The sequence below is a fragment of the Saccostrea echinata genome, unplaced genomic scaffold, assembly GCF_033153115.1.
Source record: "Saccostrea echinata isolate AGI-Se365-2 ecotype Australia unplaced genomic scaffold, CSIRO_AGI_Sech_v1 ptg000045l, whole genome shotgun sequence".
Taxonomy (NCBI): Eukaryota; Metazoa; Mollusca; class Bivalvia; order Ostreida; family Ostreidae; genus Saccostrea; species Saccostrea echinata.
The window spans coordinates 1,412,969-1,484,214 of NW_026889794.1; the positions used below are offsets into that span (position 1 = coordinate 1,412,969).

A 71,246-nucleotide genomic window follows, 5' to 3' on the forward strand; every position below is an offset into this window, starting at 1 on the left:
GTGTGAAATACTAGATTCAAAGAACAGATACTTACATAGGAAAATGCTTTCTTCTATAGACAAGGAATACTGTGCATTTTTCAGCAGTATTGCGGGATAGTACAGAATATACTGTCAAAAGTACAGTCTGAAAATTGAAGAACCAATCTCGGTGCAAAAATTTTATAACGTTGACCAATCTAAGTGCAGAAGTAGGATTTTCAAAATTATTTAGGGATTCTTAAGTAAGTTAGGTACCTGCACAAGAATCATAGAGATTGCGACAACGGTAAGATAAAATGACAATCCAAGTTGAAAATGGCCAAATTTGGTTACCACTATCAAGATGGATGCAAACCCAAGAAGACCTACAAATATATATTCACTTTGTACACAGACTACAAATTGAATACTTACATAAAACCTTTCGAGATTTTATGAAAAGCACCCCCAAATTAATCATATAGCCACTGAAGTTTGTAGTATAGTATGGTTCTGCAAGAGTATAAGTGAAACTTATGTACATGCATGAGCAATAAATTCATCAATGTTGAAGTATCAATCTAGCATTTTTAAATGAAGAATAATCTATAATAAGAATCTAACAATTTTGATTTTTATTTGTTCTGAATAAGACTGAAGTAAGATAACCTAAAATAAAAACGAACAACTTAAATGCAAATGAATGTTGTCAAGAAAAAACAATTCCTTTATTATATACATGTGACCACCACAGTAAATATTTATTGTGTGTACAATTTTGTCTGTGAATCATAAGCAGTATATTTATTGTGTGTACAAGTTTCACTCTATTCTTCGCAAATGTGAGGTATATACATTGTAAATTTAAACTCGTGTACATACCTGCAAGAGAATATGGCAACGAGTAAAAAGCACAACAATTATCTACACATGTTGGGCTATCATCATTTTCATCGCTTCGGCAACAAATGGAGCAGATACAGATCCAGAAAAAAAGGATAGATGGTCAAACATACAGAAGTCGCTATATTTAGCCCAATCACTAAAGTATCGAAAACTGTAAATATCAAATTATTGAAAATATTTTTTAGTTACAATTATTGTTTTGATCTATAAGTACAAACATTTAAATAAATAATAAATTACTATAAAATAAGGGAACTGTGAAATATTTCTGCTATTAAAACTGAAAATTTTATATATTCAAAATACCAATACATTGTGAGAAGGTAAAAAATGAAGAGCGTTGTTCCTGCGACTAAATCTTGTTCATCAAGAAGTCTGACTAATATTTGGTTTATTTACACTGCAAGGTTTTCATAATTTAAAGGACAAACTGTCATTATCGAAGATAATTCGACCCTATTCAGCAAACATCACGCACGTATGATTTTGCAATAAAGATTTGTTCTGCTTGGGTTAACTCATGCATTAACTCAATATGAATATACTGTGTATATCTAAAAGGAATAAATAAACTTGCTAAAATTTTGATAAATCAGAATGTTTTTTGTTGTTGTTCTTGTTTGTTTGTTTTTGTTTTTGTTTTTTTTTTTTTGTTTGTTTGTTGTTTTTTTTTTTGAACGATGAGGTCAATATGGATATTTATTAACATGAAAAAAAAAACAATATTCACCGAAAGTTTTATAATGAAGAAATAAGATATGACAAAATATTTGCTTGATAGAGAGTTCTTAAATGTATATTTATGAAAGATTATTGTAGTAAACAAAAATGCATTTTTCGGATAGAGGAGTAATAAAAAAGCGAAAAAGGGAGGATTTATATCTGTAATAATAATAATGCACTATATAGTCCTAACAGTTTCATTTGTAGGGCAATCCACACTGTAAAATAGACCATAAGTACAACTTGTAGAATTTGCAGAAGAGTCTTCTACAGTTACCCAGTGAGGTGTTACAACTCCAACATCAAAGAGGACTATGACAATAAATGCCACTGTGGCGAAAAACCCAAAGACTACGTCGGCCATTTTGATAAATTGGTATACCAATGGACTTTTGAGAGAAGAACTGGCTTTTACATATTATATTACGACAATACGGAAGGTCTTTAGTGATATAAATATTTAGACTAACGGTTGAATAAGAGACATGAGGCTGAAGGGCCTTAAAGGCTACCTGAGTATATTACAACACGTAAAGGATCCATAGAAGTATAAAACAAAGCTAACTGATAGATAAAGCTATGTTGTCCAAGAATTTCAAAAATCTGGTAAAAATACCCTTGCTTATTGTAACGTGCAAGACCAAAGTTATCTCCTTGGGTCCTTACTTGGTTTTCACAAGTCACAGGGATGATAATGAATGCAAAATATACAAATACATGTACAATGAATACTTGCCTAGTGTGTAAGGTATTCATATATACAGATATGTTTTTGTCACTTGCCTAGTGCTACAATTAAGTACACAAAGAGAAATGTCTATGAAAAATGTATATTTACTCGAGGTGATGCCTCTAGGCTACACAAACAACTTAGCTGCTTACCACTTGGTAACACTTGGTACCAGTACTTGGGGTATGAAATTCATTTTGAAAGAGGCATACTTTCTCATTATAACTATATACTTAGTTCAACGGCTTAATACCCAGGAGCAGAAGAGAGTACTTTCAAAGAATTAATGCAGTTTTACTATATAATCATTAGAGCCCCGCCCTAACACCAGAACCCCTGACTCTTGGGCCATGAATATCACAAATTTGGTAGAGGGCTCAATTTTTATTACAATCATGCCAACAGTTTGACTACTTGATGTCCAGGAGAATATTGGAAGATTTTAAAAGATAGCATTAATTTTGATGGCTTTAGCCCCATCCCTTAGGCCCCAGGGAGGCAGGGGCCATGAATTTGAATGTAACAATTTTTACTCCCCTTTACCCTTAGATACCATATAACAAAATGTGTTGAAATTAGTTCAGTGGTTCCAGAGAAGAAGCTGAAAATGGTTAAATGTTAATACACATCGCACGATGAACGTTGCACGACGACGGACGGAAACAGATAGCAATAGGTCACCCGAGTAAACTCAGGTGACCTAATAAAAATGGGTCAAAGCAAAGCAATATAACTTTGTCTAGGAAGGGAACGGCAACTACCCTATCTTAAACCCCTCCCCTTCCCATCTTCACCAACTCCTGCCAGTTTTCCTTCAGGAATGTTTCCCCTCCCTATCTGATTCCTTTATAAAATTACATTGAAAAAGATACTACACCTCAAGAATAAGGTTTTTTAAGCTACTTTATCCTGTCTCCCCTCTTTTTTTTGGGAGGGGGGGGATGGGGGGTGGCGGGTGATTGTATACCGATTAATCATGTCAGTGCTCCTAATCCCATACCTATACTAACAAAAAATACCATTAATAAACTATAGTTGAGATTGATTAAGGTCAAGATTGTAGAGGTGCACGTCTACGTGGCGGATCCTATGTTAATTATATGGAGACAAAGCATTGAATATTTACAGAGTTAATTTAGCCAGTGTCATATTTGTAATATTGTTACCTTCGATCTTATACGTCTATGTTTCGACGTATTCACGAAAAGGCCTTGTACTACATATATTTAGAAAAAAAGAGGGGGTGCCTGTCTTTTTTTCTTTTACTCATTACAATATTTACAGCAAATTTAGCCCTTGAGTGTCTTATTGTGCTGCAAATATTTATTTTACAATTTTCCTACAAAACATTCAAAATAATACATGTATTAAATGATCAAGGGCTTATCTTGGCTTTCAATGCTGAAATCGTATTTCAAAAGGGATGTTTACATATTGTAATTAAGTAAAATGCTGGTGTAGTATTCCTCATTTAAATTTTGGATTAAAACTACATGGTTTGAAATACACAATGATAGTTAATAAGGATTCACATTTTAATTGAATTTTTCCCCATTTAAAACAGCAGCTAACTTTCATTTCAGCTTTCGGGTAAAATAATTTTGCTTCGGTTTATATACATATATATATATATGATAAAGCAGAAGAATTTCTTCTCTGGAAAAGAAGGGGAAATTTGGCTCTGGTGTGTTTGTTTGTTTTGTGTGTTGTTTAACGTCCCTCTCGAGAGTTGAGAGGCATATGAAGACGCCACAACTTGCCGCTGGAGAGTTGCAAATTTTGACCTATACTCGGCACTAAGGGCCATTGAGCAGTGATGGATCTTTTTTGTGCGAGCACCTACTGCAGCACGGGACCTCGGTTTATACGGTCTCATCCGAAGGACAGGTCTCCACGTCCCACAGTAGGATTCGAAACCGCAACGTAAGGATCAACTCCTTACTCCGCGACTCTAGAGCAGACGCTCTAACCATTGCGCCACGCGGGCCACGGCTCTGGTGTGTGATTTCCTCTAGAGGAGAAATCCTTCTCTAGAGTACAGTATCCGGGGAGAAAGTGGCAGTAGGGAAACTCCTGCTTTATAAAACCAGAATATCAACATTAAAGAATTTTTTATTTGAAATTGCCCAGTTTTCTTCATATATATGGATTATATTATCTTTAGCCTTTTGATTAGGATTTCATAATTCAATTAAGAAGGAAAGTAGGAGATTTGGGATCGGAGCAGTATTTCTTTTCTTTAAACACCTTCTTGAAAAGTGTGTGTGTATGGGGGATATAGTGAAGGGTTGTTGGGTCATGTCCATCCAAAACCCTTTCTCTCCGAGGTTATTTTTCTCCAGTGAGTACCATTTCACGGTAGGTCATTCAAATCATGACCCTGTAGGGGTATGGGGTGGCGCTACAATGGGTGATCAACTATTATACAGTCAAACCTCGTTATCTTGAACTTAATGGGACCGAGAAAAAACTTCGAGATATCCAAGTTGTCGAGATAACAATGGTTACATTAACCACTTAAGGAATAACCACTTAAAGAATAAGTGGTTAGGACTTCCAGTTCACTATCCATGGTATTTGAGATATGTTTTCGAGATACCGAAGTTCAATTATATACGAATATGTTAAAAAATCTTTTAAAAATATTCTTCTCAAGAACTGAAGCGCCATGGATGGTCATATTTATATTGAAGCATCCTCGGGTAGAGCAGATTCAAATTTCTTAAAATCATGGCCAATTGGGATAGGATTAGACCATAATAAGGGATCAAAGTTTTAAATGAAATATGTAAGAAAAATCAAATAAATAATATTATATAAGAAAGATAATCACAACTCCAATATGTTTTCATGAAACAGGAATGAAAGCATCAGCTATGCATTTTCTAACTGCAAATTCATCAACAAATATGTTTTGGAATAAAACATTATAGGTATCCAGGCATTTGGAAAAAAATTATGTGTTTTTTACTCTTATACTGTATTTTAGTACTTTTATATTCTTCAATTGTTATGACCGTTCACGGTAGCTCAGTCGGTAGAGCGCTCGCTCCGTGATCGGGAGGTCGTGAGTTCGAATCTCGGCCGCGACTGACCTAAGTCGATAAAAAATGGGTAGCAACTGTTCCTTCGCCATGTGCTCGGCACTTTGAAGTGAAAGTTGCGGTTTCTTCGGATGAGACCTTAAAAACCGAGGCCCCGTGTCACGGCAGGCGTTGGCACGATAAAGATCCCTCACTGCTCAATGGCCCTGAGTGCCGAGTAAAGGTCAATATTTGAAGCCTTTCACCGGTATATGGTGAAGTCTATATATGAGTGAAAAATTCTCGAATGGGACTTAAAACAACATACAATCAATCAATCAATCAATCAATTGTTATGTAAAACATAATGTAAAAAGGTTGTGCTATCATTGGAAGGCATCACAGATCACTTCTAATTTTATATCATGCTAATAAGCATGAGTATTTAAGGTCAGATTAAAGGAAATTTAATTTCTCTAAAAAAAATGTATGCATATTTGTACTTTGATAAGATGCAAATTTAAACTTTTTTACAATACAGTTTCTAAGACTTCAAGGAACCTTGGATCATCTTGAGATGCATAAAGTAAAAATTTTTAGTTAACTTTAGTAAATCAAAGTTTCAAAGTGATCACTATAGTTAATCAAAGTTTTCAAAGTGATTACTATAGTGTCACAGGTATCAGTATAGTAAATCAAGGTTTTTAAAGTGAAATATAAGGAGATAACGAACAGTATTCAAGTTCAGATGTGCATTCAAACGATACAAGTTAGAAGCAGAGCAAACACGGACCTCTAAAACATCAGAGGTGGGATCAGGTGCCAGGTGAAGGAGTGAGCATCCCCTGCCGACCGGTCACACCCGCCGTGTGCTCCTTGTCATGATCGAGAAATAACGAAAAATTCGTCGACCATTTAGTGTGTAAATAATTGCTTATCAATTGCTATGAAAAACGTCAGTCAGCATTTGTCTTAGTGATAGATAGTATTTGCTGATAAGGTCATTGAATCGACCAAAGAATTTATGAAATGATGACTTAAACGAGACTGTTGATATTCTTGTTTCATCAACTGGTTTGGTGAACAACTTACCTCGTTTTGAAAATTGTTCATACGTAGAGCATGCTCTTGCGTATCAAATCAACTGAGAGATATAAACCCCGTATGCAGGTGATGAGGGTATATTGCTGCATAAGTAAGGAAAGTTGACGATTGAAAAGTTAAAGTCATCACGTTTATCATTAAGCTTGGTTGTTAGATTACTAATAACGTCCTTTTCTAGTAAAATATCAAAATATGAAACGGATGGGTCAGATTCTGTGGTATCTTTTATTTCAAGATCACTGGGATATATCGTGTCGACATATTAATGGAAATAACTATTGTAATTTATAATACGTCGTCAATATATCTAAATGTGGAGTTGAAAGCTACAGCAAGAGTTTCCTTTTCTCATCTATAAGATTTTGAATAAATTCTGCTTCATGTGAATACAAAAAAGGTCTGCTAATAACGGGGCACAATTGGTACCCATGGGAATTCCAACAGATTGTTGGAAGACCTGGTCTCCAAAAGCCACATAGATTTTGTCCATAAGAAACTCAAGCATTTTTTTTCTATCGTCAGCTTGTTTGACTGTTTAAACTATTTCTTTTTACAGTTCAAACTTAGGTTTTGATTTACTTAGAATGAAGATTTAGCTTCCCGAAAAATATAACATTTTTTAATCTGCTAACAGAATGCTTTGTTTTAAAATAATGCAACAGGTTATCTTCATACTATAAAATACTTACATGTCAATACAAACGGAAAGGTCTTCAGACAATAAATATGAAGTAAAACTGGGAAAAAGTATCACAAACAGTAGGAATTTGTATTCAAGTTCTCATTTGTAAATATTCAAATGTTTTGTTTTTTTTTTCTTTTTTTTTTTTCAACTGAGAGATATAAACCCCATTTGCAGGTGATGAGGGTATATTTCTGCATAAGTAGGTAAAGTTGCTTAAAGATATTTCGAAATATCATTGATAAAAATAATGAAAATATATCTGTTATTCTCGGTTGTCTTTAATTTCAATTGATTTCTTTCCATTTTAACTCATATTTCATGCATTTTATCGAATTTGAATTGTACCTTTGATAAATGAAATCAAAATTATAAAATATCTAAAGTTCTTTATCATTTTTCGTTGAAAGAATTTTTTTTTTATATGAAGATATAAAGATCTATTCATCCAAGAAATTTCATATTCTTCGAGGGCATTTCATGCAATGAAATGTGCACTGCATGGAGGTCATCACAAGGGCCTAATTCAAATTACAGTTGATAAATATTTATGCATATCTTGTAGCTTCTGGATATTGCTGCTGCCTGAAATAGATTGAGCATTTTAAATTTGTGATCACAGACAGTAATACATGTATAGGCAGGGTTTCTAAAAGAATTTAAAACAAACAATAAACTACGTCCCTGCAGACTTACTATTGTTCTGCCATAGTGTTTCTTTTGTAGACTTTGATTTAAATCTTTAGTTATTGCTAACGAGTTTTCTCAGTTACAACGTTAAGAAAGCAGTGAACCAATTCAATTACGAAATAAAACCTTCGGAATTTCCAATCTAAATGACTCTTTAGTTGTGATCAATAACTAAGCTGTTCCTCCAGATTAAAAACTTGTCTATTCTCAGTCTCTCTCTCTCTCTTGGAGAATCATGTGGTGTGAGGTTTGTCTGTTTGCCGGTTTTGCTTGGAGTGTGGTCATTTTATCCAACATTGCGTTTGTTTCACAAAACTGGATTATAATACAAAATTCAACAAGAAGCTGTCATTATGGTTTGTTGTTTAGTCCAGATTGCTTTGACACTGGTATGGCTTCTTATATATAGTTATAGTTAAAATATCATTAAGCTTTACTAAAAGCGAATATGTCAAGATATTGATAAAATGTTTTGATATGCTTTCATGGGTTAATAAACAATCTATATTGCAGGTATTTTTGAAATATAATGTGGGTCTGAGTTATCACTGAGTTGTAAAAAAAAAAATTATAACAATGTATCATGTATGATATTCATTTATATGGAAAATGGTGATATTTCGAACTGTAACCATACAGTAAAATAATATTAATTCAACATTTATCACAAACTACCACTAAAAAACAAGTGACACCATTTCTTAATTATTTATTTATTAAGTTTGGCATCATATGGCCACGGCTGGTTGCAGATCAATTATTTAAGGTACATGTGTTCAGTGGGTGCCGACCCAATTGGTTTTTGGCACACCTCCAATCAAAGCAAACAATCAATCAATCAATATTAACTGTACACATGTCATTTTTTACACTATAAGACTGGCGTTTGCTTTCCAAATTTTGCGGTGCGCCAGCCTTATAAAACAATATTCAATCAATCAATCAATATTCAATTGAATCAATCAATATCAAGTTCAATCAATCAATCAATAAATTTATCAATTCAATTAATGAATATCCAATCAATTAATGAATATTCAGTTGAATCAATCAAAAAGTTTCAGTCCAATGAATCAATCCATTTTCAATAATATCAATCAATATTAAATCAATCAATCAATATTCAATCAATCAATGTTCAATCAATCAATGTTTCAATATTCAATCAATCAATGTTCAATCAATCAATGTTCAATCAATTCAATGAATTGTAGTAAGTTTATGTTTAAGCCAAACAATATTTCAATTAATCAATCAATGTTCTGTGTTAATTATCAAGTCAATTAATTGTTTTCCATCGATAAGTTATTCACATAATCAAGTTGCAGCTGCGCCCTGTTAACAGCGACGCGTGTCAAGATGATTTGTGCTAAGCGCTATACGATGTACATGTATCTCTCCAACTGGCTCTTCGCTCTGTCAATTACAGAGACAATACTGTCCGCATAATAAGATGACCAGCCGTGACGATGGGTGTTGTCTAGTCCTTGATCGATAGTTATCGTGTTGCAGCTTCACCCTGTTTAGAGTCAATAAGCCAATACGATTGGGTGAGCGAAATCCTTCCTTCTGGTACTTGGAAGTGTCCATCACGATAGCATTCATCACTGTATGGCGAGGGATGGCAGCTTTGGCCGGTCGTGACTAAGGCAAGGTCTTAGAATGATTGACAGCTTGGCTCCTTAGGCCTCTTTCTCTGAAATGAAAAGAACTCGGCGCAGAAAACAACTCAAAGTAATATGGGGTGTGGAAGGGCGGGTAAATTTTCTTAAAAATTCACAGCAAACCCTAAACGTGCAACATTTGGAAATGGTGTGAGAATGGAATGTACAAATGCTTGCGCATATATTGCGCGCGCATCCTTCCACGTGGGGCGCTGTGATAAATGGATTTATAACGCATTCACTACATAAATCCGATTATCACAGACTACCACTAAAAAACAAGTGACACCATTTCTTAATTATTTATTTATTAAGTTTGGCATCATATGGCCACGGCTGGTTGCAGATCAATTATTTAAGGTACATGTGTTCAGTGGGTGCCGACCCAATTGGTTTTTGGCACACCTCCAATCAAAGCAAACAATCAATCAATCAATATTAACTGTACACATGTCATTTTTTACACTATAAGACTGGCGTTTGCTTTCCAAATTTTGCGGTGCGCCAGCCTTATAAAACAATATTCAATCAATCAATCAATATTCAATTGAATCAATCAATATCAAGTTCAATCAATCAATCAATAAATTTATCAATTCAATTAATGAATATCCAATCAATTAATGAATATTCAGTTGAATCAATCAAAAAGTTTCAGTCCAATGAATCAATCCATTTTCAATAATATCAATCAATATTAAATCAATCAATCAATATTCAATCAATCAATGTTCAATCAATCAATGTTTCAATATTCAATCAATCAATGTTCAATCAATCAATGTTCAATCAATCAATGTTCAATCAATCAATACTCACTCAATTCAATGAATTGTAGTAAGTTTATGTTTAAGCCAAACAATATTTCAATTAATCAATGTTCTGTCAATTGTTTTCCATTGACCAGTTGTCAAAATAATTATGTTGCAGCCGCGCCCTGTTCACAGCGGCGCTAGTCGAGATGGAATTGTGTTAAGCTAAATCCGCCAAACGTGCATAGTTACTCATGTAATATGCACGCCGCCACAAACGTGGGGGTAGCTTAACACTCTACTCACAAAACCAGCCGTGACCCCCAGAATATATATCAATGATACTACTACTACTATAAATGATATTAAATCAAGTTGGCAGTTCACTATTTTTAAGCCCGCTTTTAAAAATTTTAGCTTACTGCCAGACGAATTGTATATATAAAATATCCTCTGTTGTAACTAGATTAATTATGCTTGGTAACTGAGTTAATTATTTTTGCGATCTTTTTCCTGATCGAACTTCCCATCACATCTGGAAACGACCCTATAGTTAACTTTACTGAACTATTTAAGGATTCGGCAGTGCATATCTTTACACAGCCAAGGTCATTTGCCCCGCAATAGAATATCGGATTAGGAACCCCATTCTAGCACATTCCTCTCTTGCTTTGTTACAACATACTAAAATTTACTGCTATAGAAGCCTGTGATTAAAATGAACAGATGAACCAAGTATCTAGAGAAAAAGTTCAAATGTCTTTCTTATTCTATTGAACTGCAGGGTTTATAATCTATGAATTATAACATTTAAATTGTTCTCTTCCAAATAATTGAATTGATTCGCATGAAAGTAATTAGCTTTTCAAGTTCTAAAAGAATATAATTTACATGTGTAGTGGATATATTTATATTGAGACGCAACACATCCAGTTTAAGGTTAATATAAATAATAAGTTACCAGGAATGTTTGCTCTGATTCGTAAACAATGGTGCATGACTAATAACTAACAATACAGAGAGTAACTGTGTCTCTTTACCCTACTGCCCCCCCCCCCGCAGTTTAACGTCTACGTGATGAAAGTACTCGTTTATAACGAGGTTCTACTTATAAGGGACAGCAAAATAAAAAGGTACTGTGTTTCACCGTACCTTTTCCGGGTTTTATTCTAGAATTTAAGAATCTCATATTTATTTCATCATAAACCTTATCAAAAATAAACAACAAAGCAATGTTTTCTTCCTCAAAGTTTTTATTTACAAGTTCTTGCTTAAAATCAAATAGGAGACAACGAAATTATGTAGAAATACTTCTCTAGAAAACTTTCTACAATTCTTGAAAAAAGAAATACGCAGCACTAGTTTTCTAGAAAGCTAGGAACATTTATTTTAGTGAGCTACGGAGTAATATTCCCCTGGAAGGCTATTTACTATGCCTAAAATAATACGGGGAAATATTCCTCTAGAAAGCTATTTAAATTTCCTTTGAGAAACCTAGAAAGCTATCCTCATTTCTCATTAAAGAACTTCGGAGTAATTTTCCTTTAGAATGTTATTTACAATTCTTATAAATGCAATACAGGGTTATATTTTTCAACCATGCTACATACAACTACGGAGCAATCTTTTATGAAGCTATATACTTTTCGCATGATAAAAATTCGTAGGAATATTCCTCTAGAAAGATAGAAATACTTCTTATAAAACAATACTGAGTAATATTTCTTTAGAAAGCTATCTAATTCTCTTGTAAACAAACTATGGAGTAATATTCCCCTAGAAAGCCTTCTAAAATTTTCTTGAAAAACAAAGGAGTAATATTCCTCTAGAAAGCTATCTACAATTTTCTTGAAAGACAAACTAAGGAGTAATATTCCTCTAGAAAGTTATCTACAATTTCTGTTGTAAAATAAGCTAAGGAGTAATATTCCTCTAGAAAGCTTTTTACAATTTCTCTTGAAAAATAAACCTCTAGAAATCTATCTACAATTTCTCTTGAAAAACAAAAAAGGCGTAATATTCCTCTAGAAAGCTTTTGACAATTTTTCTTAAAAAATAAACTAATGAGTTATATTCCTCTAGAAAGCTATCTACAATTTCCTTGAAAACAAACTAAGGAGTAATATTCTTCTAGAAAGTTATCTACAATTTCTCTTGTAAAAACAAAGGAGTAATATTCCCTAGAAAGCTATCTTGAAAAACAAAGGAGTAATATTCCTCTAGAAAGCTATCTACAATTTTCTTGAAAAACAAACTAAGGAGTAATATTCCTCTAGAAAGTTATCTACAATTTTTGTTGTAAAATAAGCAAAGGAGTAATATTCCTCTAGAAAGCTCTTTACAATTTCTCTTGAAAAATAAACCTCTAGAAATCTATCTACAATTTCTCTTGAAAAACAAAAAAGGCGTAATATTCCTCTAGAAAGCTTTTGACAATTTTCAATTTTTCTTGAAAAATAAACTAAGGAGTTATATTCCTCTAGAAAGCTATCTACAATTTCCTTGAAAAACAAACTAAGGAGTAATATTCCTCTAGAAAGTTATCTACAATTTCTCTTGTAAAATAAACTAAGGAGTAATATTCCTCTAGAAAGCTTTTTACAATTTCTCTTGAAAAATAAAAGAAGTAATATTCCTCTAGAAAGATTTTTTTTACAATTTTTCTTGAAAAATAAACTAGAGTAATATTCCTCTAGAAATCTATCTACAATTTCTCTTGAAAAACAAACTAAGGAGTAATATACCTCTAGAAAGCTATCTTCAATTTCCTTGAAAAACAAACTAACGAATAATTTTCTTCTAGAAAGCTATCTACAATTTCCTTGAAAAATAAACTAAGGAGTAATATTCCTCTAGAAAGCTTTCTACAATTTCTCTTGAAAAACAATCTAAGTAGTAATATACCTCTAGAAAGCTAAGGACATTAAAAAAATACTGAGTAAAGTTCCCCTAGAGAGCGTTGCTTGTTTCTTTGAAAAGAACATTAGGGTATTATTCTTTTAGAAGGCTATTTCTATTTTTAAAAAAAATCGAATTTAAAAATAGAATGATATTCATCGAGAGAACTAGGTATATATCTTGTTAAAGAACTCCACAGTGATATTTTGATTTCCTAAGAAAAAATCACCGGAGTAATATTCCTCTAGAACGGAAAGAACATTTCTTGTTTAAATCAAAGTACTGATACAGTACTGAAAGACGGGGTCAAATAAGAAACTTCATTATTTTATAAATTTCATTACTGCATGTTGAAATTTTTATTGTAGGGCTTTCATACCAACTTTGTAAAGGTTTTTATCATTATTATTATTTAATATCAACATAAATTAAAAAAAAACGAAATAGATTAATCAGTAATCACTAGTCAAGAAACTTTTTTAAATTGTCCGAATTTCACCAGGTTCGAATTAATATGACATTTCCGGATGTAAACAATCGTGACGCATATGCAGTCTTGTAATACGCAGCCGAGTAGTTTGTGTACAAGAGTGGTTCAGTATTATGTTTTTTTTTTACGTTTAAAATTTTCAGAACACATCTTTAATTTTAGTAAGAACATCTTTATATCACTCTCTTTAGTTTGATTCAGAGTGTTTGTATTTTAATCAAAACAATTTCTGCACTCTTTCATTTAGCGTAGATTTAATTCATGTGTTCTCCGCACGGCTTCCGTTTTGAGGCCTCAACTTAATAGACGGAGTCACGTGACCCCGTCTAAAAATAATAAACTAATTAGCAATATTTCCCCCAGAAAGCTACAGTGTATCTCAAAACATGTACTACGGAGTAATATTTCTCTAGAAATCTAGGTTTATCTTTTATGAAAGAACTACGGAGTAATATTCCTCTAGAAAGCTGTCTAGAATACTCTTAAAAACTGACCAATAATATTACTCTGTAAAGCTACATGTACGTTTTGTTTAAGAAGAACTATGGAATTACTGTAATGTTTCTCTAAAAAGCTGTCCAGAGTTCTCATGAAAAAAAAATACACAGCAATATTTCTCTATAAAACTCGGTTTGACTTTTAATAAAAAAAAAAAAAAGAAACAAAACAATGGATTAATATTCCTCTAGGTGGCTTTTTAAAATTCTCATCAAAACAAATAATTGCAGAGTATTATTCTCGGTAAAAAATAAAGAAGAAATATTCATCGAGAACGAAATCTACAATTGTTAAACAAGTAATATTCGTCTACATTTTTTTTTAACAATTCTTATGTTAAAATCACGAGGTAATATTCCTCTGGAGAGCTGATAACGTTCCTCTTAGAAAAACTCCGGAGTAATATTCTTGTAGAAAGCTAGGCACAACTCCTACAAAAATCTATAGCTAGCTATCTTTAAAATTCAAAAATGAAACTCTGGTGTACCATTCCTCTTGAAAGCTTAGAGCATTTCTTGTAAAAAAAAAAATCAAAGAGTTTAATTTCTCTAGGACTCTGGGTACATAATTTAAAAAAAACCTATCGAGTCATATTTCAATTGAAAGCTATCTTCTATGCTTGGAAATGAATACAACGGAGTAATATTCCTCTAGAAATCTATGTTTGTTTATATAAACAAAAAAATTAGAATATGAACTAACATTCCATGAAAATTTGTGAAAAGATATTGTGAAGAATGCTTAATACAATTTGAGTTAAAAATAATAATAAAAGTATAGAGAAACATACTGATAAAAAGCAACATGTACATGTATATACAATTATTGTAAGGCGAGACATTTTTACACTGTACTGCAGATTTAACAATTATGGTAAACAAGTTTAATTCTATAGTGCCAGTCCGATTGAAAAAAAAATTATTACAAATATAAAACCAACAAAAAGCTTCGGCAAAATACACATACAATTCAGATATTTGTTTTTAATATTCTAGAGTCTTTAAATGGTGAATTTAATATTTTTTACTATAAAAGCTTCAACGTTTCTATGAAAAATGAATTAAAAAAAATCGAATTTTCAAAACCTGGCACAACATACTTTGTTACAATTTTAGAAAAGATTTCATAACTTTTTCAATTTCGTTCTCTGTAATACTTTTCACAATTTTTCCCTTGTTATCAATCGACCCTTTAAAAGATGTTATAACATCTTCTGTCAAGACCTGTTGACAATCTCTAGAATTTAATTCCACAGACTTTTCTGTGATGTGAATGTCTTTGAATGTTTTCTCCTCATAGTTGAATTGCGTAATTGGCGCTTTACAGAAGACAAACTTCTCAGCCGATTCAAAATGTCCCAGGTATATATCGTTGATATATCTGACAATTCCACAGTTAACCTATCATTAAAATATCAAACACAGATTTACTGGTGATCATTTTTGATCTACCTGCCGAAACTACAACTGTCAAACAGAAATATTTACTATGTGCATGTAAGTAAAGACGCATTGATCTTTTTTTAACTCTGATTTCATGTATACAGATGTCTCATAAAGTATTGATTTCTTAAAGATTGTTTCTTTAATTTATAAATTGTATTAATTTTCAATCAATAACCAATCGATCCCCCTTTCCCCCTTTTGAATGAATTTAGTCAATGGTTAAACACTCAGAGTACACAGTTTATCTAACAGAAAAAAAGACTTATCACGACGTAGAACTTTCTTCGTGTAGCATGCACCATGAATATCAAAATTTTGTTTGAAAACCAAATATCTATTATATTCATGTTAAAAGTTTGACTTCAATATATTCTTGGAAGCAGAGAAATTTATTTTTTTTTAATAAGTCGGACTAACTTTAACTTCAGCCCATATAGATATATATATATATAGATAGATAGATAGATAGATAGATATATATTTATATATATATATATATACTGCTCTATCAAAATAAAAACAAATCTACCTGAATGTTTTCTTCTTTGTCGTCCTTCTGTTTAAGCTTTTTCATGTCCTCCTGGAAAGAATCAATTCAATTTTATATTGAATCCTTTCTCAAGACTCCTTTCTGAATGCTTACTTACTCTAAGTGTATATAGTGTTAGGTGTTCAAAATGATGCTTGTTTGTTACTCATGTCCATGTAAAAAAAAAGTTGTCAAATTTTCAAACTTGCAACTTACAAATATGTAAATGTTTTATAAGAACCTGAAATGTATTTATTAGTCAAATGAAGGACAATATAAGGCCATCATCTTGTCTTCTTGAAGCCTTTAAATTGATGGTGGCTGCATTATTATTTTTAAAGCTGTTACATTGTGGCCACTTATGTTTCATTTTCAAATGTAAATGCTTATAGAAGTGTTATGAAGATATTTCTGACAAGACAACTGCATTAACAAATAATTTTCAAGAGGCTGATCATTACAGTTATGAAACGTAAACTGTTTTACCGGGTATTATTAATTGGGTAGTTATCAAACTTCCTTCTTGAATATTGAATACATGTAGTTTGATGTTTCAAATTCTAGATTCTTCAAGATGTATCCTATGTCATTTTTATTCCATACAAAACCTTAAAAGTAATGCGAAACTTACAGATTCGGCCGATTCATAGTCCCAGGGCCTCTTAGTGAATATTTTCCTTTTTTGTGATGTAGTCTGCAAAAAGCAAATTTGAATTTGAATTCTAAACGAATTCATAAATCATACATTAACTTAAGGAAACTTGCAATATAATTTAAAGCATACCTCCGGTTTATTTTCCTCTTTAGTGGTTTTGGTCGTCTTCTTGTTTTCCTGCAAGGAAAAAATAATACATTTTCCTTAATTACGAAATACATTTTTTTAGCTAAATTGGTTATAACATGTATATTTATACAGCATTTCAGGTGTAAGTAATCTAAATCAGTTGATTCTGATTTATAAACAACAGGTCCATTGGCCACACCGCCCAGAGGACTTTGGCCAGGAAAAAGCAGAAATCAGTTCAGTTATAAAAAGTTTAAATATAAATTGGGAGCATGATTTAAACAATCTTTATTTTACACTACCCTAGGGTGCTTCAGAATAAAAATGACTAATTGTGGTTTTGTTGTTCTTAAAAAGAAGATTTTCATTATTTTTCCAAAACATTCCTTTGTTTGTTTGTATGTTGTTTAACGTCCCTCTCGAGAATTTTTCACTCATATGGAGACGCCACCACTTGCCGGTGGAGAGCTGTAAATTTTTGTCCTATGCTCGGCACTTCCGGAGCAGTGAAGGATCTTTATCGTGCAAGCACCTACTGCGACACGGGACCTCGGTTTATACGGTCTCATCCGAAGGACCGGTCTCCGCGTTCCACAGTGGGATTCGAACCCGCGACGTAAGGATCAACTCCTTACTTCGCGACTCTAGAGCAGACGCTCTAACCACTGCGCCACGCGGGCGACCATTCCTTTGTAAAACCCCTACTGTGCCCCCTCTCTACCACAGAGGATCACCATTGAACAAACTTGAACCTACATTACCTGAAAATGCTTCCATATAAATTTAATTAATCAGGAATTTGTTGTTCTAGAAAAGATGATATTTTTGCACAGATTTCTATGTAAGATTTTGATCATCCATTGTGGTCCCTCCCTACCCTTTGAGGTCATGACTTGAACAATTTATTTTTTATTTTTCTATTTACACAGCCTGAGGATGCTTTCACATAAATACGAAGAATATCGAAATTTGATCTGCCATTGTGCCCCACCTTACCGCCGAAGATCATGATTTGGACAAACTTGAATGCACTCTACCTTACGATATTTCCACATAAGTTTAACAAAAATGTCTTAATAAAGAACGAGAGCGCTTTTGATTGACATTTGGAAGAATTCTGGGCACACTTAAAACGTGAAAACTTTTAGGAACTTTAGAATAAAATTTTAACAAATTTTAGCACTCCTATGATGTATTATGTTCCTTATTTTTTTTAAGTGTGTTTCCATTTCCTAAAATTCACTTGAAACTTGAAACATGGATAGATGAGTCATTTTGTGTATACTTTTAAATTTTAAATCAAGCCTTTCTAACAATTTGTTATTTCTGGGTCATTTGTCCTAAATTTTGAAACGTAATTTGTGCGCATTTTAATTCAAAGAAACGAACAAACATTTATTTATAAAATGGCGAGAATACCTTGAGACAATAAAATAGTACCCCCACTCCACCTCCCAAAAAAAGCATTGTATAAATGCGTTGCTTCTTTGTCATTATCTGTAAAGTGATAAGAGCCGAGTAGCATGCATTACCAGTCCAGTGCACTTAGTGGTTGAAAAGTTTTAAAATAGATAAATTTTGGTTCAGTACACCATTCCAAATGTGAATGTAACATTTTCCTATGAACAGAAAGTCTGTACCGCTGTGATCAGCTGACTAAATCGTTATCACGAGTCTAAACCATATATGTTTTGTACTGATGGTTCCTTCAGATTGTACGTCAAGTATGCCTATATTATTTTTTTGTAAAATTAAGTGGTTTCACTTTTTTAACTTACTGGTTTTTCTGTTAGCTTTGCCCGAGCTCTTGTTGCAGCATCTTCAGCTAGTGAGCGCCTCTCTTTCTCTCTCTGTATCTCTATTTGATAGTACTCTTCTGATTTCTTAACAGAAAAATAATTACATAAAGTACATAAGCAAAGCTTTATTTTCTACAAAGCTTTATTCATAACAATATATATACATGTATTTTTAAAATAGCGATTGCCAAACGTAAAGAAACAAATACTATTAGAAAGTACCGCCATCAGTCATTCCGAGTATTCCCTGACTTAAATTATAAGATCCTAACTAGAAAAGAATTTTGATTTGTTTAAATTACATTCACTAGCAAATCGTATTCATTTTTACACGTAACAATACTTCCCTAGTGTATTGCTAGAAATTACAGGTCTATCCGATATTTTAATGTTTTAATTTAGAAAAACCCGGTCTATCGGAATTTCTATACATAGTTCTTAATTCAAGATATACAAACGAACCAATAATAATATTCATTACAAGTATAAATGTTAAAATATTCATTACAAAGTATAAATGTTAAAATATTCCTTACAAAGCATAAATGTTAAAATATTCATTACAAAGTATAAATATAAAGTTCTCTAAGTTAATTCTTGAAATAATTAATTGTTAAGATTTCTTCTTTTTCATCATCTTTGGAGTGTTTAAGGCATGTGCATATTAATTTAAAGTAAGAAAAAAAAAATAAATGTAATTTACTAAATTGGTTTTATTTGCATATAATTCAATCAAGACAATATCGTCTCTTCTTCACCGGACAACTATACGTGTATCGAGATGTTTTAATCTCTCCCACCGAAAAATACTGATTTTCATGGGTTTTTTTTTTATTTCTTTCTCAACAGTTTAATAATTTATAATGTACAATGCATTACCTTAAGGTGCAAAATTTCCTTTTCTTGCTCCTTAGTTTTCCCTCTCAGGCTCTCAATTTCCTTTTCCTGCTGTTTCATTAAAAAGGAAAAATATTTCTACATGTCTATGTACAAATATATTTCACTTCGATGATCCTAAGGAGCACAAATACTTTACATGATTTTTGAATATTCAAATTGCATGTGCCTGGATTTCAGTTATTGCACCGTGTATGGATTTAAAAACAAAATCTCTAGCCGTCGTATTTAGGGTTTTTTTTTCTAGCATATCGTGATCCGCATACTTAAAAAGATGTTGAAAGCTTATTAGTTTATTATATTTTGAATTCAGCAAAAATGCGATATAAAAATTTAATAACAATATTTGAGATAAATCCCTAAACTTTCGTGACTGTAAAATGTTATCTTATAAGATATTTTGTCATATAAACTTTTTAAAAATACTCTTTTTTAATCTAGGAATATTTTTATTAATTGTTGTAAAATTTTCTGTGTGTATATGTGCTTTGGGTCTGATTCTTTTTACGAGGTATCAAAGAAATGATCGTTAATAGTTACCTCAGATAATAGCTTGCTATTGAGTGCAAGCTTCTCCTCCATTCTTCTGTTTTTCTCCTTAACGTTCTTGAGTTGTTCTCGGAGGTCATTTGCTTTCATCTTTAATGCCTCTATTTCTTCTAAATTCCTAAAAGTACAGATATTAATAATGCAAGAACGTACTAACACTGTGCATCAGGGAATATTTTGCTAAATATATATGCACTGAAAAGATCTATATAGTTCTTTAAATACCTCTTTTCGTCACTTTCCGAAATACTGTCTTCTTGCTCCCTTATTTCTTCTGTGTGGAAATGTTCCTCAGTCTCTCTAAATCATATTTGAATAAATTACTATAAGCTTTTTTTTTTTTTTTAGAAAGAGGAGTTGAATTTTGCACATGTAACAGGATGCATTATACGAATTCCATTAAAAGAGGATATTAAAGGACCCTAAATGACCATCATTATTATCACTGAGCAAAATATATATATATATATATATATATATATATATATATATATATATATATATATATATATATATATATATATATATATATATATATATATATATATATAAAGAAAAGACTTTTAAAAATAATTTTCAAAATAAAAAAGTTGCATGTGTATTCGGTTATACTCTCCTCAAACTCCTTATCCACCCCATACTTATTATTGCATTTGATTAAAAAATATTTATTTCCCTTATCATTTTTTTAATTAAACCTGTTTATCAATAAGTATAAATCCAATAAGAAATAATAAACAACTTGAAATACAACTCAAAGCATATATATATACCTAAATTCAGATGCTTGAGTCTTTTCGGGTGTTTTTGTTTTCTCTACCGTGGCGATGCTCTTCTTGCCCTTTAGTGCACGTTGTTTTCTAAAAAAAACAAGGCAACATCAAAATTTTTATGGAAAGAACATATATACAAGTAAAAAAGTTAAAAATTATGTTAATTTGAAGAGGAATGTCCTGAACTGAATTTATTACTCTTTTCACAACTTCATAATTGTATACATGGTATACAGAGACACAAATGTAAACAATGGTGACAAATAACAAATTATAGCATATATTTTTTTTTTTCTAAATAAATGTACAGTTTTCTTAAAAAGGACTGTTTTTTCTGAATTCATTATTTCTCCAAATGTAATTGTATGTTTAAACCGTAATTGTTTTTGCGATAAACATTTATTTCTTTCGTGAATTACTGACGTATAGTTAAATATGTAAAGGAATTCATCGCCTATTTTTTTAAGTGACGTTTCTTACGTAATTTAGTTTCTCTTGGTTCATTTAGCCAGCCTCCACTTTGAATCGGTAAATAATGATAACAAGTACGAAATTTGCAGAAATTAATGACATCTTTTCGGGATAGAATATCTAAGTAGTTTTCAAATCTTAGTTCGTCTTTGTATATTCTGTAATTTAGAGTCTTTGATAAATTTTGAACATCCGAATTTCATTTTTATTTAAATTAATCAAGTTAAGTAAGTTTAACTTTTGATCTCAACCACTTTGGATTAGAAGTCTGATTTTGCCAAATATTTGAAAGTCCACAACTGTTTTAAATATTCAAGACATTATTTATCTAAGCAATCTTTGTCGTCTTTTGATTTACGATATCACTTTATTTGAACAGTAGACTTGATATTCTTGTTTCTTTTCCAAGTTTAAGTTTGCACCAATATGAAATAATACGAGTTTGTATTTCAATAAACATGGGATGCACAGGTACTTGTGGACAGGACCCCCCCCCCCCCTCGAAATTCAACCCCGAGGATTGTTGGACATTTTCTTCACAAATTATATTTATTACACTTATTCATCATGTGTACCAAAGGAAAAAATCGTGAAAACCCCAAAATAATCGTTCCACACAAAAATATCCCACAAGTACCTGTGATGGGATGTCGACCGAGTTCACCATATAACCATACAATCCGGAGTAGATTGTTTAAGGTCAAAAAGTAATACACAAAATTTTATATGTACTCTGTCTACCATTGCATTGTTCGAAAATCTCCATACCTCACGTCCGTACAGCAATATAGGCAGAACAATTTTATCAAACAGATCGCACTGACACCGCACTGATAGATTATGTGAGCGGAACTTCTTAAAAATTTCGAATATTACTCTATTTGCTTTGTCAACTTGTTTCTGTTTTGCTTCTTTGAATGAGCCCGATGCGCTAAATAAAATACCTAAATAATTGATTTCATTTACAACTTCAATAAGCTGTTCGTCGTATTTAAATTCAGGTTTTCTTTTTTCTATCATTTACTTATTATCAAAACCTTTGTTTTCTTAATATTTATCTTCAAAATCCATTTTCTGCAATATTTTTGAAAACAATGTCCGTTAGATCCAGAAAGCAATACCGGTAGTACAATTATATCACCGCATAGAGTAAGAGAAGCTTGCATAGAAACCATAATGGACATAATTACCTTGTATTCTCTCTGAACTCTGCTACGTCTATACTTCCTTCTGCTAGTTTAAGGAGAAGCTGTTTCCTCTCCTCAACCTCCTTTACTTTGGAGAAGTGGAGGAAGTCGTATTGGCTTAACTCATCACTTGATTTTAATCCTTTGACACTGCCACATTTGCAGGCTTGAAAAACTTTTTCTATGCATTCCCAAACTTCTTTGTCCTGTGATGCCAGATTTAAATGCACTTTATAAGCATTCTTGACTTCGTTCCTCTGAAATTAAGGAATCACAAACAATTACTTTTTTTTACATTTTAAATGCAAATATATCGCTCATACAACATTTATAATAGTCGATCGGAGATTTTAAAATAGCTTATTATTTTACAATCTTACATGTGATAAGTAAAAGAGATCACTTGTTAGTATCCGACGATGTCAACAGTTTTTTTTCATCATTCAACATTTTGTGTAACTTACTGTTTTATTTGTCACGGTTGCCACACGGCCTCTCCACAATATGGCGCCTTTCCGTGTATTTTCCTCCTCCGCAAGGACCCCAAATCTGAGTTTCCTAAAGAGAAGAACCTTCTCTTTGAATGTCATTTTTCTGGAGGACTCATGTATTTCATTATGCATGAATCCAAGATGGAGAATCTGGGCTGTAGTTAAATTTTCATAAACGTCAACAAGGGCACAATAATCATCATCTAAGATTCCTTCCTGTAGAAGTCGTTGTAAAACTTTCCTTGTGTGATTCCCTCCAATTATTTCAATTTCTGCTACATTTGGATTTCGAAGGACTTCGGGGTTCTCTATCTCTGTTTTAACTACACCAATTAATGTAGTGTAATGTCCATGAGACTTTTTGATCTGTGTGTATATTTTTTCTAAGTGTTCATCATCCAATGATCTGACCAGGCTCTCGTCTGACGGGGAAATAAGATTGGAGAGATGAACTGGAATTCGGGAGCCTACGAAAGATGTAATCAACATTTAGTATATTTATAAATATAAACTATATATATAAAACACAAGGAGAAACCCTAAAGTGCGACATTTATACCATTTGTATTACGTACCAAATAACAATTTTTTCAAGACATCTTTATCAACTGATTTATTTCTGACACCATCATCATCTCCATTTTCAGGCTTGTCATTCGCCGACACCGAGCAGTTACTTTCTGGCTTTTTCTTCTCTGCCGAACTACTCTTATACTTTTCCGTCATTATTAAGCTGCTTCTTGTCTGTTCATTCTCCATTGTTGAGTCGCTTCCTGGTTGTTTAATCTCCACTATTGAGCTGCTTCCTGGTTGTTTAATCTCCATTCTTGAGTTGCTTCCTGGTTGTTCAATCTCCACTGTTGAGCTGCTTCCTGGTTGTTCAATCTCCACTGTTGAGCTGCTTCCTGGTTGTTCAATCTCCACTGTTGAGCTGCTTCCTGGTTGTTCAATCTCCACTGTTGAGCTGTTTCCTGGTTGTTCAATCTCCACTCTTGAGCTACTTCCTGGTTGTTCAATCTCCACTCTTGAGCTGCTTCCTGGTTGTTCAATTTTCTTTGAGGAGCTGCTTCTTAGCTTTTCACTATCCACTGTAGTTTTCATCTATAATGTAATATTATGTAATAGTCAACATGTAAATCAAAAACAATTGTCCTTATTTGATAATTTTTAATTTTTTTTAACATGATTTTTCATTTTTTATTATGGAAAGTGAAATCTCTCTCTTATTTTATATATATATATATATATATATATATATATATATATATATATATATATATATATATATATATATATATATATATATATATATATATATATATATATATTATGGATGTCAAAATATTTATTTTCCTTAGTCGATTATTCGATTGCATTATTCGAACGATAATTGAATATATTCGGAACATTTTCTGAAAATAAAGTTGTATTTCAAACTTCTCTGGTACATGATGTATTTATACCCCAGAAACCCTTTTTACTTAAATCTATTTAGAAAGTACCATCAACATTTATGCAACGTAACGCGTGGATAGCTTAATTATTTGAGTTTCGAAACCTTATTCTCCAAAATGTATGATTTCCCCGTCAATAGAATTTATAAATCGGTCTGTACGTGCAGTCAGTTAATTGCCAGGAGATATTTTTTAAAGCTTATTATGAAATAAATTGGGGGGGGGGGGTAATCTCACATGTACACTATCCGCACGTCAAGTGCCTGTGAAATTGTTAAACAGTTATATACTCCTTATTCGATTATTGTTTGCTCTGGCTATCAAAATGTTCTTATACAGTTTAAAATGTAAGCGAATTGTTTTAATAATTATGGTAGTGTCAAAACATGTCACAGCTATGGTTTCTTCCTTGCGTTTGAGCAATCTTAAAATAACAAAAAATAATTTATACATGGTATAAGGTCAAGTCCACTTAATAATTTTATAAACAAAGCCTAGTAAATTGGTGGGTAATTAATTACAAAAACAACACAGGTAGTTACTGATAAATAATACCCGCAGTACGCGGCAGAAGTGAAGCACTTATAATAACTGTACTTTCTATACCTACATGGAAAATCAACCGTTTTTTTATGAGGAAAATCATCTTACCGACTGTTTTTGGGGAAAGACGGTATCTCAATTCTGTGATGAGAATTCCATCACGTTATCACTCTTTTAATGCATTTATTTAATTATGATAATATTCGAATGTCGATTCATTATTCGATCGTCGGTCTATTCGACTGATAGTCGAATAGTCGACTATTCGTTGACATCCCTAATATATATATATATATATATATATATATATATATATATATATATATATATATATATATATATATATATATATATATATATATATATATATATATATATATAATGCATTCATTAAAAACTGTTTACCTTTGTTTCATTGATCCAGTCCATAAACTTTGAGCGAGATGAACGTATTGAATCGGTTATATTTCCCTCTTCGGAGTAAAGATCCTTTAAATTTAGAGTCATTGTCTCGTTAGTCTCAAGGATAATCTGAAGTAAAATATAATAAATAAATACTATAGTGCTGATTAAATTCTAAAAGTACTGAAACAGTGAAACCTGGATTACTTACACGAGCTGAAATCTACCTGATAGTTTATGAAGTTATAAATTTCCCAATTGCTGTAAAATTTCATAATATGGGTATGATTGAAAAAAAAACCCATGAATCCATTCATCTTTAAAAGGTTTGCATATGAATGGTACAGGAGAAGGTTTTCAAAGCCCATATAAATCTTTGATCTCGGACTTCTCTAGCAACAGAACCTACCCCAGGAACTATGCATGATTTAAAATAATTAAGAATCCTCACTATCTCAGGAAGCTTTTTTTGTGAAAGGCTCGTCCCTTTGGATAAGTGGTCTTCAGAAAAATCTTTTTTAAAGCTTTTCTGTTGTGGTCCCAACCCCTCCCTGGGGGCCATGACTTGAACAAATTAGCTAGAATATACTTGTACATGTAACGGTTTTATCTCTATAGGCCCAGTATTTTTTAGAAGATTTTTAAAGATTTCTTTTTTCTATTTATTTCTATGTAAAACGTTGTATCCTTTTGTGGCCCCACTCAACCCATGATTTAAGCAAATTAGAATTTAGAAAGCTTTTACACAAGCTCTGTCTCTTCTGGCCCAGTGTTTTTTGAAAAAAAAAAAACATAAAAATTTTCCCTATATATATTTAAATTTAAATCTTTGATCCCTCTATTTAGACCCCACCCAAAATTTGAACAATTTAGACTCTACAATAACTATGGGATATTTTTACATAAATTTCACCTCTTCTGGACAAGTGGATTTCTATGAATTTTCCCTGTATATTTCAATTAAAAACTTTGACCCCTCTCAACCCACAGGAGCCATGATTTGAACAATTTAGAATTTACTCTATACATGTACCTCATGAAGTTTTCACACAACTTTCATCTTTTCTGGCGTAGTGGTTCTTGAAAAGAAGATTTTTGATGACCCTACCCTATTTTTTGCCTTTGCTAAATCATCTCCCCTTGAAACATGACTTTACTTGGTACCAATGTTGATTAAAATTGTTCCAATGGTTTTGAGAATAAGAATGTGAAAAGTTTACAGATGGACAGCTAGACGGACGGACGCCGGACAACGGATGATAAGAATAACTCACTTGAGCTTTCAGCTAAGGTGAGCTAATAAATTAATAAAATCATATAAATTATTAATCTGCTAAATTTTAAGATGCTGTAATCATACTAAAGTCTGAAAAGTACATGTATGAAGTATGAATTTGTCTTCGTCACATATCTTTTCCATATAAATAAAATAACAATAACAACTAGAAAATCTGCTATTGCAAGCAATAGCGTATGTCACCCCAAACTGAACCATAAGCTCTAGGATTGTTCCAAAGAAAGAAAGTATTCGTAGAAAAATCCCCCCCCCCCTCCACTTCTCACTCAAGTTATATAAGGTATTGTCTAGAAGAAAATTGATTTTGAGAGATCTGATTGGTTTAAAAAATTATTAATTTTTCTCTGATATCAGGAATAACAAGGAATAACAATGAAGTCTTATACAGAAGACGAAAGACCTTAATTTACAGTATGCCTGGTTCACGTCAAAACATGGCTGACGCAAAATAGTTCCTGAATTTTCCTCTTCAATTCGGGCATTTTTGCATAGGACATGGACTAATTTTTTTATGAGATGATAAAATATGAGTAAACTTTTTTTTAAATTTAGCAGAATCATGAACATTTCCGGTGTGCTGAATGTACGATAGTGATGATGCTTTTACACACCTGCAGGAGCGGGTTCCAAGATTTTCAAATTTATAAAAAAATCGAATTTAAATTGAAATAATTCTAACTATCAATGAATGAAATTATTCATATGCAAGTAATACATTCACAAGAAAACGCGAAATGCTAATGAATACGACTTAAGCTTACAATCACTACTTCGTTCTAAGTGATATATAATGTTGTTAGTGAGTTTTTAAACTAACATAAATCTCAGTTGTAAATCAAAAATAAATACTCACATCAATGCGATTGATAAATTGTCCTGGCTTCACATTTCTTACAGGATATCTTTCTTTACCATTCCCAACATGCTTAATGACGCAATTGTCAGAAATTGTCCATTTTCCATCCATATTTTGTTAAATATCCAGTTTGCACTGTAGCTAAGAGTTAAATGAGCAAATGCGGTTCATAATACAGAGATAAATGACCATTCCAACACAACCCCGCTGTGCGGTCGAAGCTTGAGACGTAAATACTCTGGACAACATAACACTTGAGTGCTAAATTGCATAAAAATCCTAAAGAGAATCATTTTGATTCACAGTTTAAGATTAATAAAGATACACCCTGATTTTAATAATGTAATTTTATAGTGTTTTTTGGCATTAATAAAGTTTTCAACGGCCGAATTACAAATATACACAAAACATATAAATACTTTTATATGACACTTTTTTTTTTATTCATGATATAACTTTCTGAGGGTTTTTTTTTTTTTTGGGGGGGGGGGGGGGCAAACTATTATATTCCAAACTCAATTACTACATACTGTAGAGAAGGGAAGAAAAGAAAATTATTACATATATGCGCGGATCTAAAGAGGGTGGCGTCAAAGCCCCGCCCCTGGGATTTTCAGAGTCGGAAAATATCTTTGTAACGTAACAAAAAATTATACTTCACCCTCTCCCCTTTCCAGGAAACACTATGTAAATGGTAAGGAAGTTGTTTATCTTACAAAAAAGGACTTAAAATAACTGCCATGTCATACCATACTACACCCCTGGTATTTCTTTAGGTATGGGCAATTTATTTACCTGGAAAAAAAATTCCCGGATCCGCAAATGACAAATAACTGGGTTTTTTTTTTATTTATAAATGATGCCTAAAAGAAAGATAAGTTTGAAAATCTGCCCCCCCCCCCAAGAGAGAGAGAGAGGGGGGTTGGGTTGAAACAACTATAAAGCACTAGACCAAATGTTGTTTTTTTTTTAAAGATTCCAATAGAACATTTAATATTTTCTCAAAAAAAAACATTTTAAAGTATGCGTGAAGTTTAATATTTGATTTGATGCTTGGTAGGGACTAGGAAGATACTTGTCTTCATACACACTTTATATATAATTTGTGTATATGCACTGAGAATTTCAGATAGAATGATGTTTAAAGCCCAGTTTGGGTCTCCATCTCCTCCCTTCCTGTTGAACCTACTTGTATTATGCATGCATTTACATGTAACATTCAAACTTTCTATGCAAGTATGAATGAGTTGAATGTATTGCAATCCTGAAGGACTTGAGTTATGGTGTATGCGTACATATTTACTAGCACATGAAATCTTTTATTTTTATCACTTTTATTTTTAAATTAAAATGTTTATCGAAAACATTGTTCAGCCTTAAATGATACATTTTCAAACAAGCCAATGGTTAAAACTTCTTTTCAAAGATTTCACACGTTGTGTTTCTGTTTTCTTAGTAATGTGATGCAATGCTCGTTCCTACTATATTATCGCAGCACGTGGTGTCTGGTATGAAGGCGTTAGCGGGGTAATTAGAACCCTGGCATTAATTGCTGTGTTAGTAGCTCAAGCTAGTTTAGAAACGATAGATCATTTTTGCAGGTGTCTATCTTTTATTCACGTGAAGTTGGAAAATACGAAGTGACCATGTGAACTTTGCCCTGTCTTTCCTAGAGTAAAAAAAGGCGCGAATTTAAAATTAAAAGGATCTTAAATATTTGTCAACTAAATTCAATGAACCATACGGACGTTGTTATGGTTGAAAATGCGCTTAAGATCAATTTCATTCTTTCTATTGTATAACTACAAATAAATATTTCTAAACATGTTAATTAAAATCGAGATTGTTGACAATTTCAAAAATATTACTTAATCATTTTAAGAAATATATTTTAGAGAGATGTATCAGAAAGCTGAGGAAAAAAGAAAAAAATAATAAACGTAAAAGAGAATTTGATTTGTATCACTAACTTGATATTCCTATTAATTGATTTCAAATAATTAATAGTTGGGCTCAAAGTAAATATAATTCGGTATATCGATATTATGTTTTAAATAATTCACCGAGCTTAGTAACCCCCCTTTTTTCCTGGGCTGGGGGTCTTAAAGTTTGTTGACCAAAACATACTTGAATCAAATGTTTCTTACATGTATATTGAAACTTTTTAAAGCAACGTGATGGATCAGTACTTTGCACATTAGCATGGAATGAATATGGTACGATTATTGTACCAATTTTTTAAAAATATTAATTTCAATATATATTTTAGTGATTTCTGCTAAGTGAATATTTTTGGTATATACCCAAATGAAACAATAATAATCGTGACTAACTGGACGGATTGTCTATCTGCTTATAGGTATACTGCTACTTGCATTGTTGTGCACTTTCTGTTAAAATTAAAGAAAAAACACCATTCTAAATGTTTCATTCTGTAGTAACACTGGTTGGCCAATGGGTCTTATATAGACAGACGTTCCATTTGTGTCACAGTTTTGATTGATTTCATATTTGATATCGTCATTTTTAATCATTCATTATTTATATTAAGTTATTTATTCATTTTTAAATTAATTTTAGGATACAATTTAATATAAGGGTGCGATTAGCGGACAGTAAAATGCTCTCTCCTTCTCTCTCTTTTTATTACATGTATCAATTAGTACTTTCTCATAGAAAAATTGACCAGACCCTTTCCATCCCTTCCCCAATGGGCTATATACAAAAAATTGCATCATATATCATTGACCAAGGATTACAGGCAATTAACTCTAGCGGCGTGTCGACAGGCAGAACGGTCAAAGCAACCTTGTCAGTTAAAATAACTTGATGTCAATGTTAGTGCTACAGATGTTTTTCCAATTCAATTCAATTCAATTCTTTATTCACTCAAAACCAGATCACTGGTACAAGAGGTACATATACACATATATACAAACAAAAATTACAGTCAAGGGTAAAAAAATAGACAAGTATATAAAGAAAAAAGAAAAGAAAGTAAACATATAATCAGTTATATATATGGAGGATTCAAGAAGGACAGACAGTTTTGAAGATTTTCTTAATAAATTTTGACAATGATTTTTGTATTTCTACATTATTTGTGTTCATTAGTTCATGAAATTTGAAAGTGTTAGGATTTTTACAATATCTATTTTGGAGAAATATTTTTCTGTCATTCGAAAAGAACTTGCGTTCCATAACATAATGAAATTCATCACCAATAGTTTTACAATCACAAATGGTACATATTCTTAAATTTCTATCAATATTATTCCATCTACCTGTTTCAATTGGCAAATGATGATTACATGTTCGTAGTTTTGTAAGTGTAACTCTTAAATCTTTTGGTAAATTCAGCAGATAATTTTCAAAACCAAAGTTTGTTTTAAAAATTCTATAATTAATACACTTGGGTGAACTATCAACAATGCTTCTCCATTCTTCTTCAAATTGATTTTTTAGGGTATCTTTAATAATTGACTTACGCCAGTTAAAACTATGAAATGTTTGACTTGTCCATATATAAGACAATCCACAAGAATTAAGCACATCTTGTACACATTTTATCGATATAACACCTATAAAAATATGAATAAATCACATTTGTAACCTTACTTTCATGAGCTGTTAAAATTTTTGCCCAATACATAACCATTTTTAATTTTATAAATAATGACAGTGGATATCTACCTGTTTCTCCATACACCATACAATTTGGGGTACTAGATTTAAGATTAAGAATAAAATTCAGAAATTTTAAGTCCACTTTTTCTAATATGTCTAAATTTTCTTATCCCCAGACATCACAAGAATAAAGTAAAATTGGGTTGATGACTTTATCAAACAAGTCTAGCTGACAATTAATTGGTAAATTAAAATAGCGAATTTCACGTAAGACTCCATACATTGCTTTTGAAGCTTGTTCTGCTAAATGTTTTTTTGCATTATTAAACTTTCCACTTCTTGACAGGAATAAATCCAAGTAACAGAATTCTCTCACATTTTCAATAACCACACCATTATATAAAAATTTACGTTTTGCCATCGGACATTTAGAAAATATAAGGACTTTTGTTTTGGCTATGTTAACACGGAGTTTCCATAAATCACAGTATTCAGCAAACACATCAAGAGACTTTTGTAAATCAGAAGCAGATTCGGACATCAAGACCGTATCATCAGCATAAAAAAGTATACATAGTTTCAACATAACAAACATGTCATCTTGCATTTGTTGACTAGGACATGTAAAGCCATTTATTTGATTTCTGGTTAAATAATCCTCTAGGTCATTAATGAACAATGAAAATAAAAAAGGTAATAAATTTTTCCCTTTATCTTACACCGACATTACACATAAAAAAAATCTGATAAGTGTTGACCTATGATGTTCTTTTGATTTAATACCCTTATACATGTTTCTAATAAATCTGAAACATTTTCCATCAATTCCACTTTGTAAAATTTTAGTCCATAGACCATGTCTCCAGACCGTATCAAAAGCTTGCTTGAAATCTACAAAGGCACAGAATAACTTCTTTTTATTATTCAGGGCATATTTGCTCAGAAAATCAATAACAAATATATTGTCAGTAGTAGAGTAACCTTTCCTAAAGCCTGTTTGAGATTCATTGATTAACTCTACCTCATCAGCAAAAGTATTTAAACGGTCACAAAGTATACTGGTGAAAAGTTTTCCAAAACAACTAAGTAACGTTATTGGCCTGTTTACAATTTTACAGAATTAGGATGTGGAGGAGTCTGAGAAATGGGGGGGGGGAGGTGAATTGGAATTGTCCACAACAAGCGTGAATATACGATACTTGCTCGTAATATGCAGCTCCAATTAATATTTTTTTTCTAATGAAGTATCAAGTTCTTGGTTCGAATGTTGTTTTGTTCCATACAAAACTTGAAAACAAAGATGACAATAAAGAAATACATGCAATAATATCTTCATCCTCTGGCAAAATAAAGTTGTCATATTTGCCATGTACAAAGTAAACTTTAAAATTATCCTTCGACCGCTTGGTGGGAAATTTTGTATTCTCTCTAAACACTTTCGTCATTGGTTTGTTGTCGTTTTTATAAATAATTGAAAACTTTTTTTTCTTAAATGTGTCATATTGTAAGCTTTGAATTTACAGGGTGGTGTAAATTTTGAAAATACAAGGTATACATGTATCACATGTAACGTATCTCTGATATTTATGAAAATGCGTGTAAGAGATTCATTGATATACATATATTTTGAGACTTTGAAAAACACAGTGGTCCCCATAATTTTTTTCCACACATAAAATTATGCTATTGAAAATGTTTATTGAAAGGGTGGTTGACCCCTCACTTGTTGTTTAAATATAGTTAAGTAATGTTAATTTGGAAATGTATTTTCAAAAAAATGTAGAAACCTCCCACCCTTCCCCACTACCAAATAGGATTTTCGAGTTTGGAGACAGTTTTTTCAGATAAATTCAACTCCCCTTTTCTTTTCGAAACCTATACTTTGTCCCTGTAAACAGTACTTAGAAAACAAATTGATCTTTTGACTAAAACTGGTTTGGAATTGGTAGGACATACCTTTCAAAATACAATGTAACATTTATCAGACAAACCCTGGCTTGAATACGCTTCCGTTTGCCGGTGACGGCTGCTCTAACCAAGATGCCAGAACTCAGAAACCGGCTATGTACTTAACCATGTATTGATCTTTACTCAAGTTTCATGGAGGCACTACGAGGTAGCACACAATAGATAGGCCAAAATTACCTCAAATTCAATTTCTCTGAAACTTTGAAATTTTCTTCTAGAATACAAATTCTCTCTTTATATTTAATAGGAAAGAGATTAGGAAAGAGATTTGAAATATGGCCTATCAGACCCTTGTAAGATAACTGTGGAATCAGACATTTGACTGGAGAATGTGCAATATTTAAAATTTATCAATTAAAGTGTTGCAAACTTGTGTGATGCTGTTTCTAAAGGCAACCTTTTTGATACTAACATTCAGTAAGTTATATTGATACTGGTAAACTTGAGTAAAATATTATGTTAAAATAGAATTCATGGGTGTTCTGATTTCCTTAATATCGTTTTTTTACGGATCTTCAACAGCCAAGTATGTTTACAGAAACTGTAATTAATGTAGCTACTTGCATGAAACTGATGCTCATGTTTATGACATTGATTAAAAAAAAAGAAACAAGCGAATTTAATGAATTGTGGTCTTCCGCTTTCGGTGTTTAAGTGTATGGAATGCCATTATTTGTGTCAAATTTAAACGCCATATCATGTCATTCAAAAGTTATTACCAAATTCAAAATTTTTGAAAATTAGGTCAAACATGAAGATCAAGTTCAAGGGGTCAAAATTATAACATGATCGGAAACATCTTGTTACAGGTATTCTATTTTGTAAAATTATACTAAAAGAAATCCCGCACAAGCACGAAACGAATCTTTTATATTTAAATAATAAACATGTATCTTATGCTTTCTTCTCCTAAAAGTTAATTGAAGGTGTATAGCAGGAAAAAAATACAAGATATGAGCTAAACCCTGCCTCGGAAGCTAATTTCCGGTTATCCGTATTCTCTAGGTTCTACTTTCTGTTAATGGACTAATCTCTGTATGTTAGTCAAGTGAGCTAATATTTGCCACAAGTTATTTCCCAGTCATCCGTTTCCCTCTATTTTTTTTTCTACTTTCATCGGTATAATAAAACAGTAAATTAAAAAGAGGCTGCACCTCGGGAAATAGTCCTGGCCTTGAGGAACTGGAATCTTGCTAACTCCCTCAATGGTATACTTTAACTTAATTATTTCATAACATGAATATTCTCGGGAAAATAAAGGAGGGTGTCTGTCACAATTACTAGTATCCACAGATTCGAAAATGCATGTTTTACCAAAACCTTCCGAACTCCATATTAAAGAGCAATCAACACATTTATGCACTTTCAATGTTTGTCTAATTACTAACAAGATGTGTTTAAGAAACACTATAATGCTCCACTATGGCAGCTTATGGCTAGGGTTTAAGCTTCTCAAAAGTTATGGCCAAGGTTAAAGTGTGGTAATTTTTTGTATACGTGCGTTAAACTTAAAGCTCAAGGACGAGAAGTTAAATTTGGTCGTATCCGAAAGAGAGGTTTTGTCACAAGGAATACACTTGTGAACTATGAAAGCCATTCAAAAGTTATGAGCAAGATTAAAGTTTTTGCGGACAAACAGACAGACAGCAGACGGACGTCGAAGTTTTTCAAAATTATTGCAAGTCAAAGCCATAGCACCAACTGTTCAAAGGTTATTGCGAAGGTAATTAAAGATTGGAAATTTTTGGTAAAAGTGGGTCAAACATTAAGATTAAGAGGTCAAATTTAGTAGTACCCTAAGAAAGGCATTGTCACAAGGAATACACCTGTGAAATATGAAAGCCATAGCCCAACCCATCCAAAAGTTATTGGCAATTCTAATTTTTCTTACAGACAAACAGACCCGTAGACAGCTAGACAGACGAGCGGACAGTGCAAAAGCTCTTCTATTACGGGGACATACACATGTAATTACACTGTAGCTTAAAAGGGTTATTTACTACAATATAGTTAACAAAATAGTTATACTTTCCAAAATTATGGTCATGATCGAAAAGGTTTAATCGAAAGTCGTATATATCACTGCGCATTCTGCTAAAACAACTTAAAAAAATGATATCAAATTTTTCAATAATCGGGGCAATTAAGCAAATGTATTTGACTGCAGCCGTAGATATGATATATATTCTCGTGAAAATTTTCATATAAATCACGTACATTGTAACCCCCCCCCCCCAAAAAAAAAAATCTCACACACAAAACCACTTTTTGCTGCAATATAGACAAATCTTGCAAGGTTAATATTTTCAAAAAAAGTTTTTGTCGAAAGTTGGATTTTTTTTTTAAATCGCCAAGATTTTTCAGATAAGTTTTCAGTTTTCTCCCCCCCCCCGCTCTCTCTCTCTCTCTCTCTCTCTCTCTCTCTCTCTCCTTTCCACTTTCAAAATTGATGCTACATACATGTATGTACATTTCTGTAAAAGTAGACTTTCAAAATTTAATGGCTTATTTTATTTTCAATGTATTTATCATCATTAAAATCCACCATATAAAGAAAGAAATCGATAAAGGAAGATAAGGGACAATCTAGTATTTATTACTTTGTTTAATGTAAATGCCACTTATCGGAAAATTTTAAGTCAAATGGCAAAATAGAAAAAAATTGATTTGTATAGAATGAACACTAGTTAATAATTAAACTGGGTTTATTGTACTTTCGGCGAATTAGTGGGTAGAATTCAAAACAAAAAACAACAATGGGCTGCTTATAAGACTGCTCGACTACACAGTACTATATAGCAAATATGCAAAAGACAAACAACACATGCAGATCGTTCATGGTAGATCTTTGCAAAATCGTTTCATTTGCATGGTTCAACTTTGGTTCCGTTTCTTTATCTTTTCGTTTAGTTTCGTTAAATATCGTTTCGTTTCATTTCGTTTCCATTTCGTGTCTCACTTTACCACTCGTAGCTCCTTGGATGGATCGTACCTCGCACACTCACCCCAGACGTAAACTGTGTCCTTCCATTTGCTTATATATACCGTCATGTGATCTTATTTGAATTCCTCCCAAATGTTATCCTTTTGAAATCTGAGTTACTTTGTGGCACGCCCAACACTATGTTTTTGCTTTCAAAAACTACTAACATAATGTTGTAATCGAAACCAATATACAAGGAAGAATTACACAATTAAGTTAAAAAAAAAACTTTTTGAAGAATTTTATGCAGAGCGAATTCGAAATTACAAGGCAGTGTACGTATTTCTCCACAAATCACATCCGAGGTTTGAATGGGGGCGAAGCGGAGTCAGCCGAGGATTGCCGATTGGCACTTTAAAGGCATTCGGCAAACCTCGGCTGATTCCGTCACCTCGGCCGAGGTGTGCCGAGCGACTTTACAAGTACCCTTACATACTATGTCACATTGTCATTACATCAAAGGAAGTAACCGAGTTCGAGTCCCCCACACGCTTAAGTCGGTGAATTTGCAATTATTTATGTATAATATACCTTCATTTAACATTCTGTTGTATATATAAGAACATTGTATGTCACCGAAAAATTATTGGTTTGGGGTTAGAGGGGGATGGTGATGGGCAAGTCTTTTCACGGTTCCTATAGACCTGCTGCTGTAACAAGTTTTGCTGCCATTGAAAATGTTCATTTAAAGGCCAGTGCCCCCCTTTTTTTGTTTGTCTAACCTGCACGTAAATGAACAGAAAATAACAGTAACTCGGGTCTTATATAATCCAAGACTGTCATTTCTAAAATTGTAATGAATACCTAGCTTTTCTTATTTACCTTCACGGGTCTATCCGGCAAGTTCAGAAAACCGCGACAACCTCGGATATGTTTTCCAAGCCTGCCGGAAAGGCCCGAGAAGATGCGATTGCTAAAAAACAGTACCATACTGATATATTTTAAACAAGGTGCTCATTGGTTCTACTGAACTTTTATTTTTCACATCGAAATTGAAATTACAGTAAAACACAGAATGCTTAAGGCACAGTTAGGAGTTATGCCATTGCCGACGTGAAGCCTACTATTAGCTTCACCTTTCTGAATTGTGACACACCCCCTTCCCCTCAAACTCAACCCCCAGTGCACCAATGTGCCTTTCAATTAATAATTAATCGATTCAGCAAAGGACAAGGTATTGTAAAGGCCGAATCTGGCCCCTTATTCGATGTAAAAAGCCGGGGCTCGTTTCACAAACCTAACTTAGGACTAAGTTATATCTTAAGAAAGAACTATAACCTAAGTTCATTACTTATCCGTTTCACTAACTTCGTCTTACCTTAGGATATTTCTAAGTTATGTCATAACTTTAAGACAGGTAAATCGATGTCTTATGAAAGAACTAAATATGGCGGCTGCATATGCAATAATTAATAAAGGAGACTGTTAGGGAAAGAAAGGGTGTTTTAGGGATAGAAATAATCCAATAGACTTTATGGATAACTATGACTCCCTCAACTTATGGCAGCGCTTTAGTTTTTTTTTTAAATATTGCAAACTTTCAAAAGGTTACTGCCGACTTCCCATGAAATAATTTAAAGAAGTATCATGTTGTAAATTTTGAATTTACTAGGGGGAGGTAAATGCTAAATTTACAACATGATAACTCATGTTGTAAATTTTGCATTTACCTCCCCCTAGTAAATTCAAAATTTACAACATGATAGAAGGATTTCAAGAATTGTCGGAGATGTGGCTGTATCACTGGTCAAATACCTTGAGTCCAAGATCTAGATATATAAAAATTTCCGTTGATGAAACTGGAATTACATATATATTGTACTTTTAGAATGTTTGATTTCTCAGGAATTCGTAGATTTCCAGATGATATTAGTTAAATACATGTAGACGGTACACAGGTTGGAATAATTCCCCACATTTGAAGAGCTAGCAAATCGTAAACAGAAAAAAAAAGATATTCTATAAAGACTGTCTATATTGCAAAACTTTTGCATATCATTTGAATCATCTTTAATGAAATCAAAGTAAAATTCTATATGCATGTAATTTTTTTTTTAATTATAGTACATGTATATAACAATATAATTTGAATCGATAAGATGATATTTTATAATACAAGGAGAAAAATTCTTTTTTTTTCTATAAATGTGTCAATGCTCCGGATATACATGTAGCTATTTCTCCTAAGATCGTATCTTCTTTTCCTGGAAAAAGGGGGGGGGGGTTGTAGTGAAAGACTACGATCATTTTTCCCCTGTTCCCGCTCAATTCAAATGTTCAGCTCCTCCACTGAACGAACTTATGTCGTTGTGTATAGAATATTAAGTCTCACTCCCCCTTATTGGCTAGAATTATACATGGAGATAATATATTTCCTTTTTTTCTCAACGTTTTCTATTAGTATTGTTATTTCCGCAGTCGTTAAATTGGGATTTCTTTTCTGTGGAGGCATTCTTATTTTATATGTGCGAGAAAGCCTTGTACAGTATGCACGGACCACTAACGTGGGGCACTTAGTTACTGGTGAAGAAATGGAAAAAAAAAAACCCACTAAGACCTGTGATCGATTGTTAGCCCTATAAAGTTTATTCCATTTAGTAATCGAAACCGGTACTAATAGATAAGTATATTAGAAAAAAAGAAAAAGGACACAAGCAAAATCTCAGATACCTTAAATAGAGAAAAAGCAGAGGCATTAAAACACGAAGAATAATTTAAAAAAATACATATATCGTGTGCGGAAGGGGATGTTAGTTCAAGCTGGAAACTGAAAGGTTACTTCTGTGCAATTCCTTTGAAAATGGAGGCTTCCCGCTCCCTCCCCTTCAAACTTAAGTTTTTTGTTACTTAAAATAAACCGTCTTGTACTAAAGAATAAAGTATTCATACTGACACTATTCTGAGAATTTGTTCGTAGAGTAGGGAAATAATTTCATTAGGCATAACAAAACTTAAGAAATATCTAAGAATAAACTTAAGCTAAGATTACTTCGTGAAACAGCTGTGACAAATCTTAGGAAATTCCTAAGTTTTAACTTAAGAATATCTTAAGTTATGTCTTACGACATAGCTTAGGAAACCTTTGTGAAACAGGCCCCAGAACACAGTTAAAATTGTGATAGTTTGTAGTTAAGAACTTTAAATGGTGCTTGTTTTAAGACCAGCACTAAGTTCAATCTATAGCACCCAATGCAGATTTAATTTTTTGCAAATTTATATAGAATTTGCCTCCATTACTACATTGTAGACAGGTTCAAATATCAGTGAAGATAATAATCGTCAGAGATGAAGATGTCAGTAGTAAGATTTATTATTTTTGTTTGGATTATGCAATTAAGCAATCGAGAAAGTCTGAAGTATTTGTTACGAGTCGTTACATTCTGTGGCCGACCAGAACGCAATTTATATTAAAGTTTCAGTAGGTAGGAAGAATTGCCTTCGCTCTCGATGCAACTGAATCTAGATATTTCTACTTTGAACTGAAAAACAACTTGATTGTGTGAATTAAAAAATTTCTCTTCATGCGAGGATCGAACTACCTGAGTGTTCTGGACTGTTTGCGCAAACTATTGAGTTGACATAATGATTGCTAAACAAACAACTAAACAAGAATGACATACTCCTTTTCTTTGGGGGGGGGGGTGTCATTTTCTAATTGTCTCTGAATTTTATTTTTACAATGTTTGATCAATTATTTGAATTAAAATGCATACAAATATCGTTCTAAAGAATCTGGGGGGATAAGACGAGCCATGTGCCCATGCCCATTTTTCGGCTATGCAAGAGCATTTATTGGAAAAAATCTCTCAATTGTTCGAATTTACTTAGGCATTTTAATGTTTACCGTAGTTTTCAAAATGAAATTTATATTCTAAACAAGCTAAACAGTTGACTTTCATTTACTGTCACAAATGTCTAACATGGGTAAGGACTTCTATTAATTAATCTGCATATTGAGTGTTTACACTTATTGTGGAGATATTATAAAAATGTTAACATCGTATATAATGATAATGGTGATCTAGAAGCGCTTTTATTTAAAATAAATAAAAACGGGAATAAAAGTATTCAAATATCTATTATAATTTTTATCCGGCATTTTAAATAATTTACTGTAAATAAGTTCATTACTACATGTATATATTTTATTTCCAGTGAAAAATATGTTATTCCTATAGACATTTTTTATAAAGTAAAACAAAATTAAAAAAAAAAAAAATCATGAAATCAGAGCATGACTCGAACACTTTCCTCAATAAACGTCACTTTATAGAGCTCCTCGCTAACCACTAGACCACGGAGTCGCACTCACATGTATATTTAAAAAGCATACAGTTTTCTATATTTAGCAAGCGTTTTCGGACTTAGAATTTTTTTAAGACCACGGTGAAAATTTAAATAAGTTAAGTTAATTTTTTATGTAGAGTGGGTCTTCATACCAAATTTTTGCAAGTGTAAAAAGCAACATCTTTCCATTGCCTTTCATTAATCGTTCTAAAAAAATGGTACGATGACCCACTCTATTTAAAAAATGTAGTTATATCATCCAATTTATGTCAGTTTCTGTTAAAATTGAGCGTGATGCCATTTTGTTGTGTTAATCAGAATCATTTTCGCTGTTACAGTATTCAGGTTTTGTCAAATTTATATGCAAATGGTAATAAGCATTACATTAATTCAACAAAAACTGAAATTTTTGTAAAATGAATTTATTGATTTTTTATCGATCGTTATGTAGGCATATGGCTCGGCTTATCCCCCCAGTTTCTTATAAAGAGAGGGTCCAGAGATAGCGATTCTTAGAAAAAAAGTGTATAAAATGTTAGATTTTGTATTAATTAGAAAAACCGATCCAGACAGTTTTTAAGTTATGTTTAAGGTATGTCAATCGTGAAATTAGTTATATCAAGGATTTTTTGAAAAGTATATTTAAGATAAGTACTCATATAGCATGACTCAAAATCGCAAAGAAAATGGGGGTCAGTGTGCATTTTACTGAGCTAGGGTATAATTTAAGTTGACCTTTTTGCACTTTAAATTGTAACTCTTTCGCGAGTTCTCTAAGTAAAAATATGTGGGGCTAAAGTTCCAAGATATTAAATTTAACAAATGTGTAGATTTGAGGAATTTTCTTCTAAATATCCTTCCACCACAAAGAGATAATCCCTTATGAATCTTGCTTCTTTATGAATTTGTGAGCAGTCTTTTAATTGAATATTGAATAATTTGCATTGTTTGATTTAAATATGTTATAAATATTGAATTGTAATAAATAGTTAAATGCAGTTAGAGGTTCTGACTGAACTTTTCTAAAAAGCTGACGAGTGACATACTATAATCAATTCAAAACAATTTCCCTTAATTTGGAATCGGATATAAGAAAAAAAAAACTGCTACAATTTTATGTGTCAGAACCCTGAAATTTTCACTTTTGAACTTAGCCTAGATTCCTGCCGAATGCCAAACAAACTGTGCATTGGTTTCTCACGTCCAGGGGAAAAAGCGGCTTTATATATATATTGATCTAGTGATTCTCTCTCTCTCTCTCTCTCTCTCTCTCTCTCTTACGTATAGAACTAATTAAGGCACTTCACCAAAAAGGTCAATGGTTCTAATATCTGTGCAGAATTTCACCCCCCCCCCCCCAAAAAAAAACGCGTAGCATGGCTTAAAGTATAAATGCAAGTAATCAAAATGTCTGGTAAAGACATGTTGTATATTTGACCCTTTTGCAAATCGATTCGTTGAAAAACAATTTAAAGTATATGTACTGGGATTTAAAAAAAATCAGCGAAAAACAGATCGGCCTCTAATTCTAGCATAGCGATGACGGTTTTGCGTATAAAACAAAAAAAAAAAAAAAAAAATTACGTGTTTTTAAGAGCCATGCGTATGTTGTGATCGACTTACTGGTTTATACAAATACGGATATTTATTGGCGCAAACACAATAATTGGCAAAGACACAACATATGCATGTAAGAATCATCAATTGTTTATACATTTAAACAATATTCTTATATAGAATGTAAGGTTTTACATAAGTTATACACTCATTTGTGCAATAATTATTTAATACAATCATTTCTAGATATAAGACATTTTTTAATGAATGAGTGTGTTAATTTCAGTATTCTGGACACTTGCTATTAAAGCAAAGTTTAAATGTTTTAGTATATGACATATTTGATATTTTTCCTTGCAAAAAATTCATCAAGCTCCTTTCAAAAGTTTACCTATGATTATTATATTTTCTGGCAACTATATAGAAAATGAAATTCTTCAATATCCCCTTTATTTCAAATATCATAAGATCTTCTATCTGTGGACATAGTCAAATGTCTCTCTTTTTCTATGGCAAGATAATGTGCACTAAGTCTCAACCTGCTAATAATTGAGCCCTAGCTCTGTTCTCTTTTTTAATATATTAGTGTATCCACAGTGATTAAAATTATCAAAAAACAACTTGATAAAATTTAAATTTTTGGTGAATTATGAATCTTTGTAGATTCCTCTTGTAAGCATTGATCTGATATTCTTTGTTTTATGCTTTTCAGAAGTGATTTTATTGAATTTTCTTTTTTAGTAATAAATGAAAATCCTAACTTGTTGAAAATTGAAAAAAAAAATATTTTTAATCCAAGAGTTTGTTTTGACTGTTGCTTTATCTTTATACATTTAAAAATGCTAAAGTATTCTTGAAAGTAATAAAGATGGTTCCAAAATTTTAAACATGTCCACATGGGTTGTCTACCTGCAAGGAGTATCAGTAGTTTTACAATACACTCGTAAAACTTCCTTAATAAACTTCATGTGATTTTTTTTCTGTTTATTCTTTATGTCATGTTACGACAAAGACTGATATCAAAAATTACATAAGAGTTGCGCTGGACAGTGGCCTATCAGATTATCAAACGCTAATAAAAATGGTACGTCCTGATGCATGTACGTAATAGTGTTAGAAATACAGTGGCATACAGGCATTCGAATCTCCGCATAGTAAACAAACCTTAACCTCCGTATAGTAAATAGTGTCAAAATATTTTCAAATTCATTAATGAGCTGAATTCTCATTAAAGGAAATGTGTGAGAAAGGGACTTTTTGTCCACCATCATTAGAGTGGCAGAAAGCATTATGCTCAAAGTTTGCATTTAGGCACTCGGAAACAAAAGATTTGTATCAACGAGGAAAAAATCTTGGTTCACCGACAAGATTTCACAACATCAGAGGTGATGGGAACTGCTTGTTTCGTGCACTGGCATATTCGATTTCTGGAAATGAAGAAAATCATGGACTTATCCGAAGTTTGATTGTGTCACATTTAGAGGAAATTTCACCATGGGTTTTGCATCATGAGACGCCAGAGACGTATTTGCAGCGTACTAAAATGTTTGAAGACAGAACTTGGGGGACGGAGGTTGAGCTCTATGCAGCCTCTTCCTTATTTCATTGTAATATTTTTGTATTTTCAAAACATGGAGAAAAATTTAAATGGCTCCAGTTTAAGTCCCTGGCAAGTAGAAAAGTCCAGCGTCTCCCACTTTCAAAGGAGTCTATATACCTGCATCACCGCAGTGAGTGCCATTACGACATTGTAACAGATGTTGGTGACAAAACTGAAAATTCCAGTACCCCGACCAAAGCAACAATAGTCCTGGATGATTCATTTGATACGGTGAGTACAAACATGTTTAAAGAAAGAAACCAGTTACATTAATTGATTCTAGAAATGACAAGGATAAATGCTAGAACATGTATCAAACGGAATTGCATGGTATACGAGAACATAAAAACATAAATAAGCTTTTTATGAAACAGTATCTATTGTAAATGACCTCATTAATTTTACACAAGTAAAATGAAGTATACGTAGGCTTTGTTAATACAAATCAATCAAATAATTGATCAACGTTTAAGTCTTTTATGGATTTGTGGTGGGGGGGGGGGGGTGTGGTCCCCAGACTGATCGATGAGACACACTAATTTCATATCTAGTATTTTCTTCAGGTCGATGGCAAAAGATAATAACAGTACGGGGTTACTTTTGGTAGTTTAGTCTTTAGTAGGGTGCATATGTCGAAAAAAATTCTGTACATTCTTTCATACACCAGTTTTAATACAGATTGGGGTGAATTTTAGTACGGTGTTCTACCTACTATAGACATGTCAAAAATGTCTGCAAGTCCTTATTGAGTTGAGTCTATATTTATTTATTTTTAAACTTTGCAATGTCACATCAAGCATAAATAAACCCTGTTATTGAGGGGTTAACCCCACAATACAAAATAACCCCAGAAAACCGGAAAATATGCACATTTTACCTCACAGTGTACCTCTGGTAATAGCATCACTTATATGTACAATGTATAGGAGTAAAAGAATAAAAGTTCCATTTAAAGTTTGCATATAATTTGAAATATTTCAAAAAAAAAAAAAGGAAAGAAAGAAAAAGAAAAATACTTTAGGCAATTAAGTGGTGTAAATTGCACAAATGAAAAAAAAAATTGACCCAGCAAAGGAAGTCATAATTTCATTGTCTATTATTTAAAAATGTTCTAGCTGTAACAGCTGCATTTTTCCAGCCTTGCCAGTTAATAGACTAAATAAGACTTGATATACAGCTGGAAAATTAGTTGTTAATGAGCTGATATGTTTGTAGTTAAACATATGTAACTGACAAAAGTAGTACAGGTATACTTATCAGGCCCGTAGGAAGCAATTTCAGTTGGGGGGGGGGGGGGCACAGCCATACATTTTCAGTTGAGGGGGCACTATCAACCAAAAATTCCTTGACAAGCAAAGGTTCCTACGGCCATGATTATGGAAAATTACAATAACGAAAATGTTTCTTTCAATGTGTACAAATAAATATTGATTCTGTTGTTTGACAATATTAAGAAAAGAAGAAGAAAAAACAGGCACCACTCTTTGTTGATTTAATAAATTCATGCACAAGTTTGAATCCTGCAAGATTTTGGTTTGAAGTAAGATTATTGTTTCACTTTCCATACAAAATAAGTTGTAACGATAAAGGCAAGGCATTGTAAATTGCAAAGTATGAACATTTTGTATATGTGTTTGCCTTTGCACATATTGTTTTAGTCGTTTCATAAAAAAGTAAAAGGATGTTATGTAACTATTTCCACAGATGTCAAAATATTTGATCTTTTAAAAAATGATTAATAAATGAATAAATCAGAATTTAGATTACTAGCATTAGCAATACGGGAATTCCAAACCTATAATATTTCTAGGTTTTGAGCAGTATATATTATTACATGTATTTTTCTCAGATTCTTAGCAAAACTACCAATTTCAAAATTCAGAATGTGAACAAAAACAAAAAAAAAAAAAAACAAAAAACAAACAAACAAACTCGTGCAAGGATTTGTATCGTATACTAACAAAGGCTAAATTTAATTAGTTCATCTTGATATCTTCTGTTATATGAATACAATTCATTTATTTGTCCCCCGCTTTCACTGAAAGCGAGGGATATTAATTTCGGTCTGTCCGGCCGTCCTTCCGTCTGTCTATAGCTGTATATATTTCTGTCTCTGTGTAACACTTTCGATATCTAGAGAAGCCTTTAAGCTTCTGCAATGAAATTTTACATGACAACTTCCTATGCCCTAACGAAGACGCCTATTGATTTTGAGGTCCGTCCGGCAGACGCTGTATCTGTAAAACTTTAGTTTCCACGCGATACCTCAAGAAGCCTTTGAGCTTTTGCAATAAAATTTTAAATGACAACTCCCTATGGCTTAAAGAAGATCATGTGTTGATTTTGAGGTCAAATATCCATATTTGCTTTTTTTTTCACTTCCTTCAGTACATACAATTAATAGTTCTGCAAATCCAGGGGAGGGGGGGGGGCACCTAATCTGAGCATGCTTGTTTTTTCCTTAAGCGGGGACACAAATTCTCTGAATTAGGTTGTTCAGTTTGATTTTGAAAAACAAAAATGTTTTTATTAAGTTACATATTATAGACTGCTTTACATGCATTTTATTGTTTTGAAATACACGAGATTATTAAATACGCTTTTTAAACATAAAGTATCCTTTTCATAAGTGACTACCAAAACAAAGAGTGGCATACATGTATATACGATTCAATGTAAAATCGAAGTTGCACAGTATTGTTCAACACGTTCTTCCTTCGACAAAATTACACTACCCAGGTGATGGCAACATTGGATCAAGAGCTACATTGTGACTTCTTTGTATTATCAGCTGCTTGCTAATCTAGAATCAAATGTATAATTGGTGTGTTAAACTGCCACCATCAATTAGTGTATAGCTGTCTTTCGTTTCAGAATCAGCAGGAAGAGATCTTTGCATTAAAACGCCATCCGTGTCCTTGATAACTTGATTACTTGATTACACAAGGTGCACGCAGTGGGTGGCGGCGGCGAAGACTTTGAATTGTTTAGTTTATATATAAATGGATTAAACAGCAGGGCATCGTTTTCTCCACAGTTCAAAGTTAAATAATGATTTTAATTAAATGGAACATGGATTTCATCATTGGTTTATATAGAATAAGTTCGCACACATACGCACACCCTCACAAACATACAAGGAGAGAGAGAGAGAGAGAGAGAGAGAGAGAGAGAGAGAGAGAGAGAAATTGTACACATGTACAGGTATCGGGAAAATTCCCTACGCTATAGTATACTTATGATGTGTCCCTGTTAATTTAATTCTTATAAACAGTATGTATACATAGATATTTTATGCTATATAAATACATGTAAATGGCTAGGGGAAATAAAAAGAACCCAAGTAGCTTCAATGCAACAGAAAATGAAGATATGAACAATTTCAATAATATATTTTGAAAGGTCAATATTAAAGTACACACTATCTACTAGTATTTCTTTAGAGTGTCAATGAAAACCTTTATTAAAGTACAGTATAAATGAAGAGGTCGATGATTTTCGGAATGGAGTGGGGAAGATTAAAATTCTATTCAATTTTACGCCAAATTATGGATCTAATGTAGCCCGTGCATGAGAAAATTTAGGGAAATCAAACTGAGTTTATTTTTCTTTATTTGCGGCGCAAAAGACTGGACACTTTCTTTAAATCTTATCTCACTGCTGATAAAGTCACCCACATCAAAATCTTGTCTTGAAAATATTTTTTGAATAAATCATAGTGATAACAAATTGTTATTAATTTTTTTTTCCTTTTTTACTTATATGTAACTCGCAGTTATCAACCACGATCGCTATCTTAAAAGATTTTGTTGATTTTACTCAATGTATTAACAATAAGACATATTTTTTCCTATAATGGAAAAATATCAGATTATCATTATAATCGATTAAATTTAATAGTTTTTCAAAAATCACATGTACCTAAATTGGACAAATATAAGAATTCTTTGAGTTGAACAAAGTCTCATGAATACTAATAAAGATATTTCCCACCGAGGTTTATCTTTAAATTTCCTTGGCCCTCCCCTCCTTCACCTTGATCTTGTGGCAACCTGAATCAATATTTTCTTGTTCAAAATTAACAGATTTTCGACGGGAAAAAATGTATAAATATATATAGTGTTTTATTGTTGAAGCATCGAATTGGGTAATCAGCTTTAGGTAAATAAATATATATGCGTTTTGTTTTTTCCCCCTTTACAGTGAACTTTGAATTGATACATTTAATGTTGTGAAAGATGAACTTGTTTTTATAATCGCTTATTTATCGGTGAACGTCTGCGCCATGAATGGTTAAATATATATGTCATGTGAGTTGCGTTAATTGAGAACATGCGTGTATGAGATTGAGCGTGCCAATGTCCTTTGTACGTGTAAATAAATTAAAATTGTATGCTTAATCAAATTATAACATGTGTATACATTAATTATATTATATACACTCAGGCACTTACAATGATAAATACTCAAACTTTGTCTTTTGTAGAAATAAATATTTTTTTTTTTTTGATTTATGATCATGAAATATAGTTAGATTTAATTTTTTCCTTCTTTTGTAGTCAACTTCACCAACTATTAACAACCCCTACAGCTTTGTACATGTATATATGTATATTTTGGCATCCTTAGTCAGTATGATTTAAGTATAAGAAAGAATTACTAGTAATATCTCATATAATTGTTAATTTTTATGCGCCAATTTATCTTAATAAAAAAAAATGAAACTTTATTCCAGGAAACACCTGAAAAGTCTATCCAGGATAAACTTGGAATGTCGCTCGATGGTCAGCTTGGATCAGATTCATTTCAAAATCTTCAAGATCCACTCGGAAAATCCTTTCTTTTAGAAACTTCCTTTGAAAATATCCCGGTTTTGTCAGAAAGCAGCGAACATGTTGATTCCTTAGGGACATCACTATGTGAAGATGAAATAATTTACGATACATCTGTACCCGCAAATGATGCAGCACTGAATAAGGTACATGAAGCTATATTTAAGTACAATCTTACATAAGCTAGTTCATGAATGTAGACATAATAAGACAGTTTCAATAAAAAATAAAAATGGATAATTTTTCGTCGATGAAATGAATATAAAAGTTAGAAATGTAGAAATAAATATTTTTTTATCTATCTATTTCAAAAAGAGACATTTTCATTAGGTAACATTATGAAATTTTTGCTCACATTTTCTCACACATTTATACTTCGCCACTTTTAATTTTTTTTTTCTTTTTGATTTATGATCATGAAATATAGTTAGATTTAATTTTTTCCTTCTTTTGTAGTCAACTTCACCAACTATTAACAACCCCTACAGCTTTCAATGTGACGTAAGTACAAGACAAATGATACGCTATATCATTCGTAAATATTATTCAAAAATAAATAAATGAATGAATAGATATCAACACCGTTTGGTAAATACAAATATATTTTACAGTTATTTAATGCATTTTCCAGGAAGATAATGATTTGTCATACTTCGCATTTGAACGGAAACTAAGAGACGCCGTGTCATCAACGCCAAAGAAAATTTCAAAGAAAACCATAGACGTAAGAAAATATAGTTGTCTATACAGATAAAGTATATACTTTAAAGTGAAATCTTATTATACCCCAGCTTGAAAAGTGGGAGGGTATACTATATAGTGATCGGGATGCCCGTCCCTCTGTGCGTCCGTTTGTCTAGCCTTATGTCCGTCTTTTACGCTTTGGGGTACCCATTTCTTATCCACAACTCCTCTTATACCAATGAATGAAATTTAATGAGACTTTCACAGAATCTTTGTTACATAGTGCCATTGTGAACCTCTTATTTTTCTTTTTGATCTGAGACATAACTTGGATTTCCCATAGGAAAACCTGGACACTGCCATTCTTTCTATAATATTGAAGGGTACCCATCTCTTATCCTCAACTCCTCCTATACCACTAGATAAAATTTAATGATATTTTCACAGATTCTTTATAACATATGCCATTGTGCACCTCCTATTTTACATTTTGATCTGACACTTATTTCGATTCTCCCATAGCAAACATGGACTTTGCCATTATAATCATATGGGAGGCGGGGGAGGGGGTATCATTTAGAGACCTCAGTGCTCACAGTACCTCTAGTTTACTTTAATATGTTGTAATGATTAATTTAATACAACTTATCATCAGAATATTCATTGACAAAGGGCTTCATAAATATCAAATGTTAGCAATAATAGCATTAATACTTTTTTTCCTATTTAGAATTTACATCATGCAAGTAATATAACTTTGGACACCAGCATATCAAACTCAAGTTTCCAAGAGTCCATGAAGAAAGCGTCTCCGAGAAAACGAACTCCAGCAACAAATGATTCAAAGTTGTTAAAGAAAGCATTGGATTCTGTGCACGTTTGCTTCGATAAAAGGGAAAACTGCAAATTCCAATGTTTATCAAACTTTAACAAAGAAGATATTGCAAAACAGAGAGAGGGATATTGGACAAAGACTTTCGAGAACAGAATCGAGTGGTTTTACGACAAGTTGACCGAGGCAAAGAAAAAACAAAACAATCTTTTTTTTCAGTCTAGAAATGGAGAGGAAATTTGCGCCTCGTGTTTTCGCGAAGTTTACTACATAAGCCGAAATTTCTTCTTCAAATATAAAAGAAAATATCAGGAGGGTTGTATTTCTATGGGATCCAGAAGGAAGAGAGGGGCTGCAAAAGGCAAAGAAACTGCTATTTTATGGCTGGAAGAGTATATTTATTTCCACACTGAACAAATGCCAGACTCTCCAATTCGCCTCCTTCCATATAAATACAGGAAATCCATGGTATATGACAGTTATGCAGAGGACATGTTCAACAAGGATGAGCTACCCATCTCTTTCTCTACATTTCGAAGCATTTGGAGAAATGAATTTCCACACTTAAAAATTAAACAAGTAAGTTTATTATGTTTTCACATATCCTTAAATGTCAGTAAAAAAAACTATAGAATTGCACCTTTTTGAATAAACAAGTACTAATCCTTTATTCATAATGATGTTACAGACAAATACCTTTTCGATGTGTAGCACTTGCTACACGATTGAGAAAGAGATGGAAGGAACAAGGAACAGAAAAAAGAGAGAATACTTGAAGAAGATGATAGCTGTCCACAATGCCAGACAGATGTAAGACGTTTTATTAATTAAAACTGTTCTTTGTTTGAGGAATCTGCAAAATTTATACTTTCATGACTGTAATGTTTTTCATAGTTTACATTACCTTTTCTAAAATATATTATTAGGAAAGAGAGACGGTATTACTACAGCAAGAGGGAGAACGCAAAAAAACATCCAAAAAAACACATGAGCCTAATTATAGATGCAATGGACCAATGTAAGTTTTGAACTACTTACAGATTTAATGCAATGTGTCATTGATGGACACGTACATGTATGTGAATCATAACTCATATTCTTGGAACATTATCGAAAGATGCTAAATGCCAATATTCTTTTTATATTTTTTTTTGCAGCAAAAACCAACATTCCCCATTTCACTGGCAGAATACAAAAGGTAATTAATTGATTAATAGTTATTTAAGCTCTTAACAATAAACAAATATCTTATAATTAGGTAGCTTTTGGAAATATCAACAAATACATCTTATTATTTAGGGCATAGATCCGTCAACTCTTTTAAAGACCCATATTCAGGGGGTTATAAATCACGGCAAAGGCACACAGGATTTCTTCATTGACCTGAATGAATACGCACACGACTCTAACTTGGTCATGAACATTTTGCTGAAATCGATCTATTCGGCAATGGACAGGGTAAGTATCAATTTTATTATTGTTCAACAAATTTAATTCGAAAGTTATCTGTTTTATAAGATTATTCTGAAATTACAAATTCATTGTCAAAATTTGATTGATCTTTATTATTATAATTCATTATTCAGTTTATTATTATTTATTATTAAATTATTATTATTTCAGAATGGCAAGTTACCAGAAGTTTTATATATACAAGCAGATAACTGTGCCAGGGAAAACAAAAACAAATTTGTTCTTGCATTTTGCGAGCTGCTTGTCAAGCTTAAAGTTTTTTATGAGGTATGTTAACATAAATTATCTCCAGTTCATTATCTAAATTAAGACATGACCTGTAGATCTGGACTTGTTGATGAACATCATTTAAATCATTCATTGGTTTTGAATTTGAAATATTAAAGATAAACAAATGTTTGTTTTTTTTTCTCCGATTGAAATCTTAGAAAATTTTAATTACGTAAAAAAGTAGAGACAATTGTAGTTTTTTAAATGTGTTCCCAGTAACTTTACAGTAACAAAATTTCATATATTTCTTTTAAATTTTAAAATCATACTGATTTATATAGCAGCATTTTTCCATTTTTCAGCAAATTATGTGACTTACTTGTTAAACTTAAAAAGCTCTTTTATTAAAACATTAATCTTCTTTAAGGAGATAAAACCCATTAAGGCGAAGATGTTAAACTTTTGTAAGAAAAATTATAAGAAAGAAACTGAACTTTATCAATAAGTCTCCTGCATTAATACTTTTTGTAAATTATTCTTTTCTCAGTTAAAACATATCTATTTTGAATTGATGCTTCATTGATTTTAAGATTTGATAAACAGAGATTTGTGAACGCAAGCATAGAAAAAGTATTGATTAGACTTCTATCAGCAAATACGGTTTATGTTATGAATATATCTATTATTTTGTTAAATATCTAGGTACATCTGTCATTCCTCTACGTTGGGCATACACACGAGGACATAGATGCGGCTTTTTCTGTAATAGCAGACAAACTTCGCAAGAAAGACGCGGAAACGCTTCCTCAACTACAAATGATTGTAAATGGAGGAAAAATTGTTCAAGGACTCTACGACATTAAGACCTGGCTAAGTCCGTGCATAAATCAGATATACCATCATTCAAAACCTCTTCATTTTCGATTTCAAAATGTAGAGGAGACCAATGCAACAGTGTCCTACAGAGAAAACAGTCAAAGACCCTGGAAAACACTCCATCAAAATCTTTTAGCATCAATTCCAAACGGTAAACCGAAAGTTCTTATACCCCCTAATTTCCACAACATCAATCTTTCCGGCCTAAAGAACAACGTTGAAAAATACAGATACCAGTTTTCAAATGAATCCGTATACAAATGGTGGGGCCAGTTTATATCAAAAATGGAAGAAGTCACCAAATCACCAAAAAGAATTAAACTGTACGCAGAGCGACAGACAGTCTGGCTGCTACCTTTTCTGATTGGTAAATCAACAAGACAGAATGAAAAGGAGGAATGCATCAATCCGGCATTGTTAGAGGCCATTGATAAAGAAATGGATGAACACACGGTATATGAATTAATCAAATCTGTAATTTTGTTGCTACAGAGATTTATACTTGGAAATATATACCTACACTATGTTCTATAGTTATAACTTTAATCATGAATAAGAAAGGCCAGTTAAACTACAAATAAGTCTATACATGTATTTAATATTGGATTTCTGACAGGTGGTGATCAAGGAAATTAAAACAAAAAGGCATGGAGGGCCAACCAAGAAAGATAAAACCACACCAAAAAAGAAATCCAAAAGTGTAAGTTGATTATTAATGCGCATATTTAAATTTTGGTGTCAGAGTGGGCATATTAAGCTTTCACATAAATACCACAGGGCATCAAATGACATTACATGTAGATGTGCAAACATAAATGGTCGCCCGCATGACGCAGTGGTTATCTTCAGAGCGTCTGCTCTAGAGTCGCGGAGTAAGGAGTTGATCCTTACGTCGCGGGTAAGAATATCACTTTGGTACATGGAGACCGGTCCTTCGGATGAGACCGTATAAACCGAGGTCCCGTGTCACAGTAGATGCTGACACGAAAGCGATACCTCACTGCTCAATAACCCTGAGTGCCGAGTATAGGACAAAATTAGCAGCAAGTGATGGCGACTTCATATGAGTGAAACATTCTCGAGAGGGAAACAACAAACAAACAAACATAATACAAAAAGGAGGATGTGACATAACTGTTATCTGGGGCCCCTTTTTCTACGACGAATTATATTTAATCTACAACGATTTTGATAGTTTTCATACATGAGTGAATAAATATGACGCCTTTTGAATAATTTCAAAAGTTCCGACAAATTTTAGTTATAAGGATTACTGCTTTGAATGATTTTTTTGACCCTGTGACAGCAAAATTCGGCTTGGTTGTGACAATACGTTATTTATGAAAAGAGAATAGTCGGGTCTTAGTACAATAGAGGGGTATGCATGTCCGAGGAATCTACCTTATATGGCTATTATTATTATTTCGCACATAGTCGCTTAAATACCGATAACAATTGTCCACTCCGATGACCGAACGACAAAACATGCTGGTTTACTACATGTTTACATTTTATCACAGACACGTTGTTTAGGTCAATTTACACAATATCTCTACTACATTTCAAATTTTTAATGGTCAGCCAAGGCTATTTATACATAATAATACGCATGGAACCGCAGTGTTTACCGTTTAGGGTCAAGAAATCCACATGAAACTTCTATTCACTGATTCTCTGGAATACGTGTAGAACTAGTGAATTGCCCACCAAACGCTTTACAAAACTTTTAACTATGTATATTTATAAGTCAATTGTTTGTAAATGTGAGCTGGGAGATTGTAGATTCGTGTCTAATCTGTGACTCAAATGCATAAAAAATATTTATCGGAAAGCAGGTTAAAAAAAACACAGGCCCGTAGGAAGCAATTTCAGTTGGGGGGGGGGGCATAGTCAAAAATTTTCAGGGGGGGGGGGGGCTATCAAGTACCAATTTCTTTGACAAGCAAAAAAAAAAAGGTCATCAGACGATTTTATTGAGGGGCACAAGCATATAGTACGTAAGTTTTCTATAGTATTCTATATATCGAAAAAATTATTGGGGGGGGGGGGGACATCCCCCCCCCCCGGTTCCTACGGCCATGTAAACAATCTTTTTCCAAGCATAAAATGTCCTTTAAGTTAGTATTTTTGTGGTACTCACTAGTTATGCAACTCATTTAGCTGATTGGTCAGTTAGAAAGTATCGCCAGTGCCTCGATTAGCATATGAATTTATTCTTACGTCAGAAAAAATAGTATCGTCGATCTGTTTATAATGGGAAAGGCCAACTAGATTTTACATTTTTTTAAAAATAACATGTGAGCGCAGTTAGGTACATTTTTCTCCTTTCACATATAGGTAGATTTCAATAAAAGACAGTGACAAGCCAAAGGAGAAAAATGTACCTACTTGCGCTCGTATATTTTAAGGGCTTCAAAGAGTGGGGCGCGGCCAAAATTCAATGGGAATTGGATGTAAACATGGTAACCCTACTCAAAATAAAGACATATATCTTCCAAATCATATTTCTATTTTCGGTAAAAGTAGTATTTTACGAGGGTATACATATCAGTGATTAAGTGCATGCAAAAAAAATTAGAGTAAAATTTAGATATTTAATTTTTTGTCAATTTACCGGGGACCGTATGTCACATCATCCTTTAGAAAGATCAGGAAAAAAATTTTTTTAAATCAATAGAAAAATGCCTTTATAAAAATTTATGTGGGAAAATTAAAGTCATAAACAAGATTTCATTATTTCTTTTACAGAAGTAGATGTTCTTAAAAAATGAAGATTAACAGAGAATTGGACGATGCAAAGGAGGACGGTTTGCCTTAACGTTTTAAGTATTCTGGCTTTTCGAAGAGAGAATGGACAAAAAATTGACAAACACTCTGAGGATTCCTTTAACAACATTGTTAATTGACTTGTCATCTTGTATTAGAGGATTCATCTTCATTACTACGTATCTAACATTCCAAATCAATATCTTCGTTTTATATATTGGCTGTATAATGGACCAAGAGAAATGTTACTCCTCGTAGTTCAATTTCTTCACAGGGGTTAAACATTGTTTCTTATACTACTTGATTGATCTCATGTTCCTAGGTGTACTTAGCTTTGTAGAGAAATGTTTTTATGAGAATTGTACATAGCTCTTAAAGGTAGCAGATAGTTTCTGATAAAGTACCAGTCAAAAATAAGAAAAAGAAAACGTGAAGACTAAGGATAGAATACATTTGCTAAGACGTTTTATTGTTAGAATAATTTAACTTGGTATTTGGAAGATTGTAGGGGTTTTTACTTCTCATTGAGGCATCACACTATGGTTTAACTACTACTATACGAAGACACAGGAAAATGAAAATACAACATATATCTTCATAGAAAATCTTTCATTCCTTCATGGAAAATGTTTTACTAGGAGCGTCCTCCTATTTTGAGGATAGACAATGTTCTCACCATTACTATCAATAAATTAAGGACGTACGCAACGTAGTTTAAACTTTATTGTCTTTTTCCCTGGAGTTGAAGAGTTCCAATACTTAAAGGAACTGTGTGCTACATTTTAATGTCTATTATGCTGTTGTACACTTCTTCTAAACCAAGTTTTGACAAAAAAAAAAAAAAAAAAAAAAAAAAAAACATCTAGAATATATGTTTAGTAATTTTTGTATATTTTTCTTTAAATTTTAGAAGAATTTTCATCAATTGATATCTTTTCAAAACCTCTGGTAATGCATGGTGATTTTTTGTCTACGAACATCTGATGGCACTATAATCTTAAATTAAGAATATCTTGAAAAATTATCAGAAGGTAAGGTACGTTACGTATGTCCTTAATTCATTCAATATAACAAAGACCTCCACTTACTCTATAATTAAATTTTCTAAGCGAGCAAAAGACACAATTCAGATTCAGGAATTTTTCTCCTTTAGGGGCACCGGCATACCCACTCAAAAAAAAAAAAGAAACATCTTCCAAATAAAATTCATTATTTTTTTAAAGGAATAAAAAGCACCAATACTTATTTGGTCACTTTCATTCTACTTGTACACGTATGCATGGGTTCAAATCTCCCCCCCCCCCCCCACACACACACACACACAACTTGCCTTTGCAATTACACACAATAGAGAGCGAAGTTGCAAATCGGAGACAATGTAAAATCACCTTTAAATTTCCACCTGGGAATGGCATTGAACATTGATGTAACACACTTCAGTATGCCCATAATAAGTAGAACAGCATTTTTAGAGAATTTGTGCAAGATCATCATATGAAAAGATTTAATCTGTCACAGATAATTTTCGGTTGTCTTCTATCTTTTTCCAATGAGATCCAGCCTCTTCATCTAATCTTTGCAGTCCCCCAGTGTTAGAAGAACAATAAATCAACATTTAAACCTACCCTAGACCAGGTTTAGGCTCAGCTTAATTTGTGAGCTTAGCTCACTTCTGAGAAACAGGTATGAAACGGATTTAAAAAATGTAAGCTGTTCTTAGTGGTAAACCTGGTTTAAACACAGGTGTGAATACGGGCAATAGGGTATTGATCAGAAATACAAAACTAAAGTCAAAATTCACTTTAATCCTGGATTCCCCTAGAAAACCGAGTTGGGTTCATAAGAGGAAATTGAACTGTAAAAAGGAAGTGATTTAGGTCACATCATTTGCTGTTCAATAGTAGCACGGCCCTGAGGCTGTTGCTTATGAAAATAGATCAAAACATTTATGAAATTTTGAGATTGTCCCTGTCTTATCATACATGTTTTATCCCAAAAGCTTTTGATTCCTCAAAGGACTCGACAAAACAATTGTTTCTTGTAGGTAGAATAAGAAAAATCAAGAACTTATGTAACAATAGCTTACTGTGATGAAACCGTCAGGCAGATGTTACCTAGAGGAATATCATCTTTAGTTATTTTGTGAGAATTATACCCAGCATTACAAATGAATGTTAATTCTTTTTTACGTGTGAATTGTTTATGCTTATTGGATTATTTTATTTTTTAGTTCATTACTACTATTTTTTGTAAGAATTGTACATAACGTTCTAGAGTAACTGTACTCTGTAGTTCATTGTGTGTAGCTTTTTTGAGATAAGGTAATTTTTTAACAAGCGTTCTGGGTAACCTTATAGAGGACTTTTACTTTGTGATTTAGTATGTTCAGTTGATTTAAACATAACCATCTAATATTCATAGTTTTTCCATGGGAATTGCACACAATATATGACTTTCTAGAAAAATGTTCCTTTTTTTAAAGCGAATAGCATTTTGTGTAGAAAAATTCTTGTTTTGCTTCTCATCACATATGTGCAAAGCATTTCGAAAGAATATTTCTCATTTTTTTCCCACATGAGAATTTAAAACATCTTTCATGAAGAATATTACTCCGCAGTTATTTTATAAAAATGTACCTATCTTTCTAGAGAAATAGTACCCAGATTTTATAAGTAAGATACCCAGTTTCTAGGGAAATATTACTAGTACTCCGTAGGATTTTTACCCAGTTTTTTAAAGGAATATTACTCTTGAGTTTAATACTTGGTAGTTATTTTATAAGAAATGTTCGTAGCTTTCTAGGGGAATATCACTCTGTACTTTTATCAATGGAATTGTTCCAGGAATTTTACTCGATAGTTTTTTTCATAATAATGGTTGAAGATATCTTTCTAGAGGAATATTATTCCGTAGGTCTTCTCTAAAAAGTGCTGTAACTAACTTTATAGAAAAATATATCCAAATGGTTCTTTCAAAAGAAATATTTATTTTGAATTGATGATAATCTTATAAAGGCATATTTCTCCGTTGTTCTTTTATAAGAAACGAACCCATCTTTTTTAAGGAATAATACTTCGTTTTTTATAATAAGAATTGTACTTTGCCTTTTAGGGAAATATTACTCCGTTGTTCTTTTATAAAAAGAAATGTTCCTATCTCTCTAGGAGAATACTTTTATGAAAAATGTACCTGACTTTCTAGAGGAATATTACTCAGAATTTTTTTCCATGAGAATTGTCGATAGCTCCGTAGTTCTTTTATAAGAAATATACCTAGAATGACTAAGACTAAGGTAATGATGTTCGGTAGTTTTCTATTATATACAATTAAAGATACCATTTTAGAGGAATATTACTCTTCAGTTTTGTGAACAAAAAATAAATGTCCCTAGATTTCTATAAGAATATTACCGTGCATTTTTTTATTCATAAGAAACGTGTCTTGTTTTGTGAAGGAATATTACTCCATAATTATTTTTTTAATAAAATCAGAATAGAATGTTACTCCATTTTTTTAAATAAAAATTTTACTTAGCCTTCTGTATAGAAATATTACTCGGAATCCTACTGTAGAAAAATTACTCGGATTTATTGATAACCATCCAGCTGCAGAGCAGGAATATTAATCCGTAGTTCTTTTATAGAAAACATTCCTAGATCTCTGGAGGAATATCATCCTTTTAGTTCCATCCGATTTTCTAGAGGAATATTTTTCCGTATTTTTTTTTAGAATTGTACTTTGTTTTCTAGAGGAATGTTACTCCATAGTTCTATTAAAGAAATCGTTTGTAGTCTTTAAGAGGAGCATTACCCCAAAGTTAATCTTGAAAGAAAAATTAATGTATCTGACTTTGTAGAGGAATATTACTGTAGTTTTTTTTTTATGAGAAAATCTAGTTTTGTGACGGAACATTACTCCGTATTTTTCTCATTAAAATTGTAAAAGGCTATCTAAAAGAATATTTCTAAGTTAAATTTGTACATAGCCTTCTGTAGAAATATTACTTGATGTATTTTAAAGAATTGTTGATAACCATCTAGAAAAGGAATATTATTCCGTAGTTCTTTTTAAGGGACGAACGTGGATTTCTGGAGGAATATTCCCCCATAGTTCTTTGCATTACAAACGAAACAAGCTTCCTAGAGGCATGATACCTTATAGTTCTTTTCTAAGGTACGAACCTAGTTTTCTGGAAGAATATTACCTCACAGTTCTTTTCATAATAATCAAAACAAGTTTTCTAGAGGAATATTACTCCGTACTTGTTTTATACAAAACGTTCCTAGACCTCTGGAAGAATATTACACCCTAGTTCTTAAATAAGAAATGTATTCTATTTTCTAAGCGAATATTTTCCGTATTTTTCATGATAATAGTAAATAGCTTCCTAGAGGAATATTACTCCGTAGGTTTTTCTATATAGAAAATATTCCTTGATCTCTGAAGGAATATTACTATGTAGTTCTTTAATAAGAAATGTATCCGAATTATTAGACGACTTTTCCCCGTATTTTTCATGACAATTGTAAATAGCTTTCTAGAGGAATGTTACTCCGTAGTGAAGTATAGAAAACGATCCTAGATATCTGGAAGAATATTAACCCCCCCCCCCCATTTAAAAAAAAAGAGAGAGAGAGAGAAATGAAATGTATCTGACTTTCTAGAGGAATATTTTCCCGTATTTTTTTTATGATAATTGTAAAAAGCTATCTAGAGGAATATTACTCAGTAGTTCTTTTATAGAAAATATTCCTTGACCTCTGAAGGAATTTTACCCCGTATTTTTGTGATAAGAAATGTATCTGATTTTTTAAACGATTTTTTTCATGAGTATTGTAAAAAGCTTTCTAGTGGAATATTACTTCGTAGTTGTTTTATAGAAAACTTTCCCAGATATCTCTTGAAGAATATTACCCCTTATTTATTTTTTAAGAGAAATTTATCTGACTTTCTAGAGGATTACTCCATAGATCTTTTATAGAAAACGTTCCTAAATCACTGGAGGAATATTACCCCGTATTTCTTAAATAATAAATATATCTGACGTTCTACAGAAATGTTACCCCGTATTTTTCACGATAATTGTAAATAGCTTTCTAGAGGAATATTACTCCGTGGTTCTTTTATAGAAAACGTTTCTAGATCTCCTGAGAAATAATATCCCTTATTTTTTTATTTTAAAGAAAAATTAATGTATCTGACTTTCTGGGAAATTATTTCCCTTAATTTTTCATAATAATTGAAAATCGCTTTCTAGAGGAATATTACTCTGTAACCTTGTTCTATGAGAATTAAGATAGCTATCCAGGAGAATATTTCTTTGTTGTTTTTCTTTAAAATAAGAACTGTAGATAAAATGTGTAGCCTTCTAGAGGAATATTTCTTTCATAGTAAATGTACCTAGCTCATTAGGAAAATATCACTCTTTTTAGTTTTTTTTTTTTTACATGAATTGTATATACAGTGTAACTTGTTAGGGGAATAGTGCTCAGTAGTTTTTTTTAAGAGAATTGTACCTAGCTTTACAGAGCTTTTCAGAGGAACATTACTATGTAGTTTTTCAAGTATTATAATTAGCCTTCAAGTGGAATAGCACTTAGTCGTTCTAAATATAGCATTCTAGAAGAATATTACTCCGAAGACTTCTAATACTTTTCTAAAGGATATCACTCTGTAGTTCTTTCACAAGAAATATAGGAATCTTGTTGCATACTTTCTTTTAATTCTTATTTGATTTTATACAAGAATTTTAAATAAAACTTGAAGAAAAAGATATGCTGTATTGTGCATTATAAGAGTATATGATGAAATAAATATGAAATTCTAAAATAAAACCCGGAAAAGGTACGGTGAAACACAGTACCTTTTTATTTTGCTGTCCCTTTTATGCAATGCCGAGTTTAAACTTAAAGTGCTTAGTATAAAAAGGTTTTCTTACTAAAGATAGTTAATTATCTACTGTTGGATACGTATTAACATTAATGACAACATGAGATGGAATACACTATTTATTTATTTATTTATTGATGATGATAGTATGGTAGATAAGATTCTTTATTTCCAAATCAGGGCCCTTTCAGGCATCACAAACAACAAGCATGATTTCTACAATTACAAACAGTACAAACAATTTATGTGTATACATACTAAATAATCTATACATGTATTTGTATATTGTAAAATTTGACACTGTGTATGCAAGTAATGTTGATAAATGAAATAGTACTTCCGTGATGATAACATGTGAAGTGTGATCAAGTAATTCTAAGATGGAGATCTCAATTTAATAAGGTAAAATCTAAAAACGTGTATAAGTCATTTCTAAATATACTAAACATCAAATCAAATTGTATAGATCTTACACATTTTGACGTCTGTTTATAAAGTTGTGTGATCTAATCGTAACCAAAATAACTTTACTACAATTATAGTTGTATAACCATATGCTGGCTTTCCCGCAGCCAGTATGCCTTCCGTCTGCGCTTACCGTGCTAAGCTAAAGAATATTACTGCTTAATCAGCCATATCGTAAAGAAATAAATATAAAGTGATTTAAAATTTAAATGACATAAAAACAAATGGTCTTTATACAAATGAAAAGTTGCTGCATTTTTTATGCCAATCATTGCATCGTGGGAACGCTGGTAACAGCGCGGTAAGACGGCACTGAAAGAATTGCATTTCATTTGAAGTGACTTTTAAGATTTATTGGCCCTTCCTATCAGCAAAATCTTAGGTTTAATTAGCTTTTCGTCAGAATACAAACTTGACATGTATCAATTTCCAAACCCAGATGAATTAATTTTTGTGACGGGAACAAATGTTCAACGCATTGAAGAATTCCCAATGCTGACCAAAATCGCCAAACGTGTCATCAATTTTGAGCAAATGTTGGCGTGAGCTGAACTTGCAAAACAGAAAGACATCAAGATAAATAAATGCGTTTCATATTTCGAACCAGGTTGTGACCTGACGACCCATTGAAAAAAGATAATATTTCATTTGTGTTTAATTAATTTATTAATCACTTTATTTATTTATTTATTTGTGACGATGTGTAACAACAAATGGAAGGCGTTTGACATAGTAGTTATTCGAAGCCAAGTAAGCAAAAAATCATCTGGTTTTCTAGACAATAGTCTAAAACGATATTTTTTGTATCCATTTTGCCAGGTAAAGATCTTATCAATGGTGCTATCATACCGATTATGTCCCTCAATCTATAAAATTTTTGGGTTTATTGTTATGTGGATATTGATCCCCCTCCATGATTTATGGGCATAGTTTTGATAGAGGTGTTAAGGAAAAAGGAACAGCCATTCGCCCATAGCTATTTCACTCAGCAACATATACTGAATTTGTCTTGATACAGATCTACTGAAATTAATTTCAATTAATTAATTAATTAATTTGCTCTTCACTCCATGCGCCCTAAATTAAATTAAAACCATTTCTCAACTCATCGCCTAATTCTTGCTTTGGTGGAACATGACATGCATAAATATTGGAAGTAGTTTAATATTTACTTAAGAATGACCGATGTTTATTAATTGAATGCCTAGGAGTAACGAAATTTAAGGTTTTCTGTTTCAAAAAGTGTTTCCCCAGGCCGGGGTTGCTGATTTGTTGAGGACGGACACGAAGATGTTAATCGAAGGGAGAACAAGCTTAAAATACATATTTTATAACAATGTGCACATATATACACAATAAGTAACGATATTTGGCATCAAAACACTAGTCTTTCAATTGTATGAGGGATGCTAGCGAGGACAGTTAAATATTACAAGTGAGGATCAGGTTAATATTGCACGTAATGCAGCCATTACTTGCTATAAACGTAATTGTATTGTTTTTATAAATTATATATATATATATATGCCACCCTTTCAAAGCTCATTGATTGGTGAATAGATAAATAAGTCTTATTATTATAGCCTCATATATTGATAACATTAAGGCTCCATGAAGTATATACTCGGGCGCTTACAACATCGGAACAATGACCGACGATGCCGAGTGCGTGATCTTGAGAGTATGAGGTTAAATTAATTCAAGTCAATGGGAGTTTTATGGAACCCAATCTTAACGTGTGCATAATTATATTTATATTGCTCTAAACTCTGTGGTTGAAGGGGGTGTGCTTAAATTTAGAGTCTACTAAATACAATAAAACCAATTGTAATGACTAGCTTATTCTTTGCCTTTTCCCACTGATTTTAACAGAATGATCGATTAACTGAACATTTAGTATTTTCTTGTGCATTTTTTAAAAAATGTAATTGATACAACAGTGAAAACATTATACTAATAATTGATGTAGGCATACAAGATGACATACCGTTTGTGCTGTGTGTAGTAGTATTATGCATGTCCTCCTCATTGCTAGCGCTGGTATTGACGTTATTCTCTCTCTCCATTTTGTAATGCCTTGTTTGGCTTTGGCGACTATAGATGTTGTGGACATCTTGGTCAATATTTACAGCAACAATACTCCTACAAGTAAGAGCCTCGGCTAACGTCCATACGCTCTTTACAGCCCTTCGGCGCGAAGTCGAAAACTCTAGCATGTGAAGTACACTAACGGTACAATTAGTGCAAACAATCAGTAAAACCTCGTCTTTGTACACCACAGTCTTTTGACAATGTCATTGTGCAATATTCTAAATTTTCTTAAAAATTCACAGCAAACCCTAAACGTGCAACATTTGGAAATGGTGTGAGAATGGAATGTACAAATGCTTGCGCATATATTGCGCGCGCATCCTTCCACGTGGGGCGCTGTGATAAATGGATTTATAACGCATTCACTACATAAATCCGATTATTAAAAAATTTAATAAGATTTTATTTTTATCGGCATTGTATGATAATATTTCGTCTGTTCTAGATCTGTTTTAAATAATGTGGACTAAAACTCCGTCGGCTTTCATAAAATTTGCGATCCTTTTTATCCTCTCGATCGATCGATCTATCTATCTATCTATCTTATATTAAGCACTATAAAAACCAACAACACTGTATATCCTAAGTGTTGGATCTACTAAATAGATACACTATAGTTACCACTTACTTAGAGATATATCCACACAGTTTTTTTTTCTAGCATAATAGGCAACAAGAGGTCCGGTCTTTGTGAGAATGGTTTGTTTGTTTTTCCTAGTTTTAATTAAGGCTCAAAAAAGATTTTAAGTAGCTGAAAATCGCAATTTTCAAAAAAAAAATTCAGCTTGTGATAATTCAAGTTCAAAATAGTATTTCGTTTTTCATTGTAATGAATATATTAGATCACTAATTTTAAAGAAATTGAAGACTTATGCAAATGTTTCTATTTTACAGGAAAAGTTTCGCGTTATACAGCGAAAGTTTCGCGTTTTAACGCGAATTTTTTTACCTACGAAAATGAGCTTAATGAGCTTTCGTAAAACTGTTTATGAAAGAAAATTTTCGCGCTCTGAGGAGTGCAAATATATATTTGTTCAACTTTGTAAGACCATATCTCGTCTTTGGCAAAGGTATCAAATAACCGGACCCACAAATGATATACCCGAATTGGCTGTACATTGTAACAGCACAGCAGGATGCATTGACCCAAAATATTACATTTACTCAGCAGAATAGCTTATTGATTGTCTCCGAATTATCTGGTCTTAGCAGAGTATTAGCATAGACAATACTCCATTACATTCATTCAATTTTGTGGCATTTCATCTGGAATAATGGTTTCCGATAATTATTGTAATTTCTTTGAACTTAAGGAAATATCGGAGAAACATCGAACACTGGAATGACAGGATACAAAGGAAAGATATAAAGGCCTAGTTAAAAAAAATACGCGAAATATAATTAGCTTATTTAAGTACAAAATTCCAGAAGGCATTTCGAACACAATGCAGTATCAAAGAAGTTAAATCGTCCTACCTTTCTTTCCCAATATCATCCCAATGTTAAAAATCACGTTCTAACTCAATTGACGAACTAACGTTTTCCACGTTAAAAATCCTCAACATTCTGCAAAGATGTGTTGCATTTGTATATGTACATAAAATTGTTAAAAGAAATTGTTGATATGTCTTAAAATATGATACAACCAAAGTTTTGTTGCAAATACTGTAAATGTATAACATTTGGCTGTGTATTCTTTTTAGCGGCTTTGGCGGAACGCAACAACCGCTAAATCAAGTACAACGCTAAAAGTCTTGCAAATATACACATAAATAAGAATATAAAAAAATGCGCTAAATCAAATCTACGCTAACATATTCAAAAATCAATTTCCGCCAAATGTCGTACACGTTATTTGCATTAATTATTTTGCTATTCAAACGAAAGTTAAATGATCTGTATTTGCTCTTTCTTCCTTAGTAACCGGTCATGTTAGCCTAGTGGAGGGTGTTGGCTTCTGATTGAGAGGCCCGGGCTCGATTCTCTTTCGCCGAGCCGCGTTAAACTTAGGACGCAAACATAGGTAGTGGCTATTCCTTTGCCAAGTGTCCGGCATTAGAAATGAAAGTTACAGGTCTTTCGGATTATACCTGAAAACGTAGGTCCCATTTCATGGCAGACGTTGGAACGATACAGAACCCTCACTGTTTAATGGTCGTAAGTGTCACATGTAGGGCTGAATTTGAAGCTCTTCATCGGCATACGTGGTGACGTCTCTATATGAGTGAAAAATTTCCGAATGGGATGTTAAACAACATATATTAAATAAATCAATCAATCTTCCTTAGTAGTACTACAAAAAAGCGTTTTTATCTTCATATGGTACCCTGAGCAATTTTCTCAGCGTCAGATTGCATTAGGATATTTAATATAGTGTATATTTTCTACTGTTTTTAACGGGAAATCATTTTAAAAGATATATCATAGCTAAATTTCACAAGGTTCATTTTTTATCACAGTATCCTGAAAATTTCCAGGTTTGCAAAAGTGTATTTTAGCGCCATTTTGTTTAAAAACACAAAAAATCAACTTTTCTAGAAGAAATACAAGTATTAATATTGTAACATTTTGAAATGCTTCAACAACTCAATGATAGCTTTAAGCGACTTCATTTTATAGTACGATATCAAATTTCAACTTTTTAAATGATATATTAATTTTGAACTGTCAACATTCACTTTCTTTTTTTTTCAACGGAATCTTAAATCATCTATAGTGTCGGAACAAACGGTATATTCTAAACCAGTTAGCAAATAATATTGAACCTTTTTACTTTTATTACATTTTATTATAACATTTTACGTTTATTGTCAAGATGTATTTTACATCAATATTTGGAAACTTTAACACACATAATTTATATTTCTGTGAAAAGTGTTTTTATTTTTTATTGCAGGTTACATATACAACAAAACAGTATATAATCTTGGCTTTGCGACTTGTGTGTTTATGATGGTTTTGCCGTTTATTTTTGGTTGTGTATTTGGATACAAAGCCAGAGGATCTGACAATGAATATGCTTGTATTTGCTGCTGTTGTTTTTCTCTATTACCGTGTTCAATTGGAGGTAATATAATCTACATCTTTATGTGTGGTGGGTGGAGGTCCAAACGTACGAAAAATATCATACAATTATTTGCTGTTTTTGAGATTAATACGATGATTTAGCCACCTGAGGAGAACAATATTGTATTTCAAAAGTGGCTCTATTATTGAAATGATTGAAAAAACAACAATGATTGTTTTATTATATGAATCATTATGATTAAATGATGTATCTATGCCATCTTATTTTTACATTTTCTGAAGTCCTAGCCAAAAGCAATAAAAGATTTTCAAAACATAACCTGTTGTATTAATTTAGAATTCTTAATTTTTTTAGGTGTGATAAAGAAAGAAATAAATGTCAGGAATGAGAAATAGGAAAACTCTTAGTATACGCAAATCTATTTATTTCATACATTTATTTCTATCTTCAGACATTTTACATGACTTCGAGACAAAAACATCGTAACATTGTAACGTTTTTAATTATAGGATATCCCATTTTTGTCTCTGGATACGGTTTTTATCCAGCTAGTTTGTGTCTTCTATCCTCAAGTTTTGGCGAAGGGATAGAAAACGTACATCAAGTTGGATAAAAAGGAGTATATTTAGTTTGAAAAAATTGAAACAATAAAAGATTGAATATAATATTGTGGATTCCTCCTTCGTTATTCAAAAATGAAGGAGAGTGCATTTAGAGGCAAACACCTGAGTGTGGTTAATATTTTCTTATGACGTCATCTGATATTCTATTATTTACACAAAATATATGGATACACAAGGGTTGTTAAAAAAGTTTGCCGACAAGTTCTATTGTGAGCGCGCTATTTTCATGAAATCATTAAAACTCTGCAGGTAAAAACTGTACGTATTTTCACAATTAGTATGCAAAAATTTGGTGTTTTCCGATGATTTTTAAAAATTATACAGCAAAATTATTAAGAAAAAACATGCTTCACGGAGCATGTTACTTTTTCGCACTTTCACATTTCAGAGACATGGCTTTGAAAATAAAAAATTGCACTGTTGTAGTACATTAAGATTTATCATATTTCACCTCTCGCTAAGATACTCATGAAACGTCAATTTGCAAAATGTTGAATTAAATTAGAGGAGTTATGACTGTTTTATCACTAATTATAGATGATCAATGCGTAAAAACAATGCCAGAAAATGGTAACGTCATTGAAGGTCTTGGAGCTCACCGAGCTCTTAAAAAATTATGTGTGCAGACAGGAAAATGCCCGAAAGAGACTAAAATGTTTTAGATGCTGCTGGGGATGGCTACACGTATCTACTACCAAAGTGTTCAAGTGGTAACAATTTTGTAAGAATGGAAGGATAGACATTTTTGATTATCAACTCTTGCGATACTCCAATATCCTGTTCATTTGTCAAATCGAGTATAAAATACTCAGGTGAATTTGTGCTCCTTTGACCTCTTATGTAAGTAGTTCATATATATTAAGGTATGTCACACGTGAAATTTGTTAAATCAAGAATTTTTTGAGAGGTATATTTTGGATAAGTACTTATATAGTATGACTCAAAATCGCAGAGAAAATGGGGGGTCAGTGTGCATATAACTGAGCTACGGTACAATTAAGTTGACCTTTTTGCACTTAAATTGTAACTCTTTGGTTAATCACTTTAACCGTTATCATATTTTATCAGATGTAACCATGGCAATAAACATAATCTTAATTTACATAAAATAGTCTGAATAATATTTATCATTGAACAAATCATGCAAATTAATGCGCGTAAATTATTGTGTGAACCTTTTGCACTAAAAAAGTCTCATATTTGGGATATTAAAAATTTAAATAGGCAATAGAATATTTTCTTGTATCAAACTTTTTACGACTTAAGTGCTGATCGGTCAAAAGTATCGAGTAGTTAAAATAATGAAAGAAAAAGTTGGGGTCAGTGATGTAAATTTTGAAATATTGGTCAAAATATGCGATTTTCTGGCAAAAAATGTGTAAATTTTATCTTGACTTCTTTAATATATCTTCATTTCTTGGCAAAATTTGTTGAGCAATGGTGTAAATTTTGTTATAAAAAATATAAATTGTGACCTATATTTAATATTCCAGACATATCATAACGGAAAATATTCTCTGAGTAAAAGTATGTGAGGCTAAAGTTCCAAGATATTAAATTTAATAAATGTGTAGATTTGCAGAAATTTCTGCTAAATATCCTTCCACCACAAGAAATAGTCCCTTATAAATCTTGCTTCTTTATGAATTTTTGAGCAGTTTTTTAATTGAATGTTGAACATTTTACATTGTTTAATTTAAATATGTTATACAGATTGAATTGTAATAAATAGTTTTTAAGTAAGAGGTTCTGACTGAACTTTTCTAAAAGGCTGACGAGTGACATACCTTAAATTCATTACTCAGTACGAGTCTAAATTAAAAGAATTAAAATGATATAAACTCTGTTTCAAAGGAAATTTTTGAAAGAAGATTTTTGTTTAAAAAAAGGGGGGATTAAAATTTGGCCCATAATTGGAACATTTTTTTTTTTCAGAACAACAAATGTAATTGTTTTAGTGCATAGCATTTTTGATGAACTTAAAAAAAATAGATGCCAAAATGACAACTTTCTGAAATGATTGAATAGTGCAACCTTTTATCTGAATTTGGGTAGGAAAAACCCTTATATGCAGAATTGAGCTAAATTATGTTTGAAAACTACTCACTGTGATTGTGAAACCTCCTGAAAATTTCATGGCATATTTAAAAAATCTTCTTCTCAAGAACCACTCTGCCAGAAAAGTTTTAACTTATGTGAAACTTAATTACATTGTGAATATTCAGGTTTGTCCAAATCATGACCGCCATGGGTAGGATGGGCCATACTAGGGAATCAAAGTTTTACATTGCAATGTATATGGAAAAAAATCTTTAAAAATCTTCTCAAGAACTACTTGGCAAGTTGAAACATGTGTGAAAACTACATAACAAGGCGTAAAATCAAATTTATTCTTTCAAAACTTAACTCCTTCTACGGTTTTGACCCGATTTCATTAAGACATGGAGCACAAGTAGACTATATATATTACAAATGTATTCCTTCTGACAAAACCTTCGCTTGGGTACCAACAATTTTCCCCTTTGACCTTGAACTTTGAGTTTGATTTCTTTCCTTAGGCCCTAACTTTAATGGTTGGTGCCAGGGCTTCAATATTTCACATGTTTAATTCTTGTGACAAAACCTTCTCTTGGGTACCAACCCAACATATTTGATCTTTTGTTCTCTACCTTGGAGTTTAGTCTAGTTTTGAAAAACTTTAACCTTAACCATAACTTTTGAATGGATGGATGGTGCTTGGGCTTTCAGATTTCATATGTGTATTTCTCCTTACAAGACCTTCCCTATGTAGCATTAAATTTTGACCTTGATCTTTAAGTTTTACCTACTTTTGAAAAAAAAAAAACACCTTGACCATAACTTTTGAACGCTTGGTACTATTGCTTTCATGTTTAACGTGTATTCCTTGTGACAAGACCTTTAATTGGGTACCAACAATTTTTGTTCTCTTAACCTTGGAGTTTGAATTGAATTTGAGATACTTTAACCTTCACCATGAGCTGCCATTTGGGGACATCAGTGTTTCACGAACACATTATTTTTTATTTTTTTTTTTAAAGTCATCTTTGAAAAATTCTCTTTTAAACAGAATTTACATAATTAATTTCAGACTGGTAATGAATTTAGTATATGAAATACAAACATAAGAGGCCCATGTGCCATATGTTCATCTGACCATTGGATGCTCTATTTGGCAAATACATGTATATAATTGGTGTTAGTTATAGAATTCTTGTGATTTCTTCCCTAGTTACCCAGTTATGAAGGAGAGTGCATTTAGAGGTAAACACCTTGGTGTGGGTATTGCTTACGACACCATCTAGTCTTTTTATTGCATAACTTTAAGTTAAACAACATATCATAAAGAAATTCTATTTGATTTAACTATCTTAACCGACAACTTTGTCATTCTCTACGATGAAAATCTTTCTTACATATTTACAAATTAAGTGCTAAACATTCTGTTTTGTTTTTCGGTGTGAAAAGTGATATGGTGTACTGGTCTCTTTCACTAAACATAAGCCTAAGATTTACCTCATGCAGATGTCATTACAGTATTTAGGTTGAGGTTCACGTCAAAATATGGTTGAAAGAAAATTATTCCTGAATCTCTCCTCCCCTCTTGGCATTTTTGCATTAAACTGGAGCTGTTTTTCTTCGATAGATGACAAATTATATGTAAACTTCCTGATGATTTTTTTTTTATTTTTTGTATACTAGTATTGTATTGAGGGAGGGGAAGTGATTTGGCTCTGTACTTCATTTTTAAAGCAAATGCTCGACTTTGACCCCGAAACAAACTTGCTTGCCTTCCTGGATGGCTATATTTTCTTTTGTTTGTTTGTTTGTTTGTTTGT

At 32.2% G+C, this 71,246-nt stretch overlaps 1 protein-coding gene across 1 annotated transcript; it reads right to left on the reverse strand.

The window, feature by feature from the left end:
* Nucleotides 1-15,224: 15,224 nt before the first annotated feature.
* LOC133201612 (uncharacterized) lies at nucleotides 15,225-25,550 on the reverse strand. Its single transcript, XM_061337406.1, has 13 exons — nucleotides 25,449-25,550; nucleotides 23,622-24,147; nucleotides 23,020-23,513; nucleotides 22,559-22,812; nucleotides 20,898-20,984; nucleotides 20,350-20,424; nucleotides 20,116-20,242; nucleotides 19,558-19,626; nucleotides 18,658-18,762; nucleotides 16,880-16,927; nucleotides 16,727-16,789; nucleotides 16,096-16,146; nucleotides 15,225-15,521 (listed from the first exon to the last, which is right to left on the reverse strand). Exons 1-13 carry the CDS (start codon nucleotides 25,548-25,550, stop codon nucleotides 15,225-15,227), a joined length of 2,298 nt encoding a protein of 765 aa, XP_061193390.1.
* Nucleotides 25,551-71,246: the final 45,696 nt, after the last annotated feature.

Excerpts from the sequence above, each read along its gene's own strand:
- LOC133201612 (XM_061337406.1), bottom strand. The coding sequence starts at position 25,550 with ATGACTCTAAATTTAAAGGATCTTTACTCCGAAGAGGGAAATATAACC. Across the intron at positions 22,813-23,019 it reads CAACCGTGACAAATAAAACA|AGGAACGAAGTCAAGAATGC; the intron begins GTAAGTTACACA and ends CCTTAATTTCAG. Across the intron at positions 20,985-22,558 it reads GAGTTCAGAGAGAATACAAG|AAAACAACGTGCACTAAAGG; the intron begins GTAATTATGTCC and ends TGTTTTTTTTAG.